This window comes from Tenrec ecaudatus, chromosome X (genome assembly GCF_050624435.1).
Source record: "Tenrec ecaudatus isolate mTenEca1 chromosome X, mTenEca1.hap1, whole genome shotgun sequence".
Classification (NCBI taxonomy): domain Eukaryota; kingdom Metazoa; phylum Chordata; class Mammalia; order Afrosoricida; family Tenrecidae; genus Tenrec; species Tenrec ecaudatus.
Genome location: NC_134548.1, coordinates 5,743,836 through 5,806,110, shown reverse-complemented (window position 1 = coordinate 5,806,110; position 62,275 = coordinate 5,743,836). Strand labels below are relative to the sequence as shown.

Sequence of the window (62,275 nt, the reverse complement as noted above, 5' to 3'; positions counted from 1 at the left end):
CTGTTGGACACTTGAGCTGCTTCCAGTTTCTTGCTATTGTGAACCGTGCGGCAATAAACATGGGAGAGCATACATCTGTTTATGTCTTGCCTCTTAGTTCTTTGGGTGATATATCCAATGGTGGTATTGCTGGATCTTAAAGGATTTCCCTGCCCAGTTGTTTTAGATAGCAGCATATCACTTTCCATGGTGGTTGTATTTACAGATCCACCAACAGTATATACAAGTTCCAGTCTCTCCACATCCTCTCCAGTATTTGTTATTTTCTGTTTCTTTGAATTGGGCTATCATTGCGATTATACGGTGAAAGCTTGTTGTAGTGATCATGAGCATTATTTCATGTGTCTGTTAGCCATTTGAGTGTCATTTTCAGTGAAATATCTATTCATGTCTTTTAACCACTTTTTAGTTGGGTCATTTATTTTCTTATTGAGCTGCTGTACAATTCTATAGATTTGGATAATTAGACCCATGTCTGTTGTGTCATTGCCAAAAAATTTCCCCCCCAATCTGTGGGCTTTCTTTCATTTTACTCCTTTGATAAAGTCTTTTGAAGTGCATAACTGATTCATTTTCAATAAGTCCTAGTACTCTATTTTTGCCTTCTACTATGTGTGCTTCCTTTATTACACTTGCTAGTGTTTGTATGCCCTGCAATAGTGCCCTTAAGTTTGTTCCAGTTTTCTCATGGATGATTCTGATAGCTCTGGAGTTTACATTTAGGTCCGTAATCCATCATGAGTTTGTCATTGTGCATGGGGAGAGATGTGGGTCTTGTTTCACTCTTCTGCATATGGAGATCTAATTTATCCAACATCATGTGTTTTCATCTCATTTGATAGTTTTTAGTTCTTTGCTGAAGATCAGTTGCCTGTAGGCAGATGCATTTTCTTCTGGGGTTTCAGTTCTGTTCCTTTGGTCTATGTCTCTCTCATTATACCAGGCTGATTTGACTACTTTGGCTGTAGAAGGGTTTTAGGTCAGGTAGTATGAGGTCTCCTACTTGGTTCTTCTTTTTAACAAGTTCTTTTATATCCTGGGTCTTTTCCCTCTCCATATGAAGTCGGTTATTCATTTTTCCATTTATTTAAAGAGCATAAATGGAATGTGTATAATTGTATTTTGACTCACCAGGTAAAGATGAGGGAACATGGATGCAGCTTTGCACTGACAACATTCAGCCCATCTGGCAAACTTGCCCAGACTGAATATGCTTTGGGAGCTGTGGCTGGAGGAGCTCCTTCAGTGTGAATTAAAGCTGCAAATGGTGTGGTATTAGCAACTGTATGATGAGCGCAGTGTACACAAAGTGGAACCCACGACCAAGCTTATAGGCTTGGTATATAGTGGCCTGGGCCCAGCTTACAGAGTACTTGCACACAGAGCTCGAAAATTAGCTCAGTAGTCATATCTGGTTGACCAAGAGCCTATTCTCACAGCACTGCTGGTCACAAAGAGTAGTTTCTGTCGTGCAAGAAGGTGTTGTCATCCCAGTCAGGTGGTGTACGTCCATTGGGAGTTTCTTTGCTAATTTGTGGTTGGAACGAGGGCCGATTTTCTTTCAGTCGGATCCATTCGGTGCTTACTTTTCCTGGAAAGCCACAGCAATGGGAAAATACTATGTGAATGGGAAAACTTTCCTGGAAAAAAGATATAATGAAGACCTGGGACTTGAAGATGCCATTCATACAGCCATCTTGGCCCTAAAGGAAAGCTTTGAAGGGCAGATGACAGATGATAACGTAGACGTTGGAATATGCAATGAAGCTAGATTTAAGAGGCCGATTCCAACTGAGGTTAAAGACTATTTGGCTGCCATAGCAAAATAATGACGTGACTGAATCTTCTACCTTTAACATGTTTAAAGTATGTTTTGTTTTGAGGATTTTTGCAGACTGATTTCTACCTGGTTTAATGGACTCATGTAAAATAATACAAATAATAATGAACTATTCAACACAACTTCCAGCTTTTGGGGAGTTTATAAACTTTTTTTTTCTGGAATAAACTGCATTTTATTCAGAAAAGATACTTTACATAAGTGTTTCCTCAGTTCTTGCATTTCTTTTTTTATTAATTTTTTTATTTTAACAATTTATTGGGGCTGATACAATTCTTTTCACAGTTCATACATATACATACATCAATTGTATAAAGCACATCTGTACAGTCTTTGCCCTAATCATTTTTTTCTCTTTTCTTCTTTTACATTTTATTAGGGACTCAAACAACTCTTACCACAATCCATACATATACATACATCAATTGTATAAAGCACATCCATACATTCCCTGCCCCAATCATTCTCAAGGCATTTGCTCTCCACTTAAGCCCCTTGCATCAGGTCCTCTTTTTTTTGAGTTTATAAACTTTTAAGAGGTATTTCTTGCTTGTATAATAGTTGATTTCTGAAAACCATATTTCAAAGCACCATTACTCTCGCCTTTCTGCAATTTTAGGTAAGATAAAGCTTGCTGTCCTTTCTTACTCCCAGATACTGCCTGTGTTTCAGAAAAGTGCTAATATTGGCAAACACCACTGCTTTAGAACTAGAAGAATTTGCAGAATTTCATGGATTCCTGAGACAAAACACAAAGTATTTTTCAGGCACCTTAAGGTGTGGATTAGTGAAATCCTAGGATGCTCTGAAAGATTATGCTAAACAATGTTTGCATACAAGTTGAAATATTATTTAAGCAAATAAAAATTGATTTATAGGGGGAAACAATATATTTGGTATAGAATTGTGTTGTATCTGTGTTTTAGGTAGAATTTACATGTTCAAAACATTAAGTCTGCCTATCCATGAACCCAGTATAGTCTTCCATTTATGTAGGTCTTTTCTGGCTTCTTGTAGTTGTGTTCTGTAGTTTTCTCTGCACACATTAATTTTTTCCTTTGGATAGGCTCCTAAGTATTTTATCTTTTGTGTGATTATTGTGAATGGTATTATTTTCTTAATGTCTTTTTCTTAGTTCTCTTTCCTGTTATACAGGAATCCAGTTGATTTCTGCTTGTTAATTTTGTAACTTGCTACTCTGTCAAATCCCTCGATTGTTTCCAGGAGACTTTTGGGAGATTTTACACACACACACACACACACACACCCACACACACACACACTAAAATCATCTTCAAATAGTGAGAATTTCATTTCTTTTTCTATTTATAATCCCTTGATTTCTATTTGTTGTCTGATGGTTCTGGCTAAGATTCCCAGTATGATGATGAATAAGAGTGGTGATGGGGGTATCCTTGTCTGATCTTGATTTTCAGGGAAAATGTTTCTCATTTTTCCCCATTAAGCATGGTATTCGATTGGCTGTTGGTTTTTCATATATGCCTTTTATTTTGCTGAGGGGTTTCCCTTCTATTCCTATTTTTGTTGAGTGTTTTTGTCAGAAATGGGTGTTGCATATGAACAAATACCTTTTCTGCCTCTATTGATATAGTCATGTGGTTTTTGCTCTCTGCTTATGTGGCATATTACAGTGATTGTTTTTCAAATGTTGAACCATTCCTGCATCCCTGGAACAAATCCCACTCGGTGATGGTGAATTATTTTTCTTATATTCTGTTGGACTCTATCGGCCAGAATTTTGTTGAGTATTTAAAAAATCATTTTATTGGTGGCTCATATAACTCTTATCACAATCCATATATACGTCCGTTAGGTTAAGCACATTTGTATATTTGTTGCCCTCATCATTCTCAAAGCATTTGCTTTCTACCTGAGTCCTTGGTATCAACTCCTCATTTTTCTCCTCCCTCCCCACTCCCTCCTCCCTCATGAACCCTTGATAATTTAGAAATAATTATTATTTTGTCATATCTTACGCTGTCCAATATCTCTTGTTGAGCATTTTTATGTCTATGTGTATGAGGGATATTGGTCTGTAATTTTCTGTATTTGTGGTGTCTTTGCCTGGTTTGGGTATCAGAGTTATAGTTGCCTCATAGAATGAGTTTGTTGTCTTTTCCTGTATTCTGAAACAAAAAGTGTAGTATTTGCGACAGGTCTTCTCTTTGTAGAATTCCTCTGTGAAGCCATCTGGTCCTGAGATTTTCTTGGTTGGGAGTTTCTTAATGACCTTCTCTAATTCTTCATTTGATATGGATCTGTTGAATTCTTTTTTTTTTACATTTGTCTCCATTAATTTGAATGGATGATGTATTTCAAGGTATCTGTTCATTTCTTCTAGGTTGTCAAATTTGTCAGAGTACAGTATTTTTATAGGAGTGTGCTATTATTCTTTTTATTTCATTTGGGTCTGTTGTGATGTCACCCTTTTCATCTCTTTTTAAAGATATTTACATCTTTTCTTTTTACTCCTTTGTTAAGTTTGTCAGAGGTTTATTTGTTGATCAAAAAAACAATGTCTTGCCTTGTTGATTCTTTTCCTTTTCTTTTGCACTGATCTGATGATTCATTTTCTTCTTGTATCGCGGGTTTATGTTGTTATCCTTGTTCCAGTTGTTGAATGTGCTGTGTTAGGGTGTTCATTTTGGATTTCTTCTCCTTTTTCATGTGTATGTTGATTGCTATAAATTATCCCGTGACCTGGTGGGAAATGATCAAGGGTAAGGTTGCTTAGAGAAGAGGTATACTCTAGCCTAGGTGGCGATGAAACATGGTAGTAGGGCAGGAGGAAGGTCAAGGGAGATGGAGGAAAGAGCTAGGAGTCAAAGGGCATTCATGGAGGTCTAGACAAAGACATGTACATGCAAATATATATAGGAGGATGGGGAAATAGATCTATGTGTCTATATTTATAGGTCAAGTATTAAGGTGGCGGAAGGACCTTGGGCCTCTACTCAAACACTCCCTCAATGCATGAATACCTTCTTTTATTAAATTGGAACTCTATGATGCTCACTCTCCCGACACAACGGCTGGAGCCAAAGTGGGTGAACAAGTAAATGTGGTGAAGAAAGCTGATGGTGCCCGGCTATCAAAAGATATAGTGACTGGGGTCTTAAAGGCTTGAAGATAAAGAAGCGGCCATCTAGCTCAGAAGCAACAAAGTCCACATGGAAGAACACACCAGCCTGTGTGATCGAGTGGTCCCAAATGGATCAGTTACCAGGCATCAAAGAAAAAAAATCATATCATTGACTGCACACCTCCATGATAGGATCGCTGAAGACAAATGGGTGCATAAGCAAATGTGGTGAAGAAAGCTGATGGTGCCCAGCTATCAAAAGAGATAGTGTCTGGGGTCTTAAACGCTTGAAGGTGAACAAGCGGCCATCTAGCTCAGAAGCAAATAAGCCCACATGGAAGAAGCACACCGGCCAGTGCGATCACGAGGTGCCCAAGGGACCAGGTATAAGGCATCATGCAAAAAAAAAAGATATAAGTGTGTGTATGTATGTGTGTATATGTGTATATGTATATATGTATGTGTATATATGTATATATATATATCATATTAAATAAAGGGGGAAGTGCAGAGTGGAGACCCAAGGCCAAATTGTCGGCCAATGGAGATCCCCTCATAGAGGGGTTTAGGAGAGGAGATGGGTTAATTAGGGTGTGAGGTAGTATCGATGAAGAACACAGCTTTCCCCCAGATCCTGGATGCTTCCTCCCCCCAACTACCATGATCCGAATTCTACCTTGCAGGGCTGGATAGGACAGAGGCTGTACACTGGTACATATGAGGGTTGGAGGTACAGGGAATCCAGGGTGGATGATACCTTCAGGACCAAGGGTGTGAGGGACGATGCTGGGAGAGTGGAGGGTGAGTGGGTTGGAAAGGGGGAACTGATTACAAGGATCCACATGTGACCTCTTCCCTGGGAGAGGGACAGCAGAGAAGGGGGGAAGGGAGACTCCGGATAGGGCATGATATGACAAAATAACGAGGTATAAATTACCAAGGGCATATGAGGGAGGGGGGAATGGGGAGGGAGGGGGGGGAAAAGAGGACCTGATGCAAGGGGCTTAAGTGGAGAGCAAATGCCTTGAGAATGATTGGGGCAGGGAATGTATGGATGTGCTTTATACAATTGATGTATGTATATGTATGGATTGTGGTAAGAGTTGTTTGAGTCCCTAATAAAATGTAAAAGAAGAAAAGAGAAAAAAATGATTAGGGCAAAGACTGTACAGATGTGCTTTATACAACTGATGTATGTATATGTATGAACTGTGAAAAGAATTGTATCAGCCCCAATAAATTGTTAAAAAAAAAAAGAATGATGAGTGCAACGAATGTATAAGGGTGCTTTGCTCAATTGATGTATGTATGGATTATGATAAGAGTTGTATGAGCCCCAATAAAAAGATTTATTAATAAAATATATATATATAAAGAAATATTGAGTGCCTACTACGTGCAAAATAAACTACTAGAAGTACTGAGATTTTAAAAGAAAAAAAATAAATTATCCCGTGATTACTGCTTTTGCTGTATCCTAAAAACTTGCATATATTGTGTTATTGTTCTAGTTTGTTTCAAGGAATTCTTTTTGTTTCCTCCCTTATTTGATTTATTTCCCATTTTTTAGCATTATGTTGTTCGATCTCCATGTGTTTGTCTTTATGTTTCTGTACCTTCTATTGTGGATTTCTAGTTTTTATAGTGTGATCCAAGAAGATAGGTTGTAGAATCTCAATTTTAAAAAATGTGTTAAAGCATGCTTTTGGGCCAACATGTATGACATTCTTGAGAATGTTTTGTGTGAATTGGAGATGCATGTGTGTGTATTGTGTTTTTGTTGGATAGAGTGTTCTGTCTATATCTAGTAGATCGAGATTAGTGATTGTGTGGGTCAGTTGTTTTGTGTCTTCATTCAGTTTCTTTCCTGATATTGTCTTTCCTTGAGAGTGGCATATTGAATTGTCCTGTTATTATCATCCAGATGTATATCCTTTCTCAATTATGTGAAGATTTGATTTATGCATTTCAAGTATCTTTTGTTGGGTGCACATATGTTTATTATGGTTATGCTTTCTTAGGCTTTTGGTTCCTTGAATCATTATGTAGTTTCTGTTCTTGTCTCTTATTATTTGCCTTTAAGTCTATTTTTTCAGAGAGTTATCTTGCTGCACAGACTTTTTGGGGGTGGTCGTTTGCTTGGTATGCTTTTGACCAGCCTCTGAGTTTTTAGTGCGTTCATGTCTTTGTTGCTGAGGTGTATTTCTTGCAGGCAGCATATTGATGGATTTTGTTTTCTTGTCCATTATGTTACTCTCTGTCTCTTTACTGGTATACTTAGGACATTAAGGTTCAGTGAGATTTTTAATATATATGGATTTTTTACTGTCATTTTGCTTTGCATTTGTGGGTGTGGTGTATGAGTGGGTGTAGTGTGGTTAGTTTCTTTCTTATTGTATTTCTTCAGAGTTTTGGATGTTGCTCTGTGGGTGTTGGGTTTTGTGAGGAATTATCTTATGTGTTGGTTCCAGGTTTGTGTGCTGTTGTTGATTTTTTGGCCTTATTACCTCATTGAATATTTTTTTGTAATGGTGGTCTTGTTTTTTTGTAAATTTCTTTAATTTCTCCTTGTCTGGAAATACTATTATATACCCAATATATTTGAGTGATAACTTTACTGGGTACAAAATTCTTGATAAAGTTTTTTTTTTCCTTCAAGACTATATGCATGGCTCCATCTTCTTATTTTAACATCATTTTATTGGGGGCTCATACAACTCTTATCACAATCCATACAAAAATCCATTATGTCAAACATATTTATACATTTGTTGCCATCATCATCCTCAAAACATTTGCTTTCAACTTGAACTCTTGGTATCAGCTCCTCATTTTCCCCCTCCCTCCCCACTCCTTCCTCCCTCATGAACCCTTGATAATTTGTAAATTATTATTATTTTGCCATATCTTACACTGTCCAACATCTCCCTTCACCCACTTTTCTGTTGTCCAACCTCCACGGAGAAGGTTACATGCAGATCTTTACAATTGGTTCCCCTTTCCACCCAACTCTCCATCTACCCTACCAGTATCTCCACTCTCACCACTGGTCATGATGGGATCATCTGTCCTGGATTCCCTGTGTTTCCAGTTCCTATCTGTATGTTGTACATCTTCTGGTCTAGCCAGATTTGTAAGGTAGCATTGGGATCATGATAGTGGGTAGGGAGGAAGCATTGAGGAACTAGAGGAAAGTTATATGTTTCATCATTGCTACTCTGCATCCTGACTGGCTCATCTTCTCCCTTCTATAAGGGGATGTCCAGTTGTCTACAGATGGGTCTTTGGTCCCTAGTCTGTTCTCCCCCTCATTCACAATGATTTGATTTTTTTTGCTCTTTGATGCCTGATCCCTGATCCCTCTGACAACTCATGTTGACACAGGCTGGTGTGCTTCTTCCATGTGGACTTGGTTACTTGTGAGCTAGGTGGCTCCTTGTTTACCTTCAAGCCGTTAAGACACCAGATGCTATATATTTTGATAGCCGGGCACCATCAGCTTTCTTCACCACCTTTGCTTATGTACCCATTTGTCTTCAGCAATTGTATCGGGAAGGTGAGCACACAATGATATGAATTTTTGTTCTTTGATGCCTGATAACTGATCCCTTTAACACCTCGTGATCACACAGGCTGGTGTGCTTCTTCCATGTGGGTTTTATTGCTTCTGAATTAGATGGCCGCTTGTTTACCTTAAAGTCTTTAAGACCCTAGACACTATATCCTTTGGTAGTCGGGCACCATCATCTTTCTTCACCACATTTGCTTATGCACGTGCTTTGTCTTCTGCGATCGTGTCGCTTAGGTGAGCATGATGGAATGCCAGTTTAATAGAACAACGTGTTCTTGCATTGAGGGAGTACCTGAGTGGAGACCCAATGTCCATTTGCTACCTTAATACTAAACCTATAAATATATACACATAGATCTATTTCCCCATCCTCATACATAAATATATTTACATATGTACATGCCTCTATTTAGACATCTATCACTTCCCTTTGCCTCCTAATTCTTTCCTCTATTTCCTTTTACTTTCCTCTAGTCCCACTATCATGCTCAGCCTTCATTTGGGTTTCAGTAATTCCTTTCGGTTACATTGCCCTTGATCATGCCCTTCCAGGCCTCCTACACCCTCCTCACCACAGATTTGGATAACTTATTGTTCCCTTGTCCCTGAGTTTGTTAACACCACTTCCTTTCCACCACCTCCCCCTCTCCCATGCTCCCCCACCCCCGGAACCGTCACTCCTGTTGTTTTCTCCTCCGGATTGTTCATCCAGCCTATCTTATTTAGACAGACCTGCAGCTCCATTATCTTCTTGCCTGCATGGTCTTTGCTGGGAAACCTAATGTAATTCTAATTGCTGTCCCTTTGTATGTAACTATTCTTTTTTCTCGGGCTGCTCTTAAATTTTTTCCCTTGTCATTGATGTTAAACATCTTGACTATAATATGTTGGGGAGTTTTCCTTTCAGAGTCTCTCTGAAGTTCTTTCAACTTCCTGGATAGTTATCTTTCATCCTTTGTGTGGTGAGGAACATTTTTTTCCAGATGTTCTTGGATTATTCACTGTGTGGCTTTTCTTGTTTCTTCCTTTTCTGGAATCCCTGTAAGACAGATTGTTCCTCTTGATTGTGTCACACATTGTTCTCAAACTTTACATTTTTGTTGTTGTTTGTTCTTCTCATAGATAGGAATCTAAAAGTTTGACTTTATGGACACTATTTTACTAATTCAAGTTTTCATTCCTTAAATTTTATTTCTCTATTCTTTCCTAGCATTATGTAATTCTATTATTGTAGTTCTCATCTTTTGTAATTCTGTTTGGAGTTTTACTTTTAAGGTTTGCAGTAAGGTTATCTCCCTTTTTTTCTGTCAGACTCTTTTTCATCTGTTGTATGAGAGCAATCATCAATATTTAAAATTTTTTGTCTGGTAATTATATGGTCTGTTCATTTACAGGCATATATTTTAAGTCTGGGAGTTGTTCGTTTCTTTTTGTAGTTTCTCTTGGTTTCTGTGTGTGGGGACTAATATTTTTGGTTGTTTCTTTGACAGCATGGTGTGAGTGTTAGAGGTAGTATTGAAATGTGGTTCTGTGGGGGTAGTTAACTCTGTTAGGTGGTGCAGAGGAGGATGGTAGACACTTCAGAACAAGTATAGCAGGGAGAGTGTTAGAGTGAATGCTAGGGGAGAGATCAAAGAGTTTAAGGGAACATATTAGAGGGTGGAGAAATAAAAGGAAAGGGGAAAAAGGGGGTATCGGGTAGTATTAATTGGTGGATTATAAGAAAAGGAAAACAAAAGAGTTTCCTTATTTTGCAAGAATGAAGGAAAGGCTAATAATGATGGAAAGAAAACATTATATTAGTAGTATCAGCATTTGCTTTTAGGAAGATGTGAATGAAATAAAAGGATCAAAGAGAAGACAAATGAAAAAATAGATCAAAAACGAAAAAAAAACTTAAATTAAAAGGAGAAAACAACAAGAGATTAAAAATAAAATAACACTAAAGCAAGAAGCAAAACCGTTAATGTTTGTTTGTTTGGTTTTTAAACTGTGCATGGGAGGCAGCCTTGCTTTTGAACACTTTAAAGTACTGTGTCATTTGATCTCTTGACTGCTGCTACCATGAGTACTGATTGTGGATTCAAGCAGCATGAACTCCTTGACAGCTTCAGTCTTTTCTCTGTTTCTATGATGTTACCAAGTTATGAGCATTTTGGTTTTCTTTATATTCAATTGTAAACACTACCGGCTGAAATCCTCAAAGCTAAGGTACCTTTAATGATATGGATTCATGTGTTGGTGGAGCACAACTTAAAAGGAGGAGACACAGGCTGCAAATATCCAGTAATAGTCAGAGTATGGAGTGTACAAAGTATGAATCCAGGAAATTTAGAAGTTTTCAAAAATGAAATAGAACAAATAAATCAGTATTTTACCTCATTGAGCTGAAAAAAACTGGAAATTTTCAAGTGTACAGTAATTTGCTCTATTATGCTGGGAATGACAAATTTGAAGAGGAATGACATAATTGTAGTAAAACAGAACATTTCAGGTTCTATCCTGAAGTAATATGCTGTCAGTGATAGAATAAGAACTTCCTTGTAAATAAGGTCAGTTAATATGACAAGTAGTAAAATTTCTACACCAACCACTAATGCCAAGGATGAAGAAATTGAAGATTTTAACTAACTTCTGAGGTCTGAAATTGATTTAACATGCAGGCAAGATACATTGATAACTACTGATGATTGAAATAAAAAAGTTGGAAATAAAGAAGAAGGATCAGCAATGGAAAATATTACTTTGGTAATCAAAATGCCACAGGAAGCCACATGATAGAATCATGTAAGAAGCATGACTTCTTTATTGTAAATATCTTTTTAAAATAACATTATATATATATATATATATATATAGCAAGGATATCACTTTGAACACTAAATGCACCTGACCCAAGCCACAGTATTTTCAATCACCTCATATACAATAAGGATTGACACAGTGACTACAACAATGAGCTCAAACATAAAACAATTGGGTTCCTATGAGTTGGAAATGACTCGATGGCACCTAATAACAATAACATATGTGTGTGAAAGTTGAACAATAAGGAAGACCAGAGAAGAGTTGGTGCCTTTGGATAATAATGTTGGCAAAGAATATTAAAAGTACTCTGGACTACTAGAAGAACACTATCTTGGAATAAGTCCAGCCAGAAGGCTCTTTAGACGTGAGGATAGCAAGTCTTTGTCTCACATATTTTGGACATGTTATTTCAGGAGAGATTAAACTAAAATCACTGCCATGAAATTGATTCCAACTCATAGCGACCCTATAGGACTGGGTGGAGCTGCCTCGTGTGGGTGTTGGACACTGTAGCTCTAGGAGAGTAGAATGCTCTCTTTTTCCCAAAGAGCAGCTGGTGGTTTCAAACTGCTGGCCTTGCAGTTAGCAGCCCCATGTATAACCATTACGCTAAGAGGGTTCCTTGGAGAGACTCATTCACTGCTGTCAAGTTGATGCTGACTCATAGTGACCTTAGAGGGCAGCGTAGAATAACCCCTGTGATTTTCTAAGACTGTAACTCTTTTGGGAGCAGAAAGTCCTGTCTTTCTCCCTAGGAGAGACTAGTCCCTGGAAAAATATATCAAACTTAATAAAGTAGAAGGTCAGTGAAAAAGAAGAAGACTATCGATAAGATAGATTGACACAATGGCCACAACAATGAACTCAAATATTAGGATGGTAAAGATGGTATGGGGCTAGGCAGGGATTCGTTCTGTTGTACATAGGGTTGCTATGAGTTGGGACCGATTTAACGGCACCTAACAACAACAATAACAGCGACTATGCAAAGACGTTCAACAGTATGGATTATAACAAATTATGGATAACATTGGGAAGAATGGAGATTCTAGAACACTCCATTGGACTCATATGGAATCTGTCCATAGACCAAGAGTCCGTCATTTGCACACAAAAAATGGGATATTGCCTGGTTTAAATTGAGGAAAGGTGTACATCAAGGTAGTATCCTTTGATAATATTTACTAAATATATTGTTGTTATTTTTAGGTGTCATCGAATCGGTTTGACTTAAAGTGACCCTATGTACTTGGGCCTGTGCCAGCCTCACAATTGTTCTTATGTTTGAACCCATTGTTAAAGCTTCTGTGTCAATCCATCTTCTGGCAGGTCTTCATCTTTTTGCTTCCCCACTATTTTGCCAAGCATGAGGTCCTTCTTCAGGGATTGATCTCTCCTGACAACATGCCCAAAGTTTATAAGAGGAAGTCTCATCATCCTCGCCCCTAAGGAGCAGCCTGGCTGTACTTCTCCCAAGACAGATCTGTTTGTTCTTTTGGCAGTCCATGATACTATTCAATATTCTTCATCAGCATCATAAATCAAATCCATGTATTCTGCTTCTGTCATCCTATTCAATGTCAAACTTTCATATGCAGATGAGGTGATTGAAAATGCCATGACTTGTGTAAGGCAGACCTTAGTTCTCGGAGTAACATTCTTGCCTTTCAACACTTTAAAGAGGTCTTATGCATCAGACTCACCCAGTGCAATCCCTCTGATTTCTTGACTGTTGCTGTCATGAGTATTGATTGTGGATCCAAACAAGATGAAATGCTTGACAATGTCATTCTTTACTCTCTTTATCATGATGTTACCTACTACTCCAGTTGTGAGGATTTGGGTCTTCTTTACATTGAAGTGTAATCCATGCTGAAGGCTATGATCCTTGATTTTCATCAGCAATTGTTTCAAGATCTCTTCACATTCAGCAAGTATGGTTGTGTCATTTGAATATCACGGGTTGTTAGTAAGCCTTCCTCCAATCCTGATACTGCATTACTCTTCACATAATCAAGCGTCTCTGAATATTTGCTCCGCACACAGATTAAAGAAATTCTGTTGTACACTTTTCCTGATCTTAAACCATGCAGTTATCCTTGTTCAAGAAGAGATCTGACGCATTGAACACTAATGACAGAAGACCTGATGAGCTGTGAAAAGAAATCAAGAACATCATTCATGATGAAAGTAAAAGGTCCTTCAAAAAAATGGAAAGAACTGAAAGATGGAAGTCAGTGGAAACTCTGAGTGTTGCATACTTGCCGAGTAGCTGGAGCAAATGGAAGAAATAAGGAAGTCAAACAGCTGAATATTTGACCATTTCCAAGGGCAGCACAAGAAGACAGTCAAATATTATCATGAAATATGAAAAGACCTGGAATTAGAAAAACAAAAAAAAGAACTTACCCAGTATATCTGAAACTGAAAGAACTCAAGAAAAAATTCAGGTCTCGAGCTGCACTACTGACAGATTCTTTGGAAAATATTGAATTATGCCAGAAGCATCACAAGAACTTGTTGACGTTCCACCATTTCAGGAGGTAGCATATGAGCGAATCCAATAGTGCTGAAGGAAGAAGTTCAAGCTGTACTGAAAGCACTAGTCAAAACAAGGTTCTGGAAATTTATGGAATATCCATTGAAATATTTCAACAAGCTGGTAAAGCACTGGAAGCATTCATTCGTCTATGCCAGAAAATTTGGAAGACAGCTACTTGGCCAACTGGAAGTTATCCATATTTGTACCAATTCCAGGGAAAGGTGGCCTAACAATGCTCAAATTATAGAATAATATCATTGTTATCATACACAATGGAAAAGGTTGCAGCAATACATTGACAGGGAGCTGCTAGAGGTTCAGGCTGAATTCAGAAGAGGATGTGGAACAAGGGATATCATTGCTGATGTCAGATGGATCTTGGCTGAAAGCAGAGAATACCAGAAATATCTTTACTTATGTTTTATTGACTCTGCCAAGGCATTTGACCATGCGGTTCATAACAAACTATAGATAACCTTGAGAAGAATGAGAATTTCAAAACATTTCATTGTGCTCATGTACAACTTGTAAACTGACCAAGAGACAGTTGTGGGAACCGAACAAAGAAATACTGCAAGGCTTTAAAGGTATTGCCTTTCTTTGGAATGGGGCACAAATATGGATCTCTTCCAGTCAGTTGGCCAAATAGCTGTCTTCCAAATATCCTGGCATAGACAGGTGAGTGCTCCCAGCATTTCATCAGCTTGTTAAAGCATTTCAATGGGTATTCTATCAATTCCTGGAGCCTTGTTTCTGGCTAATGCTTTCAGTGTAGCTAGAACTTTCTCCTTAAGCACCACTGATTCTTGCTCATATGCTACCTCCTGAAATGCTGGAATGTTGATGAATTCTTTATGGTGTTCTTTCCATCATCTTTTTGATGTTTCTGCATCATTCAATCCACCCCCCAAGAATCTTTCAATAGTGCAACTTGGAACTTGAATATTTTCTTGAGTTCTTTCAGTTTCAGGTATCTGCGTGTTCTCCATTTTTTTTCCCCCAACTCTTGGTCTTTGTATATATTTCATTATAATATTTGACTTTGTCTTCTCGAGCTGCCTTTTGATATATTCTATTCAGCTTATTGACTTCATCATATCTTCCATGTGCCTTAGCTACTGAAATTGATGATCTGTTCCATAGTCAGCCTCTGGCTTGGTTTCTTTTGTATGTTATATGCAACATATACCATATTCTTATAATAATTTACAGAAAAGAAAATATCAAGAAAAAAAAACAAAAGAGGGAAAATACATTTATTTACAGGACTATAGTATATTTATGAGTACTGAAAGCTGATACCATCTGTTTACAGGATGGGTCATCTTCACATTGAAGTAGGCTTAGAAGGAGGAGGAAAAGAAGAGATTAGTTTTGGTGTCTCAGAAGGAAGGCAGAAGAGGCAGGCCTGGTTTTAGCTGCTAACATCAAGCGCTCCATTGTCTTTTCTCACAGATGGAGGAAATTTGGTTTCTCTGTACTTCATCTGGAGAGGTCCATGTACATGGTCACCTTTCGTGTTGTTGAAATATATATTTGCTATAAATAAATCATTGGTTTTCAAAATTTTATCCTGAGATCTGCAGCTTCAGTTTTATCACCAAGCCCATGTTTTCAAACTACTGCTCCTTTTTGTTTCCAACTTTGATATTTCAATGGCCAATAATTATCAATGCACCTTAATTGCATGTTTTATCAATTTCAGACTGAAGACAGTGGTAGAATTCTTCATCACAAACTTTGGTGGTTTGTGTATAAATTTGAAAATTGGTTGTGTTGATTGGATTTCCTTAAATGTCCATAAATATAATCGTATCATAGATAGCATTGTACTTCAACTTATATCTTAAAATGTCTTTTAAAAAATAATAAATTTATTGGGAGCTCTTACAGATATCATAACATTCCATAGTTCAATCTCATCAAGCAGTATTGTAAAATTGCTACCACAGTTTCAAAACATTTTCTTTCTTCTTGAATTCCTTGATATCAGCTCCCCTATATCCCCTCTCTCTTCTACCCTACCCCCCAGAAACCCTTATTTTTACCTATAGAAATAGCTTTTTTAAAAAATGATGAATGCAGTGCCATTTCTCTTGAATCTGTCATTCTTGGAATCTGAAACCACATGATTTTCTGATTCAAAATGGGCAATACCAATACCAGACCATTTCAGCTAACTAACACCTAGTATATAGATCTTTATGTGTTCCCTTTCAATTTTGACAACTTTCAATTTTTCCTAGATCCATACTTAATACATTAAAAATTCTGATTATTAATTGATGTTTCCAATGGTTTCTTCTTGTTTGAAGCTGTGCCTCATCAGCAAATGAAGGTCCCAATGGCTTTACTCCCCAAACTTTACTCCATCCACATTATTAGGATCGACTCTATTTTGTGAAGGCAGCGCTTCCTCATATTTTGAGTGCCTTCTAACCTTATCTTCTCACCCTATCTCTGAAAATGTTCTGCTTCTTCTCATGAGGTTTTCAATACCTGACAATTTTTCACTTTTGGTCATAGTGTTGTCAGTGGCTAATTCCTCAGAAGTGAACAGATTGTTCTCTTTTTGTAGTCTGTTCTTAGTCACGAAGCCCTGCTGGAACCTGTACACTCTGGGTGGACCCTGCTGGTATTTGAAATACCAGTGACATAGCTTCACCCAACATACAAGCCACCACAGTCAGACAAACTGACAAACAAGTGCATATTGAGGAAATAATCTGAGACATTGGACTATATGATGAGCTCAGCAGTATAACTGGAGGAAGCCTTATTAACGACCTGGAAAATGTAAATTGTGCATCTTTGCTTGCTGATAGCAAAGAAAACTTGAAGCACTTGATGATGATCAAAAACTATTGCCTTCAGCATACCTCAACTAGAGAAAACCAAAATCCTCACAACTGGACAACAAGCAGCAGCATGATAAATGGAGAACATATTGAAGTAGTCAAAGATTTCCTTTTAGTTGGATTCACAATCAGTGCTCATGGAGGCAGCAGCATTCAAGAAATCAAGCTATATAACCATGGCTCAACTTTCTGTCAAACAATGCAGAGGTTTATAAAAAGAAGAAGAACATCAGAGACCAATGCAGAGGTTTATAAGAAGAAGAACATTAGAGATATATACAGTAGAGATTAGAGCCCTCACAAGAATGAGAACAAATGGGCAGTGTTTACCCAAGTACAAAGTTCAACAGGGCTAGGGAAACAGGAGGAGTGGAAGCAGGAAGCTCCGGGAGAAGATAGATGGGATAAGTGACGGTGCACTGAGGACATTGCAATGAATTATGTGAAACAAACTGTACATATTGTTGACTGTGAAACTAATGATCTGCTCTGCAAACGTCCCTCCATTCACAATAAAAAGTGAAAAGGGAAGAAAGAAATCAAATGGCTTGTTGTTTTGGACAAATCTGCTGCACAAGACCTCTTTGAGGTGTTAAAAAGTAAAGATATCACCTTGAGGACTAATGTGAGCTTAACCCAAGCCATGTTTTTTTCAGTCACTTAGCATGCCTATGAAAGTTGGACAATACATAAGGAAGCCTGAAGAAGAATGGATGCATTTGCGTTGCTGTACTGGCAGGGAATAGCGAATACGTGATGGACTGCCAGAAGAACAAACAAATCCGTTTGGGTAGAAAGACAGCCAGAATGCTCCTGATTAGGGAAGATGGCAAGACTTTGTCTCACATACGTTGGCCATGTTATCAGGAGGGACCAGTCCCTGGAGAAGGACACTATGTTTGGTAAAGCAGAGGATCAGTGAAACAGAGGAAACCCCTGAGTAAGATGAGTTGACACAGTAGCTACAATAATAGGCTCAAACAGTAACGATGGCGAGGATGAATCAGGACTAGGCAGTGTTTCAGACTGCTGTACATGTCTCATGGGGTGTTCAAGGCTGTCAATCTTTATAAAAGCAGGTTGCCGCATCTTCCACAGAGGGGCTGGTGGTATTAAACTTCCAACCTTTTGGTTAGCAGTTAAATACTTTGAGCACTCCAGCACTAGGTTTCTTTACCACCAGAACAATGTTTCTTAAATTACAGGTATTTAGGAATCACCTGAAGGAGCTTGATCAAAAGCAGTTTTTGATAAAGTAGATTAGGCGTAAGCCCAGAGGTACCCGATTTTGATTGGTGATGTTGACCATACTTCTCTCCGGGGCCTAGAGAATGAACATCTCCAACTGATGGTGGCTACAAACTGGCCACAGTGGGATTTACCCAGTCAGAGCCCACTGTTTGCTCTGCACAGATTGGCCATGAACAAGGTTGTTTGGGTTAGGATTTCCAACTGGTGCATTCCACCACAAATAAACCAACTGGGACTCTACAGAAGAACCACTTGAGAATCTTGCTAAAATGTACATTCTCATTCAGGTTATCTGGAGTGGAGATGCAAATTCTCAGAGGGGGTAGGACAGGAATGAACTTGTAATGAATGCCCATTACCTAAATTGGTATAGCCAAAACTTTGTTTTTAATCCGGGACCAAAATCAGTTGGTTCTTCTGCTGTTGAGTCCATTGTGACTTCTGGTGACCTCATGTGCTACAGAGAGAACTATGTATGGTCCATGGGGTGTTCGTGGTGGCAATCTTTACATAATTGGATTTCCAGGTCTCTCTTCTGCTGCACTGTTGGGTGAGTGTCAACTGCCAACCTTTCGGTTTGTGTTGCTGTTGTTGTTAGATGCCATCAAATTGGCTCCTTTTCAGAGAGTGATCCTTATGTACAACAGGACTCTCTCTCGCTCCTCACAATTGTTGCTATGCTCAAACCCATTATTGCAACCATTGCACCAAACCCTCTCACTGAGGAGATACCCCTTCTCCCTGCCCCTCTACTTTTCCAAGCGTGAGTCCTTCTTCAGGGCCTGGTCTCTCCTAATAAAAGTCCAAAGGATGTGAGATGAAGTCTTCCCATCTTCACACTATAAAAGGGAGAGGATGTGACAAGGGCAGAGGACGACTCAGGTTACACAAAAACAGAAATGCAAGTCCTTTGGAGGATGGGATTTTGGTCCTATCAGACCTTATGGGCTGTTCACAGACTCTGGAGAGCTAAGCGGGGTTCCTGCGTTTGAGTGGAATTTATCTACTAAGCATTGTTGGTAGCTGATGATGTGAGTATTACTAACATAGGGATGTACAGAGAGACTTGTTATGTGTGTGTTTTCAAGCACCCATATTTACACATTATACAATCCTTCGAAGTACTGATAGAAAGCCTCCTGAGTGTGGTACAAGGAGCCGTGGTGGTGCACTGAATAAACTGCTGGGCTGCTAACTGCCAGATTGGCAGTTTGACTCTATCAGCCTGTCCATGGGAGAGAAACTACTTTTGTAAAGATTGACACCCTTGGGAATCCTAGGGAGCAGTTCTATTCTGTCCTAGAGGGTCGCTATGAGTGGAAATTCAACTCAATGGCAATGGGGTTTGGTTGGGTTCGGAAGTGAGGTGTGTGTTTGTGTGTGTGTTGACTTAGGGGATAAAACTGGAACAATTATCCTCTGCCTGTGCGTATGAGGAATGTGATCCAGCTGGAAGAGCAAGAACACATCAACTGGGCCCTGAGCTAGACAACTACTAGTTAAGGCAATCTTGGAAAAACATAGTTTCCCTCACAAACAAGATATTTAGAGAGGGGGCAATTATCACATATTTTCCACTCTTATCTTCTTCCTTGGTATTTGTTAAGTAGTAAGGTTTGTTGGGCCACTGAAGAGGCCCCCTCCCCAACTGTTGGTATCAATGACTAATGAGAAAATCTATTTAAACTGCAGTATCATGGTGATTGAGTAGATTTTAGCTAATCTCTGGAAAGGTGAAGTTTCCAGATTTGTAATCTTATATAAACTGTTGCCTTCGCAATGTTCGGTCGACATTGTTCTGATGACATATTTGTCCATTTCCCCCCTTTTTGGGGCATAAATGGAATACAATCTGTTCTTGACTACTATCATTTTGTAGTAATTTCACCCTAAGCCAACAGTTCTCAACCTGTGGGTCGCAACCCTTTGAGGGGGTCTAACGACCCTTTCACCAGGGTCACCTAAGACCATCAGAAAACATATTACTGATTGACGTTATGATTCGTAAGAGCAACAAAGTGACAGTGAGGAAGTAGCAACATGAGGAAGTAGACAGTGAGGAAGCGGGTCACCACCACAGGAGGAACTGTATGAAAGGCTCGCGGCATCAGGAAAGAGGAGGAACGCTGCCCGGGACAAGTCTCGGTGTCGCCACAGCAGGATTTTTTGAAGCAACAGACTTAGTGGAGACCTGGGTGACCTGACAGGCTGAGAAGAAGCTGTCAAGGAAGGTCCTATATTCTAGCCCTCATACCCTCCCGCTCCATGTCTGTTCGACACGGACTGTGCTGGAGGAAAAGGAGACATTGCATATTCTTTGTTCCCTTTCTCCTGTTTTCTTACGTGTATGTTTAGCATTTTGCTTAGAAAAGCTGGAAGTTTTGATGAAGGCCACCCTTTGAGATTTTTGTTTTGTAGGTTGGTCAAGAGTGACATCTAGGAACAGCTTTGGTGAACTGCAATTGGCTGCCCAGATTCAAGCGCTTGCAACGGCAACATTCAGATTGACCAGTAAAAATCATTTTTGAGTGTGATCATCGGCACTCGTCATAAGCACTACAAACTCTGGTGTCAGGTCCTGAGGCTGGCTAGAACACTAAGCTTCCTGTCACCCACAAGCAAATGCACACAGGCAAGGTAAGCATTGGTTCGAGGCAATCACTGCCCCAAGCGTCCAACACCCACCAAGAGCTTAGTTTTTGGTGACCCAGAGAAAGTTTGGGAAAAAGTGTGGTTTTGACACCTTTTCTTCTCCCCTTGCAATTCAGTTTATGGATGGGAAATAACCAAGATCAAAGTATAATCGCAGTTCTCAAATCTGGAATACCCACTACCTATAACAAATTTATGGTCTCATTTGGTACAATATAGAAAAATGGCATGATTTAGCAAAAAAAAAAAAAGTACTTCTGTGACCTAGATAAGAAACTTTGGAATTAGCTAGATTGGTCTTGTTGAGGTGTAAGTTAGAAGCAAAAAGATCTAAAATCAATCAAAATCAGTAGGAAGAGTTTTTTTTAATTGATATTTTGAATCCTCAATGAGATGACAATTAATACTGTTGCGTTTGTTCAATGAAGCACTGACCAAGCACTCAAAAGAAATGTTAGCATTGCACAAAGGTAAATGGCATTGATGGATTCTTTCATTAATGGAGCTCTCCAAAGAATATTACAGATGATGGAAAAATTCAGGAGAAGGAAATAAGAAAAAAGAGAAGCCTGTTGCTTTATATCTTGGCATGACCTCGAGTTCTCTCTTAGCTGAACTTCCTTCCATGTCAGTGATTTGCTTGAGACTGAGTGTCTGTCTCTTTTGTTACAGTAAATCCTTGATTTATCTGACTGTTGTAGTTACATAATCTGGTGTCAATTTGAGACTTGAGAGGACTCAGAGTGAAGGGGTGGACTCTACTCTGTCAATCGGGTCATAGCCAATGAGGCCTCTGTGTGGGCATGGTCTTCTCTTGAGGATTCCAGGAACTGCTGTATTTCCTCTTTGGAGGCGGGAGACACTCTTCTGTATGCTGCCTCCCTGGAGAGACACTCTACTGACAAGACACATGTCACTACGCCGATAGACCCTATGCCATGGGAACTGGAAGAGCCACATGGAGATCCCTGCCAATGCTGAGATGCTTCCATCACCACTGGATCCACAAAACTTTGCACCCACTGGCCTGTGATCTTCCTGCATTTGGCATCATTGCATGTGTTTCATGAGTCTGGAGAGGACTTTATAGATTGGTATGGGAAATATGGGCTAATATCAGACTTATGAACTTGATCTGGACTGGGGTGGCATGTTTTCTCAATAGTTAACTGCTCTTGTATATAAAATTCTTTCTTATACACATATGCATGTTTATGAATTGGTTTCTCTAGTCTACCCAGACTGACACACTGACCTAAAAGGTATTATGTAAGATTTTTCTAATCCTTGTGAATGTCCTCTGGACCTCCAGAATGTTAGCAGGAATTTACTGTTTAGACTAGTATCTATGAACCAGGTTCTTCAGATTTGTATAATCCAGTAAAAGGACCCAGAAGAAAGTTTCATCCCCCAAACTGGCATTAATGGAAAGGAATTGAGAGATGAGGTTCAAATTTTAGTTCAAGAAATAATAAATGCATACCCAAGGTCAGCAGTTCCACCAGCTGCTCCATGAGAGAAAGACAAGGCGTACTGCACCCCCAAAGAGTTTCAGTCTTGGAAACCCACGGGGACGTTCCACTCTTTCCTAGAGGATTGCTATAAGCAGCATTCACTTGATGCCAGTGAGTTTATTGCCTGAACTAGCGGTGTTCATGAACATTTATTCGAATTGAGAAAATGCAAATTATTCATAGTCGGCTATAGTTGCTTACAAATTAGTTCAGATGGGAGAAGAAAAGAATAGGAAAAGTGAGTTCAAAGCTATGAAGACAGAGCAGTCAAAAATGAAACCTCAACTAATGGCTTTACGGTTGCAATGGCTGCAAAGTAGAGGCAATGATGACAAGGTTCCACCAAAATGAGCAGGATTGTAATGACTGCAGGAGAGCTGGTCACTTTAAAGGGGATTGTTTCCATTATAGTTACATTGACAGTGCTCTCGGGGTATGGGGATTTTCCCAAGGTTCCCTTCACCACTCAGAGAGAAACAATGCTTCCAGTGAACTTGTACCTTCCTGACTGACACAGGGGATACTGAGTCAGCACTAAATCTCGCATGTTTACGGAAACTCTTTTCTCTGAGTAGCAGAACTTCAAAACTCGTAGGAATTTCAGATGAATAGTAAAATTAACCTCCTTAAGAACCAGTGCCAATACCTTTAGGATATTGAATATTTGTATTCCTTTCTTCTTAGCAGGAATTTATTAGACTAATTTTTAAATGATACTGCTACATTCAGCTTACTGACAGTGGAGAAATTCTATTAAACGTTCCCTCTTTAGAAGTCTTTTATTGAAAGAAAAGTGGAAGACACTTTGTGTTTTATGCAAGGATTAATGAGAGTAGATGAACTATAGAATAAGTTCAGGGAGGAAAAGAAAAACTAAAACAAGTGCCCCCTGAATTCAATGGAACCAATACAGGTTCAAAAACACATTTCAAAACCTTTGCCAAAAACATCCTAACACATATGCAAGTCTGAAGCTATAGCAAGGCTAGAAACAATTATTCACGATTTCCTTTCACAAGGTTTAATTATACTGTGTGCAAGCCCTTGCAACATCGCTGTATTTCCTGTAAATAAATCAAACAGTAGAAGATGGAGGTTTGTACAAAATCTAAGGGAGCCCTGGGAAACCTTGTGGGAGGGATGAGGTGCAGCTACATCTCTTTCACTTTAGTAGGAATGTCTTGACAAACTCCACATCACTGAACCCTAGAAATTTCACAAAAGGGCCTGAAATTTTGTTGGGTTGATTCCCCACCCTTAGCACGTAGACATTTTACCAATACATCGACAGTCAATGGTATTTCTTCCTGAGTAAGTTCAATCAGTATAATGTCACCCATAAAATGGACTGGTGTGGTATCTTGCGGAAGGAAAGGGTGATCACATTTCCTTTGGACTAAATTATGGCACAGTGCTGAGGAGTTCATATACTCCTGAGATATGAGGGTAAAGGTGTATTCTTGCCCTTGCCAGATGAAGGCACATTTCTTCTGCTGATCTTTCAAGTCATAAATTGAGAACAAGGCACTGACCAGATAAATAGCTGCAAACTAAGTACCAAGATGAGGTTTATTTGCTCAGCAAGGAAACCCCGTCTAGAAAAGCAACTGCAATTGAAGTCACCACATGGTTAAATTTACAACAATCCACTGTCATTGTCCAAGATCCGCGTATGTTTTGCACAGGCCAAATAGGTGAGTTAACTGGGGATGTGGTGGGAATCACTATCCCTGTATTCTTCATGTCCTTCATGGTGCTATTGATCTCTGCGATCCCTCCAGGAACGTGGTATTGCTTTTGGTTTACTATTTTCCGAGGCAGAAGCAGTTCTAATGGCTTCCACTTGTTTTTTCCTACTAACCTATTTCTTATTCCACATGTCAGGGATCCAATATGGTGCTTAGAGTGTCTATTACAATGATGTGTTCTAGAACCGAGGAAATTACTACAGGATGGGTTCAAGGGCCCACTCCTATTGTGAGATTAAAAAAAAACTGAACTCAGACTCCATGAATAACTTGACCTCCATACATTGCACTCTGATGGGTGGCCCTTGTAAATGTTTTGGGTCTTCTGCAATCCATATGGATTAGGAACTACTATCTACTCATCTCAGAAAAGTCAGATTAGTTCCTTTATACCAACTATAGCAGTCACATTTGTAAAAGACTGTGCATGCCTTTGGGGAGGACTAAGAGAAAGAATAATAGTTTGAATTATGGGCAGTATATTGGGGTCTTTTCTCAAAAAGATCCAGCCTCACCTTCATTCAAGGCATTGTGAGTCTGTAAACTGGCTGAAGTATGGGAATTGACTGAGGGGTCCTGATTCTCTGAATTCTAGAATTCTTCCACTTATGCCAATCAAGTAAATACTTACCTATATACTCGAATAGAAGCTGACCCGAGTATAAGCCAAGGTACCTCATTATTACTGGGAAACCAGAAAAACTGATTGACTCGAGTACAAGCCTAGGGTGGAAAATGTAGAAGCTATTGGTGAGTTTCAATAATCAAAACAAATGAAACTAAAATCACTAAAAATTGAGACATCAGTGGGGTAATGTATTTAAATATTTATTTTAAATAAAAAACATAAATAAAAGGACAAGTCATTTAACATTAGTAAACCAGCACAGTAAGTGGAAAATAGGTTCCACAAAAAACAATAAGGTATCAACAATGATACCTTAAGAGTACTATTCCCTGAGCTCAATCAGCAACCAAGCTAAAATGTAAAGAGTTAAAATCCTTCAAAACTGAATTCCTCATCATCATCCGGATCCCAATCCAGAGCTTCAGCTGGTGTGAGGTCATCACAGACGCTGTCCTCACTGAGATCGCCGTCATCACCATCACTGCTGTCATTTTCATACAAAGCACAGTCTTCACTGCCACCCATAGCATTACTAATACTACATTTCTGGAAGGCACACTGCACCATGTCTTCTGGAATGTCTTCCCATGCATCTCAAACCCACTTTGCTATTAACTCTATGTCAGGCTTCATGAGATTTCCTCCTTTTGTTAGTCGGGTTTGACTAGATGACATCCATTCATGCCACATCCTTTGCACACGGTCTTTTAAAGGCTTATTCAAGGATGCACATCATAGGACGGCTCTGATTGGTTAGATGTGAGTAAACAAACAATCAAAGCCCTGCAGTGTCAGCGGGGCTTTGAATGAGCAGCAGAGAAATGGCAAACACCCACGAGATAATGGGCGCTTGTCCTGTTACCTCGGGGAGGGGGGAGGGCCCAGCGAGATGTTACACCTCACTGGGGTATCACCGACCCGTGTATAAGCCAAACCCCAGTTTTTCAGCAGTGACCTCTTGAGCTGAAATGCTGAACAATACTGATCAAACTTTATGTTCCTTGTGCCATTACCCCACACTCTTGGTAGACATTCCCACACATATTCTCCATGTTTCAGTTTGTACGTGTTAGAAAATTCTCACAGTTCTTTTGTAGCGTAGCATACTTGTTCTTTGGTCCCCATTTGTACTTCATCTTTTGGGGTGCACTGGGACTTAAGTCTATTTATAGGTTTAGAAGCAATAACAGATGGTGAGGATGTTTCCTAGGAACACTCAGCAATGTCTTGTCCGGCATCTGCCTTAGGTGATGCTCCAGATAATGTACCAGGTGTCAAATCAGCATTCACTGTTGCCTTGTGGGTGGAAGGGATAATGATTTTACTGATAATGGATTTGCAGGCAAAGGTGGAGCAATTTCTTTAGACCCGAAGGGTGGTGCTCTTGGTTGAAGTGATTCTATGAAATTTAGAATTCCACAGCCCCATACTCCTGATTATGTGCCCAAAGGTCCTCACTCCAAGTTTCAGAGTTCCTTTTCTTCCCTATCAATGCCCTCAGTTTAACATCAGACACTCTTTGAGGTAGGAAATTCAGATGGCATTGTAAGTCAGCTACTTGAAAAGAAACCAACAACACTGATACAATACATTTTTATTTGATTTGTTGAGTCAGAAGGGCATGAAAATTACTACTAAAGTAGATATCAGGCAAACAGAATGATGCTTTATAAGTCCAGTTACCTTGGAGTTTATTTAAACTGAGTAAAAGATCATAGTGTTTTCACTCAATACATATGTTCTTTAAATAACAATTATAACAAACAGCAGATGGAATTAAACAATGTACTGTAATCAGGAGCCCTGGTGGAGTAGTGGTTATGTGTTGGGCTGCTGACTGCAAGGTTGTCAATTCAAAACCACCAGCTACTCCGTAGGATACAGACAGGGCTTTCTACTCCCACACAGAGTCACAGTCTGGGAAGCTCACCGGGATAGTTCTGCCCTGTGCTATAGGGTCGCTAGGAGTAGGTATTGACTCAATGGTAGTGAGTCGGGTTTTGAGTATGATACTTGTGATCCATAAAAAAACACAACGGTATGGCTTGTACATAAGGAAAGCAATATCTCAAACACTCTTCAAAATATTGTAATACCCAATATATACAGGCATGCCTTATGTGGGCATTGGAACACAGTATATGAAGGGGTGGGGACAGCAACAACAACCGCACACACGGAGGAACTACTCCATTTCTTCACAAGTACTGAGTAAGGAAAACCAATATTGAATATCACACACTGGTTTTATACAACTTCCAGGAAGTACCTTGACTTAAATCCAAGAGCAAACGTTAAGAATCCCCTCCTCTATTTTTGGTAAACAACTACATGGTAAACTTGTATAACGTTTCCCCTTGGGTTTTACCTGGAGTAGCGTTTAAGTATTTTTTAATTTGAAAGTGTGAAGATTTGGCACTATTATACTGATGTCACCAATGTTGATATTTCTTGAGGTTTCAGGACGCTGATACGGCACAGACTAGACTCCCAGCTAAGCTAGTCTCAAATTTCTACAGTTTATTTTGTGTATCGATTTGTGTAACCGTCACATTCATTTTGGGCCCCAATACAATCTCCCCCATCACCATTTTTGTGGGAATATTGTGGGTCGTATCTACATTGAATATTAAATCTCACTCACAGGCATTTTCAAAACACTTGTCCAATATTGCCACAAACAGTTGAATTAAATATAAAATGTCAAGTACACTTTCTGAAGAAAGAATGCACACCGAAGACAAAATACAATGTTGTGTAATGTCTATAAATTGCTTGTTATCAGATTCTCCTATTAACATTCCTCTTAGGAAATTACAAAAATTTTCATCTCTCTTCGATACCAAAGGGAATGTCTTATGATTCGCAGTGTGGCTTCACTATAGCACTGTGGCTCCCTGTAGTTGGTGAAGATGAGGAACATTTTAATCACGTCTGGGCTGGACCCGGTAGGAGTTACGGGAGCCAAGGCAGGGGCAGGTGCTCAAGGTTCACCTCAGAATCTCGCCTGCGGTCCTTCCTCCACCTGCTCCTTCCCAAAGGCACACATTCATTCCCAAGCCGAGGGGTTGGGCCAGGGTGGGGTAGGGTGGGGTAGGAAATCCAGTCATTCCTATGAAAAGACTCTGGGTTTGGTTTTCAGAAACATCAGCTCTGTTACTGTAAGAAGTAAGACTTTCTCTCAGGGGACACGTAGACATGTTGAGGTCTTTTAGGCGGTGCTTGAACTGTGCCTCCAAATCCCCAGCTCATCTCTTCCCTTTACTAGGTGTTTGCGTGTTCGATGGTTTTCAACAGTTGTCAGCAGTGCGAGTCAACCAGCTTCCCTGCAATTGTCCCCCGGACAAAACTGTTGAAAACCATCGAACACGCAAACACCGAGAACCGGACTTCTCACGAACACTTCACTTATTGGTGATAATATGGTGTATATCAACATTGCCCTCTCACACCCTTGAGTAACAGCTTATGAATAGAGGCAGAGCTGTCAGTACCAATGGAGGCAGAGTTAACCGTGCCTGGAAAACTCATCAGACTTAACTAATTTAGAAAATGCATCTTAATGATTTTGTCTTTCTAGAACCACTCTAGGTACAAAAGAGCTGAGGTTGTGGTCTCTGGAGAAGAAAAACCAGTGAAACCTTCAGACACAAGTGGAACTTGATCCAATGACAGTGGGTGGATGAGGAAATCTTCCGTGGTCTCAAGTGCTTACAACTGTATTGACGAATCTGTGATTTATTCCTTCCAGTCTCACAAATTAACCGTATTTGAAATATTTACAGAATTAGCTATGCTTCTTCTGATGTCATGGATAAAATTTCATTTATACTGGCTTATTAAAATATTGTTAAATTTTAATGTACTATTCTAAGACTAATGATGAAGTAGTTAAGTATGCGTGTGCTTATAATGTCTATTCTAGTCTAGATTGTTAAGCCCCAGGCCCTGGTGATCATGTATATTGCAAATGACACCAGATAAGGAATTTCATAAAACTAAAGTGAAAGAGTCCCTGCTTAATTTTAGTAACACATGTATTTGCTGCAAAATTGTTGTTGTTATTTTTAAGTGCCATCCAGTCAGTTCTGACTCATAGCGACCCAAACCACAATGGAATGAAATACCACCCAGTCCTGTGACATCCACACAACTGTTCTTATGTTTGAGCTTATTGCTGCAGCCACTGTGCAAATCCATTCATGGAGGCCTTACTCTTATTCACTGACCCTCCACTTGACCAAGCACGATGTCCCTCTGCAGTGACTGGTCTCTCCTGAAATCATGTCTGAAGTACTTGAGACAAAGTTTTGTCACCCTTGCCTCTAAGGAGCAGTCTAGCTTCACTTCTTTCAAAACAGAACTGTTTGTTCCTTTTGTGAGTCCATGGTACGACCCATATTCTTTACCAGCACCATAGGTCAAATGCATCAATTTTTCTTATCTTCCTTATTCAATGCCGAACTTCCATATGCATAGGAGGCAATAGAAAATGCCATGGCTTGGGTCAGGTGCACCTTAGTCCTCAAAGTAATAATATTCTTACTTTTGAACATTTTAAAGAGGTCTTGTGCGATAGATTTACCCAATACAATGTCTGATCCCTCGAGGGCTGCTTCTGGGAGCATTGAATGTGGATTCAAACAAGATGAAATCCTTGACAACGTCAATCTTTCCCCCTTTACCGTGCAATATTAAATGAACCTATGGGTAAAATGTACAGGAGGCACTCACTTGCCTATGCCAGGAAATTTGGAAGACAGCTACTTGGCCAACTGACTGGAAGAGATCCATATTGGTACCAATTCCATAGACAGGTGACCTAACAGAATGTTCAAATTGTAGAACTATATCATTGCTATAACTTGCAAGTAAAATTTTGCTGAACATCATTCAACAACGGTTGCAGCAGTATATTGGCAGGGAGCTGCTAGTGATTCACTCTGGTTTCAGAAGAAAACATGGAACAAGGGATATCATTGCTGCTATCAGATGAATCTTGGCTTAAAGCAGAGAATACCACAAAGATGTTTACTTGTGTTTTATTAACTATGCCAAGGCATCCTATTGTGTGGTTCATAATAAACTATGGATAGCCTTGAGGAGAATGAGAATTCAAGAACACTTTATTGTGCTCATGGGGCACCCATACATGGATACAGAGACAGTTGTGCGAACAGAAAAGGAGAGTGCTGTATGGTTTCAAATCAGGAAAGGTGTACATCAGGGTTTTATCCTCTCACCATACTTGTTCAATGTGTATGCTGAGCAAACAATCAGAGAAGATGGATTCTATGAAGAAGAATGCTGCAGCAGGATTGGAGAAAGGCTCATTAACAACCTGAGATATGCAGATGATATAAGCTTGCTTGCTGAAAGTGAGGAGGACTTGAAGCTCTTGTGGGTGAAGATCAAGGATTGCTGCCTTCGGTGTGGATTATAACTCATTGGAAAGAAGACCAAAATCTTCACAAGTGGACCAACAGTTAACATCATGATAAACAGAAAAAATATTGATAGTGTCAAGGATTTCATCTCACTTGAATCCACAGTCATTGCTCATGGAAGTAGTTGTGAAGAGATCAAAAGACACATTTCATTGGGCAAATCTGCTGCACAAGACCTCTTTGGAGGATTGAAAAGTGAGGATGTTACTTTGAGGACTAAGTTGCCCCTGATTCAAGCCATCATGATAACCTCATATGCATGTGAAAGTTGGACATTGAATAAGGAAGAATTGATGCATTTGAATTATGGCATTGGCAAAGAATATTGAAAGCACGAAACACTGCCAAATTAACAAAGAAATCTCTCTTGGAAGAAGTACAACCAGCATGCTCCTTAGAGCAAGGATGGCAAGTCTTTATCCCATGTACTTTGTATATGTTGTCAAGAGAAAACAGTTCTTAAAGAAGGACATCATGCTTGGTAAAATACTGGGGCAGCAAAAAGAGGATGACCTTCGACAAGATGAATGGACACAGTGACTGCACCAATGGGATCAAACGTTTGACAATTGCGAGGATGGCACAGGACTGGACTGTGTTTCATTCTGTTATACATACAGTCATTGTGAGTCACCAAGAGCAAGTTGCAGAGTCTGTTCTGATATTCACTTCAGTCTTTTCTTTCTTTCCTTTCTTTTTAATGATCTTTTGCTTTCTTCATGTATGATGCTCTTGATGTCATCCTATGGCTCATCAAGTCTTTTCTCATCTGTGTTCAGTACATCAAATTTGGTCTTGAGATTTTCTCTAATAATAATGATGGGATATACTCAAGGTTGTATTTTGGCTGTAATGCTCTTTTATTTTTCTTAAGCTTCAGTCTGAACTTGCATATGAGGGCTTGATGATCTTTTCCATCATTCCTATTAAGAGTATAGATGAATTAGAATTTTTTTGAGAAATGTATTATCTATTATTGTCAAAGGGGAGATGAGGTTGTTAATGAGATGGGAGCACAACAGCAATCTTTAACCTCATAGGTCAAAGTGATACTAGACTATAGAAAAGCCTGGGTTTTACAAAATGAGGCCAATAAGATGGTTTGCACTCTAGCACATACCGCTTGCTCCACATGGATAGATAACACAGCAGAAATAAAACAATATGTACACAGAATTAGACAACAAGCAATCTGGTTACACACTAAAACTCTCTTGCAGAAGCCAGATTTGTTTGGTCGACTACTGTCAGGAAGAGGTGCATGGCCTAGGTCATTATTATCTGGGATAATAACATTTCAAATTCATAATTCTTATAATACCAAGCATAACAAAACAATTTTTAACTATCTTACATACATTCTAGGAAAAAGGAAGCTTTGGGATAACATGTTGATGTACACCAACTTTACTCATTTCTACAACACAATTAATGGAAATGTCACTCAAACTTGAGGTCATGGTGAAGGACCAGATGGCATCCAGTGGAAAACCAACACCATCAGTATTAAGAGCCTGCAATGACCACCATCTAGAGGTTGTACTAAGTCCAGGTGTTGACCATCAATGTGTAATTCTCAAACTCTGCTCAAAATGAGGGAGTGACTTAAGGGACAAAATTGGAACAATTATCCTCTGCCTGTGCATATGAGAAATGTGATCAGCTGGAAGAGCAAGAACACATCAACTGGGCCCTGAGCTAGACAACTACTAGTTAAGGCAATTCTTGGAAAAACATAGTTTCCCTCACAAACAAGATATTTAGACGACAATTAGCACATATTTTCCACTCTTATCTTCTTCCTTTGGTATTTGGTAAATGGGAAGATTTGTAGCACCAATAAAGACCCTCCCTGACTCTTGTTACTGAAACTTGTGCCAGTGATTAATGAGAAAAACTAAGTTGAAGAATCATGGGGATTTAGTAGTTTTTAGCTAATCTAAAAGATTGTAATTTTATATATACCATTGACTTTGTAAGGTTCTTCAGAACCGGGCATACATTGTTCTGATGACATCTTTGCGTCCATTTCCCAATGTTTGTTGTTTTTGTTGCATATGCCAAATAAAATCTCTTTTCTTCACTATGATCACTTTGTGGTGATTTCACCCCCGAACAGTATGCATGTGTCTGCCAAAACTTTCATTGTTTGACAATTTGATAGTCAATATACTTAAATGCCAGCTTAACATGCCGTAACCTTTTCCTCAACCTTTTACGCCCAGCTTGTAAGTCTTAATATTCTAACAGAAGTCGATCAAATCATAACAACAACCTTTAAAGGGGTACATGAAAAGTACTTCATCTCATTTGCAAACCCATTCGTGACACATCATCATACACCATAAAGTTCATTTGAAACTCCTGACCCACGACACTCAATTCCAGTTTTAATCAGTGCAGTGGTCTCAATGCACAAAAATCGTCTCAGGTGTATAGATACTCTTTTACATTTAACAAATAAAACTTAAAGATAGTAGAATTTAAGTCCTCTTCAAATGTTCTAATACTGTCCTGCATATCAAATTCGTTCCCACAAAAATCACAAGTTTTAATCAATAAGCCAAACTCACTGCTATCAAGGTCATTCTCACTCTGGGCGGCCCTCTCGGACCCTGTGGATTTCTGAAGCTAGAACTCATTACGGGAGTAGAGAGCCTGTCTTTCTCCCACAGAGTGGCTGGGGGTTTGAACTGCTAGCCTTGCCCTCATCAGCCCAATTAGTAACCCACTATGTCACCAAATACAGTACTCAATTGTATATTGGACAGTGATTTCCAAAGCTATTACTCTTAAAAGTGAAGTTCTCTTGAATTTTGCTGACGCGTACAATATTACACACATACACTCCTCTGTCTTCTTCACCTCAAAGCTGAATACCTTCTTTCTGATTCTCAGAAAGGCATCTAAATCCTCATGTAAGGGAAGTGTTGCTAAGTCCACATGTAACTGAAAGATGCATTCCTTAGCATGGATCAGTTACACTCCCAGCTACCCCCGAGATTTGGGTGAAACCCTGACTAGGGTCTTGTCAGGAACTCCGCAGGCCCACTATGACTTTACTTAGAGTTGTTTTTCCCAGGACTCCATAACCAGTGGAAGGTGGTCTCGGGAGCCTGCCACTGAGTTTGAGTTGTGCACATTCCTTTTTTTTTTTTAAAGAATAATTTTATTGGGGGCTCTTACAGCTCTTATAACATCCCAGACATCAATTGTATCGAGCAATTTGCACATAGGTTACCATCATCATTTCCAAAACATTTTCTACTTGGTATAAGTTCCTCTTTTCTCTCCTCCCTTCCCTATCCTCCCACCTTCATGAATCCTTGATCAATTATATATTGTTATTATTATTTCATATATTCCACTGTCCATTGTCTCCCTTCACCCACATTTCTGTTATTCATCCCCTGGGGGTGCCATATCCAACCTTGTGATGGGTTCCCATTTTCTCTCCCTTCCTTCTCCCCGATTGTCCCCCTACCCTCATGAGATCGCGACTTCCACTACTGTTCCTACGTGGCGTATCTGTCCTGAACTCCATGTGCCAAGAGCTCTTATCTGTACCAATGTGTGCTCTCCAGTCTAACCAGATTTGTAAGGTAGAACTGGGTCATGGTAGTGGAATTAGAGGAATGATGCGTAGTGCTCATGGTAGTGGAATTAGAGGAATGATGTGTGATTCAGCAGTGCTATACTACACCTTGGTTGACTCATCCCTTCCTTGTGACTCTTCTGTGGGGGGATATCCCATTGTCTACAGATGACCTTTGGGTCTCCACTCCAACCCCCCCCCCCCCGTGTGCATCAATATACGGTAGTTATTTGTTTTAGATCTTTTGATACCTAATACTTGATTCCGTCGACACCTCATGATCACACTGACTAGTGTGTTTCTTCCATGTGGGCTTTGTTGCTTCTGAGCTAGATGGCTGCTTGTTTACCTTCAAGCCTTTAAGACCCCAGAGGCTGTATCTTTTGATAGCTGGGCACCACAGGTCTCTTCACCACATTCGCTTATGCACCCATTTTGTCTTCAGCGCTTGTGAGTTGTGCACACTTTTCCTTCTTGTGTGCACACATGGACATTTGTAGGGCTGATGTAGGTGGTAGATGGAGACATTGACCACTTTATTGTATTTCCCATTTCTTTGCCTAGCAATATAGCCTTTTTCCTCTAGCCCAAAATACTTCTATACGTGGTAGATTCCTGAGATGTGTCAGCCATCTTTTTATTGGCTGACAAAAACCCCTGGTCCTCAAAGAATATTTCTTGAGGCTCTGATAAAATTTTCCAAAGGATGACCTTAGAGGCAGTGCCTTGTTCTTCCACATAGGCACATCTTGTCTGCTTGCTTCTCTTTGCATGAGGTTAGCAGCACCATATCTATTCTTCTGATGCTCTTGTTTTGTAGGAGATGAAAGTACCAATGTCCTGGTCATTTCTATTGGGGAGAAGATGTGATTTATATCATTGACAAGATAACCATTTATTCAGATAGCTGATATCTATTGATTGCCTTCTCTTTGCTGCATATACCCAGCATTGCCATTGAATCTGTTCTGATAGCCACATGTACCATGTTTCTCAACTTTAGCATGATGAACATTTAGAACCTGGTAAATCTTTGTTAATAACCTGGCACTCCATGATGCACACCTTCCTGACACGATCACTGAAGACAAAATGGGTGCATAAGCAAATGTGGTGAAGAAAGCTGATGGTGCTCAGCTACCAAAAGATATAGCACCTGGGGTCTTCAAGGCTTGAAGGTAAACAAGCAGCCATCTAACTGATAGGCAACAAAGTCCATATCGAAGAAGCACATCAGCCTGTTTGATCATGAGGTGTCGATAGTATCAGGTATCAGGCATCAAAGACCCAGAACAAAAAAATCATATCAATGTCAATGAGGGGGAGGACGGAGTGGAGACCCAAAGGCCATTTGTAGACAATTGGACATTCCTTTACAGAAGGGTCACGAGGAAGAAACGAGCCAGTCCGGGTGCAGTATAGCATCAATGAAACACACAACTTTCCTCTAGTTCTTGAATGCTTTCTCCACCCCCACCCCCCACTATCATGATCCCAATTCTACCTTACAAATCTGGCTAGACCAGAGCATATAAGAGCTGGAAACCCAGGGAATCCAGGACAGATAAGCCCCTCAGGACCAACAATGAGAATAGCGAAACCAGGAGGGGGAGGGAAAGGAGGGGGAAAATAGAGGGAACCAATCATAATGATGTAATGTAACCCATCCCAGGAAAATGGACAACAGAAAAGTGGGTGAAGGGAGACATCTGTCAGTGTAAGAAATGGAAAAATAATAATAATTTATAAATTATCAAGGGTTTGTGAGGGAGGGAGGGTGGGGGACTGGGAAATGAGCTGATACCAAGGGCTCAAGTAAAAAGAACGTGTTTTGAAAATGATGATGGCAACAAATTTACAAATGTGCTTGACACAGTGGATGGATGGCTGGATTGTGATGAGAGCTGTATGAGCCCCCAATAAAATGATAAACAAATAAAAAGATTCTAAACATTTTAAAATTATTGTTATTCTGTGCTTTATAAGAAGTTTAGCAGCCTCCAATCTGTAACCTCCACCCACTAGACACTTGCTAGCCCTTACCTCTTTGGCTGGGCTCCACATCCCCTCTGCCCAATGACAAAATGAAGGACGGTTTTAAAGAAGAAATCAGAGGACTTCAAAAAGTTTGCGGGTTGAGGTGTATCTCAGAGGTTTTATGTCATTGGGGTCATCCTCTTGAAGGTGTGTTCTATGTTTTTCTGTGTTTCGGTGTATGAAACCAAGGATTGATGGACCTATAAGGACAGCAAGTAGAATAGGGGGGTTTTGTCTTGTTTTGTTTTGGGGGTGGAGGAGGGGAGGTGGTACAATGGTGGTGGTATGGTAAAGGGAAATGGTGTAAACAGGTCCAGGAAGAAAATGTGTGTTTGGAAACTGATTGTGGTATCAATTGTACATTTCTACTTGACATGATTGAACTATAGAATGATATAATGTATGTATTAGCTTGCAATTAATAATAAATACATAAATAAATAGCAGTTCTAGGGGTGGGTTTTGGGCTTTCACTAGATCCTAGCTCCAAATTAAGAACAATTAGTTCCGACATCATGGCCCGGCTCGATACTCGCCCTCAGGAAGGGAACACAGAAGATATGGGTGCTGTAGCCAAATGTGGCAAAGAAATTAGATGGTGCCTGGCTATCTGATAAAAAAGTATCTGGGGTCTTAAAGGCTTATCTCCAAACAAGTAGGCATCTAAGTGAGATGTCACCTAAGTTCACATGGAAGAAGTACACCACCATCAGTCACCGAAAGATTGTAAAGCATATCATCTGAAGTCTAAGGAGGGATTAGTAGCAGAGCCTAAAGTGTGAGGATCTGGTTTGCAGAAGGCTGTGGATGACAGTGGGAGCCCAAGGTTCACTTGTGGGATCCACACAGGAAATCAGCCTCCAGTGAACTCCCTCTAGCCTCGACGGAGGGATGGGAGGAAAGTAATTACTAAACGGAGTGCACTGGAGAGATAAGTATAGAAGACCTAAGGCTTAAATCCCATTTGAGCAGTTACACTTTGTCAGTGGATCCTTTCTCTGACGCATGCTGGACCTGATTTTGTTATCAACGTTCTCTGTATTCTTATTTCTTTATTTGGTCCATATTAGGGAGCATCTCAGAGATGTCATGTCATTGTAGGTCGCCCTCTTGAAATTGTGTTATCTATTTTTCTGTGTTTCAGCACACGGGCCCCAGGATTGATGAAGCTATAGGAACAGCAAGTAAAGTAAGGATTTCCGGCAGGGGCACAGTAGCGGTTTGTGTTTGGGGTTGGGCGGAGTTGTAAAATGGAGACAATGTGAAGGAGTTCTGGAAGAAAAAGAATATTTGGAAAATGATTTTGAGATGGACTAACACAGTGGCTGCAACAAAGGACTCAACTGTACAATTCTGTTTGACGTTGTTGAACTCTGGAATGATACATGTATTAACTCCCAATTAATATATTTTTAAGTTTGGGGGTGGGAAATGCATTATCTTTTTGAAGCCCCCGCAGATATGTCAAGGTACTTGGTTGATGATAGATGATAACTAATGATTTCTTCCTTTATCTTAATGGCATTTAGGCATCCTAAAAGGATGGCTTTGCTCTGTGGCTCTCAGGCTGACCCTTGGGAATTATGTCAATCTACCAGATCTCGTCGGGTTCCCAGGTGTGTTGAGAGACCGGAAGTGAGTAGGAGTGGGAGTGGTCTGGTTCCATCCCGGAAGTGCTGCCACTGGCTGGCTCTGTCCCTTTGTCAAAACTTCTTGCTTACAGTGCTTCTGTTCCACTAGTCATTGTCAAATTACTCTTGCAAACACTTACCATGACTACACCATGAACCGCAAAAGAAAAAGACCAACTCGGTCTTGGAAGAAGCGCAGCTGGAATGCTACTTAGCAGCAAGAATGTTTTAGTCCTGGCTACACTGGCCCTTGGCATCAGTTGGGAGTGCAATTTGACAGTGACTCGTGGAATAGAAGCAGCACATACTTTGTCGTCAGCCCTTCCTCGTCTAAGTGCATCACAGTCCTCGCAGCCTTACATCCTTTCCTTCGCTAGACGCTTTCCCTGGTGAACTCATCAACATCTGCATGATCCCAAGAACTTTGATTCTAAAGGGAAGGAGACAACCTAAGATGTGATGATTTTACAGCTCTTTTTATCTTTGGTAGTTCAGTTTAAAGCAACTCTATTTAATGCTATTCTAAAAGGTTTATTAAACATTTGCTTTTAGTGATTAACATTTTTGTTACTTTGTTTACAAAGACAATATAGACGATATACAATGTCAAGAATTATATAAATAGTAAAAGTTAATCTCTATAACTTTAACTCTTTTTTGTACCACTCTTCTGGATGTGATTTAACTATTGAATATATTGTAACAAAATTGTAGGCCAATAAAATGGTTAAAAAAGAAAATGTGCTAATGAATTATCTTAAATTTTGTTTCTACATTATTATGTCTTAGAACTATTAAGATGAGCTCCTGCTATAGCTACAAGGGTAAACCTAAAAATCATCATGTCAAGTGCATATAGTATATGCAGTAGTGATTACATTTATGTCTAGAATTTAAAGCGCAGAACAATACTACGTGTATTGTTTTTGAGTACATCTTTTTGTAGTTATGAGATCAAGAATGGGAACAATAAACATCAGCTTTAGATTCAATGTTAACTTTGTGAAACAATGATCGAAACTCATAGTAAAGGGGGACCTTCCATTTTACCTCTAAATTTCTTTTTCTTTTTTTTTAAAAAATTAATCACAAATGGCTAAAAAAAAGAATTTGCATCTAAGTTGGCTAATTGGGTGTCTTTTATTTTACTTTTTTGTCTATGGCGTTTTTATATGTGAATTCTTTTAGCATTTAAGGTCAGGTAAAACTACTTTTGTCATTTGAGGTGAGTCGCTAAACAAGCGATAATGTCTCCTCATTAGAAAGTAATGTCTAGTGGGAGTAGGAATGTATTTTCTGTTCCAATGTTTAGACGCCTTCTCTTTCCAACACCTAAAAGAGTGAAGATAAATCGCAACGTGTTATTCTTGGCTCCCTTTGAATAATGTGACCAGAGGTGGCCTGTGTTTTCTTCTCCATATCAATTTATAATGAATATACTCATTTTTTCAGAAAGTTGATTATGGATAATTTGTGCATGTCACATCAAGATAAACTGAGCAATCACTCGGTGTTGTGTGTTAGAAGCAAGTACAGCTCATAACTCCGTCTGGGGCAAATCACCAGATTATTTTTACTCCTGAGAAACAGCAGAGGCGAGGGTAGGTGAGGGGGAACGGGTTGGAACAGCCAACATTTGAATGGCCAGCATTTCTGACACACTACTTCAAACCAATTTTGTAATTCTATGTGATTTTGCTGCCCTCGTGTGGACAAAGAGGAGAATGCGTCACGATTGGAGAAGCACCAAGTCTAAAGACAGTATCTGTTTTTAAGGTCTTGGCAATTAAACATAATGGTGCAATGGTGAAGCACTTGACTGGCAACCTAAGGGTGGGGGTTCAAACCCATCCATCGGTTCTGCTGGAGAAAGGCCTGGCTATCTGTTTCCCTAAGCAGCCTGGGCAGGTCTTCTGGGTCCCCTGGGGTCACTAGGAGTTGAAATGGACTTGATGGTGCATAACAGAGACAATCTAGAGTCTTCATTTGGAATGGTCAGCATTTTACTGAAAACAAATAAATGCTACCGTACTCCCCATTAGACATGAAATTCAAGCAAAACGATCAGAGTGGCAGCAGTGGCTGTAACCTGCATTCTGGTCTGAACCAATATGTGTTCAGGGCTTTTTCTTCCCCCTTTCCCACAGAACTTTACTACCCTTCACAAAACTTGTAATTTACTTCCCTACATGAATGGTTGTAATAAAGAAGGAATACTTTGCTTTCCTGCCCCAGAAGTGTTACTGCATGGAAATCAATTCCAACTGAAGTCAATAATCAGCTATAAAATGACGGTAGAAAAACGACTAGGTCAATCCTTCTTAAATTGCGTGTGCATTGGAATCATGTGGGGAACTTGTAGGTTTGGTTCAGCCCAGAGATTTCCCATGTTGAATGCCAATGCTGGCAGTACTGCTGCTTGAGGCCTAGAGAACTTGGACCTCCCTTAACACTGGGCCCAGGCTGACCATGTGGAATCCCACCGATTAGAGCTCAATAGTTCCTATGCACATACTGTCCATGCACACAGTGGTTTAGTCCCTCCTAAATAAGCATAGACTTGCTGTCTTTTACTAGCAATCTGTTGTTTTTAAACTACACAGGCAGGGTATGACGGTCTTTGACTTCACAAAGGGGAAGGAGAACAAACTAATCAATCCAAGTCTGATTCCTATGAGGCTGAGATCAGATAGGCTTCCATCCTCTAATCTTTTCGGCCAACCCTGACACCAGCCATCCCTCCTGCAGCACTCTGCTTCTCGTCTGGGTTTGATATGTCATTGCAATCATCACACAGAATTCACAACAGGCACTCACGATTACGGGGCTTAAAGAGGAAGTTAACAGGTTACAATTCAGCATTAGAAGTGCTCAGGATACAGTCTTCCAGTCGGGGCAGCCTCTTCTTAACTGTGCCCACACACATTGGCCAATGTCTCTAAGTGAATGTCTTTCTCTGGTCTTTAGCCTCTCAGTTACATGACCCCTTAGCAATGTAACATTTTTTAGTGTTGCCAGTAAATGACAAGAGGGCACAACACTCTGCAGTAAGCCTTAGTCAGAAGGCAATCAGCTCTACCTCCAAGAGTCAGCAAATCCAGTTTTCCTAGTGAGTAGCCTGGAGCCATGCTACTCCACAAGCAAGCATCCTGCCCCAACAGCCCTCAGCTTTACTCACTCCATGGGCTGAAAAGCCATTACGTTTGTGCTGTGGATCTTTGTGGTACTGGCGCTGCTCTGCTGCCGCTTTTCTGGAGTCCCAGATTTCTGTTCCTGGATCAAAGAGGTTCTGTGTGCAGGGAACCCAGAGTCAAGAGGATGTACTCCACTCTTGGCTCTACATTCATGATGAGTGGGAGATCCCCATTCCTGTTTCTGAGATGGCTCATTTTATACCCAGGAGGAAGACAAACTGACCAAACTCCCTTGATGGAATTCTAAGCTTTAATAGTCACAATTAGTACCGTTAACCATCACAACTTAATCATAGAAACCTTTTATCAGTACCTTCCTCCACCTTTGCTCACTGAAAGTCACATGGTGGGAGTTACAAGGCTGCCAGCAAGTTGATTCTGACTCACAGCGACCCTGTAGGACAGAGCAGAATGGACCTTTGGGGGTTCCAAGACTTTAAATCATTACAGGAGCACACAGCCTCATCAAAATCTCCCACTGAGTGCCTCATGGATTTGAGCCCCTGACCTTGAGGTTAGCAGCTCAATGCATAACCCACTATGCTACATATCAAGTCATTCACTATACCACAGAATCTTTAGGTACAATTACATAGCTTGATGCCATTCAGTTCAGCCTGGTTTATGGGAACCCCAGGTACTACAGAGTAGAACGGTGCTCTTTAGCGTTTTGGTGGATGTAATCTCTACAGAAGCAGATTACCAGGCCTTTCTTTTGTGGTGCGCCAGGGGATTACAATCAACAATCCTGAGGTTAGTAATCAAGGTCAAAGATGCTGCTGCTGTTATTGTTCAGTGCCATGGAATTTGTTCCAATACATAGCGACCCCATACACAATAGAATGAAACCCTGCCCAGTCCTGCCCCACCCTCACAATAGTTCCTGTGCTTGAGCCCAGGGTCTCGGCCACTTTGTCCATCCATCTTGTTGAGGAATTTCCTATTTTTCCCTGCCCCTCCACGTTACCAAACATGATGTCTTTCTCCAGGGCCTGGTCTCTCCTGAAACCTTGTTCAAAGAATGTGAAATGAAGTCTTGCCTTCCTGGCCTCTAAGGAGTATTCTGGCTGTCCTTCTTTCAAGATAGATTTGTTGATTCTTTTAGCAGTCGATGGGACTTTCAATATTCGTCTCCAGCACCATTATTTAAATGCATCGATTCTTCTTGGGTCTTCCTTATTCAATGCCCAACTTTCACATGCATATGAAGCAATTGAAAATACCATGGCTTGGGTCAGGTGCACCTTAATACTCAAAGTCATTTCACTTCTTTTCGACACTCTAAAGAGGGCTTGTAAAGAAAATTTACCTAATTCAATGATTTGTTTGATCTTTTCACTGATGATTCCATGGACATTGATTGTGGATCCAAGCAAAATAACCACTTCAATTTTTTTCCCTGTTTATCATGATGTTACCTATTGGTCCAGTTGTGAGTATTTAGGTCTTCTTTATATTGAGTTGTAATCCATCCTGAAGACTGTACTATTTGATCTTTATCAGCAAGTGCTCCAAATGTTTCACTTTCAGCAAGCAAGGTTGCGCGATCTGCATATCTCAGGTTGTTAATAATCCTTTCTCCAATATTGATGCTGAATTCTTCTTCACAGAATTCAATTTCTCCGATTGTTTGCGCAGCACACCAATTGAATAAATATGGTCAGAGGAAACAACTCTGACATACACCTTTCCTGACTTACAACCATGCAGTATTCCCTTATTCCTCTTCATTCAAGTACAAGATCCACATGAGAACAAAGAAGTGTTCCGGAATTCCAACACAATAGAATGCTTTGGCACAGACAATAAAACACAAGTAAAAATCTTTCTGATATGCTCTGTTTTGAGCCAAGAGCCATCTGACATCAGCAGTGGTATCCCTTGTTCCACGTCCTCTTCTGAATCCAGCCTGAACTTCTGGCAGCTCCCCGTCAATGTCCTGCTGCCACCATTGTTGGATGCCCTTCTGCAACATTTTTACTTACATATGATATCAGTGATGTTGTTGTGTATTTTGAACATTCGTTGGGGTCACCTTTTTTTGGAATGGGTACAAATAGGGTCAGTTGGCCAAGGAGCTGTCTTCCAAATGTTCCGGCACAGGCAAGTGAGTGCTTCCAGGGCTTCATCAGCTTGTTGAAACATTTCGATTGGTATTCTGCCAATTCCTGGAACTTTGGTTTTGGCCAATACTTTCAGTACAAATTGGACTTCTTTTATTGCCATTGGTTCTTGCTCCTGAAATCGTGGGATGTTGACAAGTTCTTTATGGTACCATGATTTTGGGTATTCTATTTTTTTTAATTGTTTTATCAGGGGCACTTACCAATATTATAACAATCCACAATTCAATTAGATCAAGCATAATTGTACAATAGCTGCCACCATCAATTTCAGAACCTTCTCTTTCTTCTTGACCTCTGATCTCAGCTCCTCTTTATCCCCTCCCTGCCCCACCCTACACACCCAGGAGCCCTTACTTTTTTAAATAAATCTTTTTATTGGGGCTCATGCAACTCTCATCACAACCCATACATACATCAATTGAGTAAAGCACCCTATACATTCGTTGCCCTCATCATTCTCAAAATTCGCCTTCCACTTGGGTTACCCAGGAACCCTTATTATTACCATATATACTCGAGTATAAGCTGACCCGATTATCAGCCAAGGCAGCTAATTTTATCACAAATACCGCATTAAAAATGTGCTGAAAAACTCGGCTTATACACGAGTACATATAGTATATTATATATCACATTTTCCCACATCTTTCCATCTTCTTTTGATGCTTCTTGCATCATTCAATATTTTGCCCAGAACTCAATACTCAATAACTCACTACCATCAAGTTGAGGACAATTCACACGGACCCTATCAGACAGGGTTGAACTGTCGCTGTGAACTTCTGAGACTGAAACTCTTTATGGGAGTAGAAAGCTCTATCTTAGTCCCTTGGAGCTGCTGTTGGTACATAGATCCATTGTGTCAAGCACATCTGTACATTTGTTGTCCTCATCATTCTCAAACATTTGCTTTCTACTTGAGCCCCTGGTATCAGCTCATTTTTTGTACTCCCTCCCTGCTCCATCCTCCCTCACCAACCCTTGCCAATTTATAAATTATTATTATTTTGTCATATCTTACACTGTCCAATGTCTCCCTTCACCCACTTTTCTGTTATCAATCCCCCAGGGAGGAGGTTATATGCAGATCCTTGTAATCGGTTCCCTCTTTCCACCCCACACCCCCTCCTCCCTCCCAGTATCTCCACTCTCACCACTGGTCCTGAAGGAATCATCTGTCCTGGATTCCCTGTGTTTCTGTACCAATGTACATCCTCTAATCTAGCTGGATTTGTAAGGTAGACTTGGGATCATGATAGTGGGGGTGTGGGTGTAAGCATTTAAGAACTAGAGGAGAGTAGTATGTTTCATCGTTGCTACCCTGCTCTTTGACTGGCTCGTCTTCTCCCCGTGACCCTTCTGTAAGGGGGTGTCCACTTGCCTACAGATGGGCTTTGGGTCTCCACTCTGCCCTTACCCTCATTTATAATGATATGATTTTTTTGTTCTTTGATGCCTGATACCTGATCCCTTGTTTATCTTCAACCCTTTAAGACCCCAGATGGTATATCTATTGATAGCCAGGCACCATCAGCTTTCTTCAGCACTTTTGCTTATGCACACATTTATCTTCAGCGATCATATTAGGAAGGTGTGCATTATGGAATGCCAATTTAATAGAACAAAGTGTTCTTGTATTGAGTAAGTACTTGAGTGGAGGTCCAATGTCCATCTGCTGCCTTAATACAAAACCTATAAATATATGCACGTAGATTTATTTTCCCACCATCCTATATAAATACATTTACATATGTACATGCCTGTATTTAGATCTCTATAAATGCCCTTTGCCTCCTAGTTCTTTCCTTTATTTCCTTTTATTTTCCTCTTGTCCCACTATCATGCTCAATCTTCATTTGGGCTTCAGTAATTTCTCTCTGTTACATTGTCCTTGCTGAATCCCTACTAGGCCTCTCACACCATCCTTGCCACTAATTTAAATAACTTGTTGCTCCCTTGTCACTGGGTTGGTGAACACCACCTCCTTTCTCCCGCCTCCCCCTCTCCCATGTCCATCCAGAACCACTGGTCCCATTGTTTTCTCCTCCAGATTGTTCATCCAGCCTATCTTATCTAGCTATATCTGCAGAGATAATAATATGCACCAAAAACAAGGCATAGCAAGACAAAGCACCAAAAGAGAACTCAATGATGACAACAAAAAAGAAAACCAGTGACCCAGAAAAGAATACATTAATTTTTTAAAAGAAAGGAAAAGAAAAAAATTATAATTAAGAAAAGAAATAAAAACCTGTAAACACATCAAACTCTGATTTTGGACCTCTAGGTATGTCCTCTAGTCAAGTCCATTTGGGTTCCACGCTCTGGCCCCAAAGTCTGTCCTTTGTACTTCCTCGAGAACTCCCTCCTCTGCTCCCCCACCACCACCATTGCTTTGCCACACGCCTGTAGTGTTTTGACTCGGTGTCGCGGGGTCTGACCGGGCCAATCCTGACACTGAGTGTCCAATGTTGTCGTCCATAGGGCCATGGGTCAGCGAGGGACGCCGTGTCTCATAGAGGGATCAGCCAAATGGTCCACTCTGTGCATTGGCTGTTCGGAGCAGGGATATCGTCCTCCAGGCCTGGTGGGTGAGGATGTGCTCCACTCTCTCTTCCTCCCCATTCATTTGCTCCCATGTGCTCTGATCAGACATACCCCTCTCCCCTAGCTGCAGCTTCAGTGCTGTCCTCTCAAGTAAATTCTTCTGGTGTGAGGGGAAGTTGTCCACGTAGCTGGGATTGGGGCTGAGCCCTCAGGGCCCTCCACTGGCTCCCCTCTCCATGCCGGCATGCTGCATTCGCATCCTAACAGTGAATTATTATTCTAGAAGCAAAGTGTTCTAGAGAGGACTGTGGTGATAATTGAACATCTCTTCTAATGCAGATATAATATCATTCCATAGTTTAATCACATCAAGCAATAGTGAACAATTGCTACCACAATCAGTTTCCAAACATTCTCTTTCTTCTTCAACTCCTTGATATCAGCTCTCCTTTACCCCCTTCCCTCCCCACTGTACCCCACAAAGAGCCCTTATTCTACTTGCTGTATCTAGAGATTTATCAATCCTGGGCTTCCTATAAAAACAGAACAACATATAACAAACATTCAAGAGGGATACCCCAAGTGACAAAATACATCCGAGTTTACCCCAATATGAAAACACACAGAGAGAAAATGTTGAAAACTAGATCAGACCCAAAGTGCATGTGTGTGGGGGGCGGGCCACGGGGGGATTCAACCGATAGGGTTTTTAACTGTTCTAGTCAGGTTTTTCATTTTCATTATCTATAGTCATCTCTCTAATGCACTCTGTTTTGTAACCAATTCATTCCTGTCCCTACATTATGGATCGAGGTAAGTAACTGGAGGCTCATTTCCTCTGTAGATCTCACAAATATTTCTTGAACTTCCACTGTCATTGATAGCATTGGCCAAAGCAGATTCTCATAATATAGGCTCTGATACAATTCCTTCCTTTGGCTTCAGATTATATGATTTACAATCCTTTGGTCACTGACATTGGTGTGCTTCTTCTATGTGGTTAGTTGACTTAGATGGCTGCTTGTTTGAAGGCAAGCCTTTAAGGTCCCAGATGTTATTTGATCTGATAGCTGGGCACCATCTAATTTTTTCCCCACACTTTGCTATAGCACCCATATCTTCTGTGTTCCCTTCCTGGGTGCGGGGTACCAAGCAGGGCCATGAGGTAAGAACTAATTTTTCTTAAACCGGAGCTAGGATTTAGTGTGATTTCAAAACCTGTTCCTGGATCTATGTTATTGTTTTTTTTATCTGCCTTTGACTCCCTTTAGAAACCTGCTTATTAATTTATGGTAGTCTTATTGTTTATCTCCCTGGAACATAAAGATCTTCTATTAATGTTGTCCTTGATTGGTTCCCTGGTACTAATTTTTAAAACACAGTTGAGAGGGATATTGGGCCAATGTAGGCTAACTACATATCACAATATCTGAATATTTCACTTATGGACAAGTCTTCTTGATATGATAGAATTATTTAATTGTATGACATGTGGATGAAGTGCTAATGGATTGTGATATGAGTTGTATGAGCCCCAATGAAATGATTAAAAAGGAAAAAAAAGAACTGGCAACACAGGGAATCCAGGACAGATAAGCCCCTCAGGACCAATAATGAGAGTAGCAATACCAGAACATTAGGGGTAGGTGGGGTAGAAAGGGGGAACCAATCACAATGATCTACATATAATTCCCTCCCTGGGGGACAGACAACAGAAAAGTGGGTAAATGGAGACATCACACAGTGTAAGACATGACAAAATATTAATAATTTATAAATTGTCAAGGGTTCATGAGGAAAGGGGCTGTGGCAAGGGAGGGAGGAAAATGAGGAGCTGATATTAAGGGCTCAAGTAGAAAGCAATTGTTTTGAGAATGATGGTGGCGACAAATATACAAATAAGCTTGACCCAATGGTTGGATGTATGGATTGTGATAAGAGTTGTATGAGCCCCCAATGACATGATTACATTTTTTTAAAAAGCCATCATAATATGACAACTGACAGACAAGTGGGGAAAGATAATAATACTCAAGCACACTTTCATGAGAGTAAACACATACACACACACATACCTGCATATGGTAGAAAATGTGACCGAGGCAGAAAATGCGATTCCAGGTATGTAAGAACAGAAACAAAGTCTCATGGGGATGCAACTTAATGCTAGCAGACCTTGTGGGCTCAGAGCAGGCTCTGGAGGCCTGAGAAGGGTTCCAGAATGTGGATGGAACTTATCTTCCTGTTGCTGTGGTGGGTAAGCCACCAGTAAACCTGTTCTGACTCATGCCATCGCTCTCTACAGCAGAGTGAATACTGCCTGGTCATGCATCAGCCTCAGTCTTTGCTGTGCAGTCATTGCGACAACCCATCTCATCAAGGGTCTTCTTTTTCCATTGACCCTCCATTGTGTCCACCATGCAGGTCTTCTCCAGGGATGGATGTCTAAGTTTTGCCATCCTTGCTTCGAAGGTACATTCTGACTGGCTGTCCTCTAAGACAGACTTGTTTGTTCTTCTGGCAGTCCATGGTTCTCAGAGTATTCATTACGATGAAAATATACCAGTGTTGCTCTGCCTTCTTTATTCATGACCCAACTTGCACATCCATCTGAGACAATTGAAAATACCATGGCTTGGGTCAGGTGCATCTTCGTCTTTGCTTTTAAACATTTTAACAAGATCATTTGCCAAAGCTCTGCTGAATGCAATACATCCTTTGATTTCCTGAACTGCTGCTTCCATGGGTTTTGATTGTAGATCCAAGGAAAATGAAATCCTTGATGACGTTAATGTTTTTACCCACTTCTGTGATGTTCCTCAGTGGCCCAGATGTGAGGATTTTTGTTTTCTTTAAGTTCAGGTGCAATCCATACTGAAGATTTGTACATCACTGGTATTTGTTCATATTAGTGACATAAAGTTGTGTATATTTGTGATTTGTGCATATAAGCACACTTATTTGGACAATACATGGCTTTAAAAATGTTGATTATATAACCCTTGTAAGTGTGTGTGCACATGTTACTTGTGTTATAATCTGATAGCTAATTTATTTAGCTTCCAAGTTCAAATGCCTTAACCTTTGAAGTTCAGCCTACAGGTTTTTATTATTATAACCGAAGTATGGAAAATAATAGCAACAAATTTTAAGGAGTATGTGGAAAGTACTTGATCCCCTTTGCCAAACTAGCCTATGAAACACCATCAAATATTTTAAAGTCGATTGGAAATTCCTTTCAAGTCCACACTCAGTTCCTGTTTTAACCTCTCCAATGGTCTGAGTTAACAAAAGAACTGTTCAATCATATAGTCAAAACTAAAAACTATAGGGGAACTTAAATTCTCTGTAAATGTTCCAATAAAATTAGTTTTTCACAAAATTCACAAGTTTAATTTAATTACCTGATTATATATTTGACTGCAAAGTTCCCTGGTGGCTTGGTGAGTGGTACGATTTGGGCTGAGATCCACAAATTCGGCAGTTAAAAACCGCCAGCCGCTCTGTGGGAGAAAAACAGAGCTTTCTACTCCTGTAAAGAGTTACAGTCTGGGAATCTCAAAGGAGCACTTCTACCCTGTCCTCGAGGGTCGCTATGAGTTGGCATGAACTTGATGGCAGGGAGTCCAATACAATCCAAGAGCATGAGCAGTAAACACTATGCCTTCTCCTGTGTGTCCACAAGGTGGCAGCATAGGGGAGCACTTTCTACAACACTCAGGAACAAAGTCGGCACCATGCCTGTCAGATTAACCCATGTCACAGAAAAGTTAAAAAAAAAATCATAACTATAGGAAACTATATGAAAGATATGGTAGTCCCCGGCTACCATTCACTGGACACCCTCAAAGCAAGATATTCTAACCAAATTCCAAAGACCACCAGTTCCATCACCTTGGGATCACGGTCATCTGCTTCTCACACTAGGGAGTTTCGGCCTTAAATTCAAGGGACTCTGTCAGTTCCTTATATCTGCTACAGGGGAGTTTAAGGGAAATCCCACTTCACTTAGTGAGGTTTACAAATTGGATCCTACCGGTGTGGCTTATGATGGAAAGGACAGAGTCTAAAGTCCCACTTGCCTATAGCATGTGGCCTGGAACACAAAGGGTTGGATAGAAACTAGGTGAAGTGACCAATTAGGAACATAGTACTGGCTATATTTTTCCCTTGGGGTTGATGTAAGCATTATTTTTATTTTTTCTGTTTAGTTTGTTTCTTTTTCTTCTCTTTTAAAAAAATATTTTATTGGGGGCTGTTACTTAATAATACTTATCACAATAAGTATTATTAAGTGAGGTTTCTTTTTTTTTTTTTTGGTTTTGGTTTGTTTTACAATGGCAGGTTGCCCCATCCAGTTTACCAAGCAACAGAAAGATAATCATCTTCTTGGAACCAGATATGCTGACTCCCTCTCCCCATCTCTTGACTTGAATTTCCAGTCAGATTCACTTATCACTCTTGTAGGAGTGTCTGTTGATTTGGGGGTGACCTTGGAATCGTGTTATCTGGCAGCCACAGATTGGTCTTCTCCTACCCCCTCACCCCCAGCTTGAGAAACTGGCCCCAGCTGAGGGGAACCTTCCTCCGTCAAAGTGGGGTTAACGGTGCACAAATAAAGGGTCTGGTTCATGGGCACTAGGTAGGATCACTATCTTGTTGCTTGGGAGACTGGATTAGAAGATTACATGACCTGAGAGCAGAAACCTGACTTTATCTTGGTGTTTATCTAATACGAATGGACTCATACACTATTTGTCCTTCACTCAGTATAATGGTTTCCAGGTGCATCTTCGTCATAAGGTCTTTACTGGTTTCCTTGCTGTGTTTTAGGGATTTTTAGTATTCTATTGTGTGTATGTACCAGTTCCTTTATCTACTCTGTTATTGATGGGAACTTAAGCTGTTTCCAGCTTCTTGCTACTGTAAACTGTGTTGCAATAACCATGGGAGAGCACAGATCGGTTCATGTTCTGTCTCTTAAAAGGTTTATCTTTACAGTTATAGGTTTGAAAGAATATGGAGTTGGCTTTCATGTTTTTCATAACTGCTCACTGGTAATAATATGAATAGTTTTCATTTCTTCTTTGCTTATACTGCTAAATTGCAAATGCTGGTGTAGCACATTGTAATAGTAAAACAGAAATGGCAGTTGACTGATATGGAAATGACACATTTGTTCCCTTGATATTCACTCTTAACCAATGCAATTTTATAAGCCATACAATTCTGTTTAGGCAAAACATCTTTTCTACTGTCCTTCTTTGTGATGAGCGTCTAGCCGGGTACATGATATGTTTGAATACACTTTTGGGATTTCTCACTCTTTGCAGCAAACTGAGCTCAGAGTTCAAGGTAAATTCATATTGTCAAACATGTGTGAGGAAGACAATGAACAAACAATGAATCCCAACCTCCAAGAAAAGGCACAGTGAGTTCGTGCTCATGCACAGGTACATGTGAATAGAACCACTGGACATTTGGGTAACCAAATAACATTAACCACGTGGAATAGTTTTTCTCCAATTAAAACTATGAATGCACATAAAATCTTCTATACAATGACACCTGATTTTAGAAAACCATTTTAGCCATTACTCTGTGTACGTACTTTTCCCTTCTAAAAATTCCAATTACAAATCATCCTCTCCCACAGGAAGATCAGCACTCAGGATAGCATCAGCACTCTTTCTTTAGGAATGAACATAACCTTTCAATTGTGCCAGAAGTGTTTTAGTTCTATTGCTCTGCTTTTCCAAAGAATGCAGTGGTTCCCAACCTTCCTAATGCCTACCTCATGTGGTGGTGACGCCCCACATGATTTTCGTTGCTACTTCATCACTGTCAATTTTGCTACTGAGATGAATCGGTTGACCCCTGTGAAAGGGTCGTTAAACTCACAAGGGGATCTCGACCCACAGGTTGAGAACCGCAGATCTAGATGGCTGGGAGCTAGAGAAGCCTCTGCAACAGTCCTGTCGGTGATGTAAATAAACCAATCAGAAACATCGTGAACCGCTGTGCTGCTTGTAACAGTCACTGCGAGAAACCAGCCTTGGACAGGCACTCATTATGTGGAAGCAAATTTCAGGAGCCATTATCATTTCATGTGTAAGGAGTTCAATATCCAAACACTCAGGATGACTTTACAAAACAATCACACTACTTAGAACAAACTAACTGATTTCTTTCACATGCTCAATTAGTGTTCAGACCTCTAACCATCTCAAATATCATTAATGTTTCTCCACTCTTTACATCGGGCTATCATGCCATATATAGACCATCAAATTACCCCATTTTACAGTACACCATTCAGTGCTTGTGCTACTCTCACCAGGTTGGGCATCCATCACCACTAGCTAGTTGTATAACCTTTTCGTCAACCTCTAAAGATGCTGGGTCACCCGGTCCCTGTCTGCTGACCTATGGGAGCACCAGCTGCATTGGTTTCCCAAACTGATCTGCCATTTTCCCTTCCTTCAAGATTACCCGAGCTCATCCAAGCACATGCTCATTCCAAACAAAATGTGTGGGTGGCAGCACAGAATTCTCTAAGTAATGCATTTATTTTAATCTCGTTAGAGAGTGTGTTAGTCTGGGTACTTTAGAGCAACAAATCCACAGAAAGTCATGTATAAGAGAGTTTTATATAAAGGGTAAGTGTACATCAAGAAAACATCCCAACCCAGTGCTGCCCAAACCCACAAGTCCAACCTTAATCCATATGTCTGACACCAATCCACAAAGTCCTCCTCCATCTCACAAAACACACACTAAGATTCCGACTGCAGGAGGAAAGCCAAGTCAGTGAATGTGTAAGCATCTCAGCAGTGGCAGTGGGCTCCACACGGGTGCTCCAGCGCCCAGGGGTGCATCGGGGTAGGTCCATGCAGCTTCTCTTTGGGGATGTCTTGCAGGAAGTGAGTCTTGCCAGCAGAAGCAGGAACTGGCTAAGGCAGCTGCACCCTGGTCCGACCGTCACAAAGCAAGAGACCCGTGAACTCGTAAAGGGAACTCACAGAGCCATTTATCTCTCCGCCTTTGAATTAACTCCACTTGTGTTTATCGGTCAGGTTGACACAATAAACTAACTACCTCAGAGAGCCTTCAAAAAAAATTACAGTCAAAGCAGTATCTTCCTAAGGGATCTGCTGAGTCCATTCAACTCCAGGCAGAGAGGCCAGTTCACAAGTTTATGGTGATAACTGTGGAATTCCCAAGGGGAAATCTCCCCCACCCCCACCCACCCCCTGGAATTCAATGCGTATTTACCGAGTGCCTATTATATGGACATATTGTTTCAGACCCTGGGACACATCAGAGAGCAAACATCTCTGCTCCTGCCAAGCTTACCGTCCAGTGTTCAGGTGCACATCGCCTGGCCAATGTGACCTGGGCAGATCGGTATCTCTCCATCCCTCAGCTGCCCACGGGGGAAATAATAGGCCTGGACAGGCATGGGTGATGTGCTTGGTGTCCTGTCAGGCCAAACGGACCCCACCCCCCCACTCCCAGACAGTAGATAGGGACTGGGAATTTATTTTTAATTAAGAAAGTATACTGCATGCAGGTCAAGCGGAAGGGGTGGGAGGAGGCTGGAGCCCAATTGTCTGGTGGGGGTGGAGGCGGGGTGGGGTGGGGGGGCGGCTGGAGGCTGGGCTGGCTGCTGGAACTGCTGCTGCTGCTTTGGTGGCTGCCTTGCTGGCAAGGCCTCCTCCTAGGACCGAGCAGGACCAGGCGGTGCCTTTGGCAGTCCATGGACTTTCAGTGTTCTTTGCCAGTGCCATCATTCCAATGCAGCATACCATAGGACCAAGCAATTTGAACGATAAGATACCCAACACCAATCGATAGGTGTCCATCAAAGCAATATTCACAATAGCAAAATGATGGAAACAAGGGAGATACCTATCAGTGGAAGAGTGGATAAATAAACAGTAGGACATGCACACTGTGGTTTGCTATGCAATGTTGAGAAAACAATAATTAACCTTCCAAACATTCCATAACATGGATGGACATGGAGGACATTCTATTGAGTGAAATTGGTGAATCACAAAAGGACACGTGTTCTATGAAACTAGTATTATAAAAAAGTGAAGAAAGGGTTTCCCGTTTAAGGAAACATTCATTGATGGTTGCATGGGATTGGAGCAGATGGGAGGGAGGCTAGAGGATCGATGAGTGTTCACTTGGGTGAAGGAAAAGGCAATATACAGTAACAGTGAAAGTTGGCTGGACATCCCCTTCCAGAAGAGTCGAGCCAGCCATCATGCAGTGTAGCAACAATGAAACATACAACCTTCCTCTAGTTCTTAAATGCTTCCCCCCCACCCCAACCGCCCACTATCATGATCCCAATTCTACCTTACAAATCCAACTAGACCAGAGGGTGTACACTGGTAAAGATAGGAACCAGAAACACAGGGAATCCAGGACAGATGATCCCTTCAGGACCAGTGGTGAGAGTGGAGATACCGGGAGGGTGTAGGGAGGTTGGGGTAGAAAGGGGGAACTGATCTCAAAGATCTACATATAACCCCCTCCCTGGGGGTCGGACAACAAGGAACGGGTGAAGGGATCCGTCTGACAGTATAAGACATGACAAAATAATAATAATTTATAAATTATCAAGGGTTCATGAGGGAGGTGGGTGGGGAGGAAGTGGGGAAAATGAGGAGCTGATACCAAGGATTCTAGCAGAAAGGAAATGTTTTGAAAATTATGATGATAACATGTGTACAAATGTGCTTGATGGAATGGATGTATGGATTGTGATAAGAGCTGTAAGAGTTCCCAATAAAGTGATTTTTTTTTATAAAAGTTATCTTGAGTTGACTATTTTCTTTTGGAGAGATTGTATATTTTAAAATACTATTTAGAATCTATAAGCAGATATTGCATTGAAAGATGGTATAGCTTCTGAAATACCACTGCAATTGCTTCCCCTGTTAAACAGTGTAAGCATATATACTGTATATATATACTCATGTATAAGTCATTTGTTTCAGCACATTTTTATGCAGGTTTTGTGGTAAAATTAGGTGCCTTGGCTGATAATCAGGTTGGCCTATACTAGAGAATATATGGTAATAAATGCTTGATTGTGAGGGGAAACAAGAATTGGAAAGATGAGAAACAGATGGCAACACAAAAACAAGATCACTATGTAACCCAAGCCACAAATCCACTAACCAGCTTTTTACTGGAACGCTTGGATTAAATCTATTTATTGCTTTCTTTATGCGATGTGGTAGTTACTATATTGATTCTGATTGGTTCATTCCACAAAACTCCAAGTTAATATATATTGTAAGATAGTATTTCCCAAGTAAATGGAGGTTAATGCTGCCTACTACATTTGCTTATCATTATTGACCTTAGCAGCTCCCTTATTTGTCTTTGTTCACTGGTGACAATGAAGGGAAAAATTGCTGATGGGTCTGTACAATGGTGGAAACACTATGGAAAGCAGGAAAGCACTTCCGCAAACCGTTGGGAACAGAAACACCATATGAACCAGCACCCCCTTTGCATTGTATGGATCCTAGAGCTTTACGAGGCTTCCACTTGTTCAGAGGCTTTAACTAGCAGGCCTGTCATTTTCAGCAGTTAAATTAAGTTTGAATTCACAATTCCTATGGAAACATTAAGATTGGTCTTTTTTGGTTGAAATTCGTTGCTTTTGCAATAGCTTTCCTTGTACAAACTCAACCTTTCCGTATGGGAGGGAATTTAATGGATTAATCTGGGGCACAGGCTGTCCGTGGTGCAGTGTGGCCCACTCAGGGGCGGCCTGAGAACCACTTCTCTTCCCCAGGCACATCTCTTTGGAGGAACAGCGACTAAATCCGATTTGGAAATGCAAATAAGATTGCAAACTGAGCTGCTGCTGCTGCTGCCATCTCTGAAAGCCCAACCGCAGGCATCCAGGTCTTTGGTTCCTGGACTATTCAATCTGGAGCCAGATTGCAAAGGATGGAACAAAACTTAAGACCAAAAAGCTAATACAGAAGACAATTTCAATCAGGTCATAGGAAGTATGATGAATCTTTTCAGGTAACAGTTATGGGCTCACCAGGGAATAACAATATATTAAATCTTAGACACGTGCGGCGCCTGAGTCAGGAATGGCTACCCCAGAACGTTACCACTTTCCTCTGGCACGGACGGCACGTGCCTGTTGCCGCCAATTTGAACAAACACTGTTTCTCAGAGCTGTTTCTTGGCACAAAAGAATGGCAGTCGGATTGGGTGTGACCCCACGCACAGTCCCCATTGCACAGAAACCAGAGTCTCAGGAACGAGGCCTTGAGGAGGAGCCCGGTGTCCCCTGTAGCAGAGAGCACCTCACAGAGCAGCAGAGCATGGGCACACTGATGAAAGCATCCACTGAGGACACAAGGGGGAAGTTGACGTGTGGCCGGGGAACCGAGGAGCAACAAAACCTAAAGTTGGAATACACCGTTAATACTGCTCATCGTTTTGTTTAGTAAGACTATACATTCGTAAGCATTGTGTATTTTTGTAATACTTTTATCGTGTTCCCTTTTTATTGGTTGGTATCCATTTTCTCTTCCTTTATGCACCTCATTACTAACATTTATTTGTCACAGGGTTAATTTTTTAAAAAAGCAAAATCCACTGCCATCGAGCCGAAGTTGACTCATAGGGACCCTGTAGGACAGGACAGACTCCCGTGGGTTTCCGAGACTGTAACTCCTTGCAGGAGTAGAAAGTGCTGTTGTTTTCCCTCAGAGAAGCTGGTGGTTTTGAACTACTGACCAGAGCCCAATTCGTAACCAAAATACCACCACGGATGCTTATAGTGTTAATAGCCCTTGCTTATTTCTTTGGGGGTGTTTTTTTATTTTTTTTATCTATTATGAAGTTCTCTTTAAACATATATTTTTAAAAGAGGTGAAACAGCCAAAGTGGCCCATTGGTTATAAACAAGTTATAATGCATGCAGGCAATCTTTAAAACTCAAAATTTCTAGGAAGATCTAAAGATGCAGTGGAAAATGCTCAATAGCTATCGGTTTTAAAAGGTAAGGTGGGGAAACAATCATAATAGGGACATCATTTTTTCTTTTGTCACTTCCTGCTTTTTTCATCAGCTGTCAGGAAACGAAGTGACAATAAATACCTATTGGATAACCTTGGCTAAGCAATGTGACAATATGGACCTGGTGGTTTCTTCTCAACACCATTTTAGAATCATATATCTCATAAAACAGATATTCAAAACAATTTCTTCACTTCAAAGTAAACCGAGCAATCCATTGTTTTGTGTGACATGGAGTCCATTCCAGTTCATAGCACCCAAGGTAACATGGAAGAACCGTCCTTAGGGCAGCAATGTTTCTGGGGATGCAGATCACCGGTCTGCAGATGTAGATCAGGTGCTGTTGGTGGGTAACAACCGCCCACTTAACCATTGAGGCACCAGAGTTCCTTGGACAGAAAATTGCAGCATCCAGCTCAAGGCAAGTGCAATCTCCTGTTTTCACACGAGATGGCAGCACAGCGCAGACACAGGACTTTCCGTACAGGTTTGCTGTTCTTCGTGCTTGTGCTGCCGTCTTGTGGACACATAGGAGAATGCATCATGGTGGTTATTGGAATAGTTAATCATTTAATTTGTTCAGCTGCCATCTAGTTGGTTTAGACTCAGGGATTAGTCAGCAAACTTAAATAGGTCTTTCCTTCTCAGGTCCAGGGGAAAATTTTTAGCTGGTGTAGTTTCATGATCATGATATTTAAGTAAGAGAGGAGACCCTCAGACAATGCCTGCATTGTTTAATGTTTCCTACAATTTTCCATAAGTTAAATTTGCATCCCCGATAGTGAGGGAGTAGGGCTCCTTGACGGTGGTATTGTTAAATTCCAATGATGACCTAACTCTTTACCGGGGTAGGTTCTCTCTTGCGGCCATCCAGTCCTTACCAACTCATAGCGACCCTACAGGACAGGAGCAAACTGCTCCCATGAATTTCCAAGACTGTAACTGTTTATGGGAGTGGAAAGCCTGTCTTTTTCCCACAGAATGACTGGTGGTTTAGAACTGCTGCACTGGGGATGGCAGCCCAACGTGTAACCACTATGCCACCAAGGCTCCTTAGCAAAACATCAGCACTCAATATTCAGGGAAAGAACAAATATACCTTCATCCCCGCCCCGCCCCGCCCACCCCACCCCACCCCCGAAGTGTTTTCGCTCTATTGCCTTGATTTCCTGAAATGGGTTTATCTACATGGTCTCCTTCACCCAAATGATGTTTTGTCTTCTCTTTGTTCTGTTCAAGATTTAATAATTATATCTGAGGTTTGCAGTCTCCATTGTACCACAAGACAAGGGTACTGATGTGAAGTCTATAGTTGAAAACATTGGCTTTGATGATACTAGGCTTAAGGAAAATAAGGTTACACCAAGACAGGGACTGAAGTAATGGAATCATGACATCATGTCATGGACTTGTTTAGTATCGGGAATAAAGACAAGACAAGATCATCTGGGCAAAGGAGACCATTAGCATGGAGTCATAATGGCGTCCAAACATTTCTGAGATTCAGAGACTCACATGGGCCAAAATAACTTACAAAATTGGTTCTGGGGGCAAACAGAGCAAGACTCATGACTATGTGACCCCAGGAGGGTAGTCTTCATCAGGGATACACCAAAGCAAGCCCCTAAAGGGGACCACCCCTCCCTGGGCTGGTTAGAGGGGTGAAGACAATCCACATTCCACTTTCTAATGCCATCTGCTTAAGGGCAAGCTGGTTCACATCCCAGGGTAATGCTGTTGTTAGGTGCCAGTGAGTTGGCTCGAACTTGTAGCGAGCCGATGCACAACAGAACTGAACACTGCCAGGTCCTGCTCGGTCCTCACAATTGCTGTCATGTCCAAACCCAGTGTTTCAGTGGCTGGGTCTATCTATCTTGTCAAGGGTTTTGTTTTTGTTGTCTGCTCTTCTACTCTACCAGCATGGTATCCCTTTTCAGGGACTGATCTCTCCTGATCACATGTCCACAGTCCATGGGATGAAGTCTCCCCATCCTGCTTCTAAAGAGTCTTCTGGATGTACTTCTTTCAAGACACGTTTGTTGGCTCTTTGGGCACCCCGTACTGCTTTCCATATTCTGCATCAGCACCATGATTCACATGCAACGATTCCTCTTCAGTCTGCCTGCGGTCATGTCCAACTTTCACATGCATCTGAGGCAATTGAAGTACCCTGGCTTCGATCAGCGCCATCTTAGTTCTCAAGGTAACATCCTTGCTCTTCAACACTGTCAAGCAGTCTCGTGCAGCAGACTGACCCAATGCCATGTTTCATTTGATCTCTTGACTGCTGCTTCTAGGAGCATTGATTGTGAATCCAAGGATGAAATCCTGGACAGCATCAATCTTTTCTCTGTTTATCATGATGCGTCTTATTGCTTCAGCTGTAAGGTTGTTTTGAAAAAATGTTTTACATTGAATTGTGATATACATGGAAGGCTGTAATACTTGATTTTCATTAGCAAGAGCTTTAAACTCCCATTCTGCAAGCAAGATTATAATTTATGAATATCACATACCCCTACACTTTTATATATCTCCAAGTTTACATAAAACTATCTATCATGATGTTCCCAGAGCCAAGTACTGTTCATGTCAGTCATAGCTTTATTTAGTAAGACCATAATTTCTGAAACAACAATCTATCTTTCTAGTAATGTTTTATCACATTCAAATTTATTGAATAGTGACCATTGGCTCCTCCCTCATGCCCTTCATTACAAGAGGTTATTTTTCTAGAGAAGTCACTTAAGTGTTCATAACCCTTGCTTATTTCTTTGGGGCTGTGGTTCTCCATGAAGAAGCGCCCCTTAAACTTTTGTCACTCATAGATGGTAAAAGAGCCTAAATGACCTCCTTCTCGCTGTTAAACACATTCTAATGTATCCACAGGATAAAACACTACACAGCCTTAAAACTTATAAGATAAAGAACTAGTTAGACATACAGGGAAAACAATACTCAATACACATTTGGTTAAAAAGTATGTTTAGGAAACAATTCAAAATGGGGACATAGTTTTTTTCCTTGTGTCCATTCCTGCTCTTTCCTTCAGCTGTCATCTAAAGAAGTGACCATAAATTCTGGATAACCTAGATAGTTTGAGTAAAGTGGCAATGTGTGGCTTGTGCTTTATGTATGCTAATCTTATAATAATAATATAAATTGAAATAATAAAATAAAATCATTAAAAAAACAGTGAGTCAATGCCAACTCATAGCATGCATGGTAATAGCATGTCCTAAGGGCTGTCATTCGTCTGGGGGAGCAGAGCATATTGTTTTTTCTCCAGGAGCAGATTCATGGTAACGCTCCCAGAGAACACCAAATTGATGAGAAAAACGGTTTCATCTCTTGACTGCTGCTTCCATGAGCATTGATTTTGTTTACATTGAGTTGTCATCCACACTGAAGGCTGCAATCCTTGATCTTCATCAGCAAGTGCCTCAAGTCCTCTCACTTTCAGCAAGCAAAGCTGTGTTATTTGCATATTTCAGGTTGTTGATAAACCTTCCTCCAAGCCTGATGCCACATTCTTCTTCATATAATCTGGCTTCTCTGAATCAATCCAGCATACAGATTGAATAAGTAAGATGAGAGGATACAACACCGACATAATGACTCTCTGCTTAATGCTTATCGATTTTGAAGGTACTCAACCTTATCTGCTGAAGTGTATAAACTGGTAACGTATGAGCCTTCACATATTCAAAGCTCAAGCTTCTGTAAGGCTGCCCTGGTACACTCAGTTAACTAACTTCATACAGATTTTCAAATCCTTACCTAATGTTGTTAAGTGGCTTATATTTTCATTGAAGGATTGCTTTTCAGTTGTATTGTCTGTCCCACAGGACATTTGCCACATAGCACAAGCCCTTTATAAAATTCCTCCAGCAACTCAGTCCGTAGATACCTTTTATCACCTTCACAATTCTTCTCATGACTGTAGCCATCTAAAGGGCCTGTATTACCATCTTCGGACTATTATAATATTTTAAACTTCATTTGGATTCATGACTCATATAAACAACAGAATTACTAACTGTGGCAGTGATGTAATCTACTGTTAACGTGAAGAAAGGGTGGAGTCTAGCCTCTCAATCAGCCTGCAGCTTGATGACCTCATTTGGAGGCACTAAGGAGATAAAAAGCTCACTGGAGGCCAGATGCTTTGTACACTTGTTGTCAAGCCACATGGACACAGGCTGATGACAGCCAGAGCCTTAGAGCTGGAGAAGCCACAAGGAGACCCCAGTCTGAGCTGAGATGCTTCCACTGCCACTGGTTCCACACGACTTTCCAACCAATGGCCTGTCATTTTCCTGAATTCGCCATCATTGCATGGCAGTGTGAGTCTAAAGGGGAATTTATGGACTAGTAGCAGACATGTGGGCTAATATTTGGTTTATGGACTTGATCTGGACTGGGCTGTGATGTTTGCTTAATATACAATTGCTCTTGTATATAAAAAAAATCTTTTGTATGGACATATGAGTGTCTAAGAACTTGTTTCTTTAGTCCACCCAGACTCACACAGTGTTTAATTTGTTTAATTCCCATTGCCTTTAGAATAGCTTTCGTTCTACGAGGTCTAACTGTCTGAATGGGAAAGAAATTAATGTTAAAATAGATTATTACACTGCTTTGTAATGCACCTAATACTGTATTGTCACTGCATTGAAACTCTACGGTGTCGTTCTTTCTTTTATTATTTGGTTCTTCCCCTATGCACCCCAACATTTTGATATATTACCTTAAAGGAATAAACTTCTATGACTTGTCTGCCATTGTAGTCCATGGTAGGTCTTTAAGGAAAAAACAGGTTTATTACATGCTTTGTCCTTTGGTCCACATTTTATGTCCCATGAATGCTTTGTGTTCACACTAGCCATGTGGTGGGGGTTGCTGCTGTGAGGGGTATCTGAGTTGGTTCCAATCCAGAACGACCCTAAGCACAACAGAAGGACAGATTCTCAGCCCTGCTCTATCCTCGCAGGAGGGCCTGTGCCATCCTTGACATCCTTGACAGCTTCCAACTTTTCTGTATTTATCACGATGGTGCCGACTGTTGAGCTGTTGCTCTGTGGGCTTTCTCGACACTGTGATGTGGTCCACACGGAAGGATGAGACCTTAGACTTTTGCCAACAAGTGCCTCATGAATACTCCTCTGGCTTTTCTCTTCTGAGGCTGAAAGCTCCAGCAGAGCGCTGGCGATGCACTTTGAGAGGGTGGCCGGGAGGTTCTTCAACAGGTTGCCACAGCAAAGTGATTGTGATTGTCAACTCTGGGATGAGGAACAACTCGGTTTGAAAATATCCACACAACAACCATCACTTTCTCAATCCAGGATTTTTCTTTTTTACCTGAAAAGAAACCCTCCATATCTTTTATTTACTATTACTGGTAGAGGCTTCCTTTTAATCCCTCAAAAAACAAAGTCCCACACGTTTGAAATCTAGCATGAATATTAGCGTCCCCATCTGGCCCAACAAGGGGGGGGACCATCTTTCTATTCTCCAAAACTCCTTCTGTTCTCTTCCCACCCTCCTGCTCCTCTGCGCTTCCGTGTACACCTCCCTAGCTTCCTCTTAGACAATTTCCCTGCACATCCATCAGAAATCCTCCTGCAACGTTTCACAGCCTACAGCAGAAGGGTGTCTGCGCTTGACTGGTGGAATTCCCCATGGTGTTTCGCATTTTTCTCTCTTTGTGTTTTTATCCTAAATATTTATAGTACTGTAAGGTCTCTCTCTCCGGGCTAGATTTCAGCCTCGGTCCTTGGCTCCGAAAGAGAAAGATTTCACGCCGAAGCCGGGCTCGTGATCCAAGTGAATTTAATGCGAGTTAAAAGAAGCTTCAGGTTTTACGTGGCACCCATAGGATTCCTTTGACCATGCGGCCTGGCAGAGGCTGCTCAGGGTCACGCAAGGATCTCTCTCCTCACACGAAGACGACCAGACCGCACGAGCAAGCCAAGACCCCTATCCCTCTCAGTCCCTGCCTTTTCAAGGGTTCCCGGGGAGGCGTGGTGAATGACCCCAGGTTGATCCCATTGGCTGAATTGCAGTCACCTAGCCCAGGTGGGCTGCTCCAGGTGTAACGCCCATCTGTACCC

General features: G+C 40.7%; 2 pseudogenes; one reads left to right on the top strand and one right to left on the bottom strand.

Annotated features, from left to right (window-relative positions):
* Window positions 1-1,140: 1,140 nt before the first annotated feature.
* LOC142433153 (proteasome subunit alpha type-2 pseudogene) lies at window positions 1,141-1,829 on the top strand (annotated as a pseudogene).
* Window positions 1,830-26,895: 25,066 nt separating this feature from the next.
* LOC142433152 (AP-3 complex subunit sigma-1 pseudogene) lies at window positions 26,896-58,352 on the bottom strand (annotated as a pseudogene).
* Between the last annotated feature and the right edge of the window lie 3,923 nt (window positions 58,353-62,275).